The sequence below is a fragment of the Bubalus bubalis genome, chromosome 4, assembly GCF_019923935.1.
Source record: "Bubalus bubalis isolate 160015118507 breed Murrah chromosome 4, NDDB_SH_1, whole genome shotgun sequence".
Lineage (NCBI taxonomy): Eukaryota > Metazoa > Chordata > Mammalia > Artiodactyla > Bovidae > Bubalus > Bubalus bubalis.
The window spans coordinates 96878738-96939685 of NC_059160.1; the positions used below are offsets into that span (position 1 = coordinate 96878738).

Sequence of the window (60948 nt, forward strand, 5' to 3'; positions counted from 1 at the left end):
GCAGGATAACTCCAGAAATGTGATGGAGGCCATGCAGGGTTTTGGTTTTCATCTTGAGTGGGTCTTTATTAATTTTTAAATTTATTTTTAATTGGAGGATAATTGCTTTACAACATTGTGTTGGTCTCTGCTGTGTAACAATGTGAATCAGCTGTAAGTATATATATCTCCTCCTTCTTGAGCCTCCCTCCAACACGCCCCCAGCCCCGTCCCAGCCCTCTAGGTCCTCACAGAGCACCAAGCTGAGCTCCCTGTGCTATATAGCTGCTTCCGGCTAGTCATCTGTTCACACATGGCAGTGTGTATACGTCAATGCTGCTCTCTCAATTCACCCTACCCTCTTCTTTCCCACTGTGTCCACAAGTCCATTCCCTACATCTGCGTCTCTATTCCTGCCCTGCAAGTGGGTTCATCAGTACCATTAAATGAGTCTTTAGATTGTTAAGCCCCTATTACTTGACAATTCTACTCTTAGATATTTACCTAAGAGAAATGGAAATTTCCTCAAAAGACTTAACATGAATACTCACAGTTGGCTTAAAATAGCCTAAAACTGGAAACAATCCAAATGTCCATCAACAAGAGAATAAATAAATAAGTTGCAGCATATTCATAGTCAACTGAAGAAATAACACACAACAACACAGAATGCTGTCCAGAACTTTGAGTAAAAAGAGCTGGGCACATACTGTCCCTACTGTGTATTTATATTTGTATGAATCCAAAAATGGGCAAAACTAATCTATGGTGATAAAAATCAGAAAGTGGTCACCTCTGGGTGTGGGGGCTGGGCAGGGGAGGGACTCACTGGAAAAGGGCAGTGAGAGAACTTTCTGAGGTGATAAAAATGTCCTACACTTTGTTTTTTGTGTGTGTGTCCTACACTTTGCTTCAGCAATACATGAACTGTGAACTTCCAGATGTTCAAGCTGGTTTTCGAAAAGGCAGAGGAACCAGAAATCAAATTGTCAACATCCACTGGATCATCGAAAAAGCAAGAGAGTTCCAGAAAAACATCTATTTCTGTTTTATTGACTATGCCAAAGCTGTTGACTGTGTGGATCACAATAAACTGTGGAAAATTCTGAAAGAGATGTGAATACCAGACCACCTGACCTGCCTCTTGAGAAATCTATATGCAGATCAGGAAGCAACAGTTAGAACTGGACATGGAACAACAGACTGGTTCCAAATAGGAAAAGGAGTACGTCAAGGCTGTATATTGTCACCCTGCTTATTTAACTTATACGCAGAGTACATCATGAGAAACGCTGGGCTGGAGGAAGCACAAGCTGGAATCAAGATTGCTGGGAGAAATATCAATAACCTCAGATATGCAGGTGACACCACCCTTATGGCAGAAAGTGAAGAAGAACTAAAGAGCTTCTTGATGAAAGTGAAAGAGGAGAGTTAAAACATTGGCTTAAAGCTCAACATTCAGAAAACTAAGATTATGGCATCCGGTCCCATCAGTTCATGGCAAATAAATGGCGAAACAGTGGAAACAGTGGCTGACTTTATTTTTCTGGGCTCCAAAATCACTGCAGATGGTGACTGCAGCCATGAAATTAAAAGACACTTACTCCTTGGAAGGAAAGTTATGACCAACCTAGACAACATATTAAAAAGCAGAGACTTTACTTTGGGAACAAAGGTCCGTCTAGTCAAGGCTATGGTTTTTCCAGTGGTCATGTATGGATGTGAGAGTTGGACTATAAATAAAGCTGAGTGCAGAAGAATTGATGCTTTTAAGCTGTGGTGTTGGAGAAGACTCTTCAGAGCCCCTTAAACTGCAAGGAGATCCAACCAATCCATCCTAAAGGATATCAGTCCTGGGTGTTCATTGGAAGGACAGATGTTGAAGCTGAAACTCCAATACTTTGGCCACCTGATGCAGAGAGCTGAGTCATTTGAAAAGACCCTGATGCTGGGAAAGATTGAGGGCAGGAGGAGAAGGGGACAACAGAGGATGAGATGGCTGGATGGCATCACTGACTCTATGGACATGAGTTTGAGTGGACTCCGGGAGATGGTGATGGACAGGGAAGCCTGGCGTGCTGTGGTTCATGGGGTCACAAAGAGTCGGACACGACTGAGCGACTGAACTGAACTAAACTGAGGGTCAACTATTTATCTTACGCAGATTTTAAACTGTGAAAAGGGTCATGGTTGGTACCCCTAACCCGTGTTGTTCAAAGGTCAACTGTAGATCTTTAAATACCTGAAAATTTAAATATCTGAAAACAATGGTTTTCCAATCCCATCTACTGACAAAGGCTCTATGATGCAAGGAGATTTTACTGGGGCTGGGCCTTCTTAGGTCTTGGGGAATGCAGGAGCTTAACAAACACCCCCTACCTCTTTTCTCCATCTTATAATTCATATTTGGGGTAAATTGTCTATTTTTTAAAGTAAACTTTGATGAATAACATATTTTGATTTAAATTATTTGGGAAGAAGCATGTGAAGTAGAGAATGAGAGAAATTTGTAGTTAACAGATTTTTATTTGGGTCTTATCCCTGTCCATACTTGTGTCAGCTGTTAGCGGAAAGCCCCATGAGGGTGCAGGCCAGAGCTGTCTTAATTCACTGATAAACACACAATACTAAGCGTGTTTAATAGGTGCTCAATACCTTTTTGTTGTTGTTGTTAAATAAATTAATACATGGATTTTTGCATGGGTCCCTTAATTTTTCTTATGTTAGTTAGGTTAACTGGGAAACAAGCACCAAAACATCAGTGGTTGGGTAGAGGAAAGGTTTATTTCTCATTCCTGTCAGAGTTTAGTTGGATCAGTGAATGGGTGTCACGGTCTTCATAGACCGGGACCTGGGGACTGGAGTCGACAAGAAGGACACAAGGGACCCAAGTCTCAAGTGAAACAATGGTACTTTATTTGCAGAAACGCACGCTTATATATCTTCAATAAAATGATTATTCAGCCAATAAAAAGAATGAAATTCCACCAGTTGCCACAAAATGGATAGTCCTAAAAGGTCACTGAAGGGAGTTGCTGAAGGGAATCCAAGCAGGTGCCCTTGCCCATGATCTGAGTCCTGAGAACTGCGTGCAGCTCCGCTCGTTCCTGTTTTCCAGGAACTGATAAGGATCAGAGAGTCCTTGAGAAACGGCACACAAACGAAGAAAACCACATATTGGATCCCTTAAAGTTGATCGTCCCCTGACAAATGGGGGAAAATATCTCTGCTCCACAGAGTCATTCAGAGGCCCAGGATCCTTCCAACGGATGGCTTCACCATCCCCTGGGGCTGCGAACTCCTCTCCTGGATCCTGTACATCTGGACAGCTGGCAAAGAAGTGAGAATGTGAAGAAAGGATTGTACGGTAGGTTACCCTACCCCTCCAGCTGCAAGAGAGGTGGTAACAGGGATGTAGCGACATACCCTAGAAGGAGAGGAGAAACTTGTGCATTGATAGGAATTCACTTTTTCTGCTTTACTCTCTAAGCCCCAACTTCTGAAAAGAAGAATGAATAGTTTGCCATCACTTTATGGGGATTTAAGGAGGGAATCGATGTGGAAGCACTTGGTAAGTATTAATCAAATGTTAGTTATGAAGGTTCCTGGGTAATTTAGTCCCTTCACTCCTGCATTCCATGAGTGAAATGTTTAGGCCGAAGTGCACTCTAAGAATCCTTTCCAGCTGTAAAATAAATGCTTAGCTTCTGTGGTTCTTCTAAACCTTCAGCAAGCAAGGGCCTTTCTGACTTTGAGGTGGTGCCTGCAATAAGACATTTAGGATCCTATAACCCAATCCACCTGCCCCCCAACCCTCTTTCATTGCTATAATACTGACTGTGTTCTTTTAGAGACATAACCTGACTCAGTCTTATTTTAATTCTATCCATTCCAACTGTGGGTAAAAGATGATTTTTGCCTTCCTATTATGCCAGTCACTTCCAGCCTGTTAGATTCTTTTAATTTCAGAAGAAAATTATAGATGGGAGAAGAGAACCCAAGGAAGTATTTGACAGGTTTGAAATATTAAAAACAAACATGATTACTTTAACTCTGTCTTGAAAGGTTTTATGTCATAGAATTGGTTCAGTCTATTGCCTTTGTCTGTGGTTTCTTTAGTTTCTTATCTCAGTTTCCCAGCGTTTTTCTCCAGCTAAGTTCTCTTTGTGGTTCATTGACAGCTGTTTAGCACAACTCCTAGAGGAGGTCAGCAAAGACCAAGTCTGAATTCTCCTAAGGGAAGAATATGCATTGATGATATGCACTGATGCTCAGGGGTATTCTGGATTCTAGATAATTTGAATTAAGCAGAGGAAATGATCTACCACTTCCATTCAGGCCTCTTGTCTTTCTCCAAACCACAGCCAGGTGCTTTTTTCACATTGTAAATCTGATGTCATTCCTGTGCTATGTATTATATATGAAAAAAAACTTTGAAATATATTATTACAAATAATACAGTGCAAAGATCTTCAGTACAGTTTGAGGAGTTTTTATAATTGGATATACTTGTGAAAACACTATCCCAAACAAAGTGTTTCAGTTCAGTTTCAGTTTCAGTTCAGTCGCTCAGTTGTGTCTGACTCTTTGTGACCCCATGAACCGCAGCTCACCAGGCCTCCCTGTCCATCACCAACTCCCAGAGTCCACCCAAACCCACTTCCATTGAGTCGGTGATGCTATCCAACCATCTCATCCTCTGTCATCCCCTTCTCCTCCTGCCCTCAATCTTTCCCAGCATCAGGGTCTTTACAAAAGACTCAGCTCTTCACATTAAATGTATAAAAGTATTGGAGTTTCAGCTTCAACAGCAGTCCTTACAAAGAACACCCAGGACTGATCTCCTTTAGGATGCACTTGATGGATCTCCTTGCAGTCTAAGGGACTCTCAAGAGTCTTCTCCAACACCACAGTTCAAAAGCATCAATTCTTTGGCACTCAGCTTTCTTTACAGTCCAACTCTCACATCCATACATGACTACTAGTTGGCCCTATGTATTCCCTGGTCCTCTGTGTATGCAGTTCCTCATATCAACAGTTCTGCATCCCTGGATTCAACTAACCAGGGATGGTGTAATAATGAAGTATTTGCCATTGAAAAAAAAAAATCACGTATAAGTGGACCCACGTAGTTCAAACCCATATTGTTCAAGGCTCACCTCTATGTTATTGGAAATGGCATGAGTTCATTTCCCTTATTACTCAGCAGTAGTAACCTAAAATTCTATGACCCTATGAACTTTTCTCTCTGATACCTGTGACTTTCCAGTGTCTCATGGTCACAACTCAGAGCGGCTGTTCTCATTGTAATGCATTGTTAAGAGACTAGATTAAATATCTCAGACTCTGAAATATTCCAAGCAATTGTCTGGATTTTTCAGAATACTCAGAACCTGGTTTCTTATGCTTTACTCTTTTTCTAGACAATTTTGGCAAGCCTATAGGAAAGGCTGTCATGGTCAATAGATACTGAGTTTTCAGCTCTTTCTCTTTGAAATTTCAGATTTGTATGTATTTATCCAATTTTTACTCTTATTCAAGTGACTTTTACATGGTCATTGCTGTTTCAGTTAACTCTTGGTAACAGAAAGACCCATTCAAATGGGCTTAAGCAAAAGGTTAAGTTTTGGTTCAAGTAACTAGGACCTGATTTTTCTTTCTCCATCTCTCAGCTTCCTATCTTTTGGGTCAGCTCTGTTCTGATGGACAATCCCCACCTGCTCATAAAATAACTGCAGGAATGCCAACCTCACAGCCTCTTAAATTCATACCCAGTGGAAAGAAAAAATATATATCTGCTGGTAGCATTCATAAAAGTCTTGAAACGTCCTTGAATTGCACTGGTTTAGGTCAGCTACCCACTCAGGAACACAGGTGCAGGCTGTCTTGGGCCTGGGTCATGACTCCACTTGATGTAGGGATCAGAATGCCATTGAGACCTCGTAGACTGAGAGTGGGAAAAGAGTAAATTACCCAGAAGAAAATTGGAGACTGATTCTGCAAAGAGAGGTAGGCAAAGACAAATTATGGTGCTGCCATTGATGGCTCTGGGTGATTAGATTCTTTTTAAAGAATACAGCTATGAACCAGCTTGGGTAGCTGTTTCTAAACTCAGCAAATGTCTGAGTGAACACAAAGTTTGGGGTTTCACTTAGCCTTAAGAACTAGACACTAACAGAGTAAACAGACAGTAAAACCTGTTAAAATAACTCTTCATCAGAGACAGTGTAAGCTTGAGTAGGCACTTGGGAAGTTGTTTGTAACTAAGGGAAAGAAAGATAAGACAGTATATGTCCTTTCTCTTACAAAACTGATTTATTTCTTGTTGCTTTCGAAAAGAATTTTATAGTGACAAGATGATATACATTCAGTGCAACAGTGTGATGGGGGAGGTGGAAGTGGAAATACAATTTAAACTAAGGTTGCTAACAAGAAAGAGAGCTTTAGGACACTGCCTGGATAGAAAAAAACTTTTTTAACAACTGCTACTTTTATTAGGAAAAGTACAACAGCAATTTATGGTCATTTTATTTCTTACCATTTCCTGTGGGATGTTTGAGATATTTATCAAAATGAAGTTAACTTTTTAAAAAATATTCATTCATTTATATATTTGGCTCCATCGGGTCCTGGTTGTGGTACATGGTTCTCTAGTTGTGGTGTGCGGGCTTAGTTACTCCATGGTAGGTGGGATCTTAGTTCCCCAATCAGGGATCAAACTCGTGTCTCCTGCATTGCAGGTCAGATTCTTAACCACTGGACCATCAGGGAAGTCCCTGAAGTTAACTTTTGGGGATATAAATGAAGTTAGCTTTTGACAATATTAATCAAAATCAGTTACTTGAAGTCACTGTATGAGTGAGGTCTCTCTCTTTGGGTAAAAAGTGACTGACACCCAAGTCAAACTAGCTTAGGCAAAAAAGAATCTGTGTTGGAAGGCTCAGGTAGTTCTGAGATGACAAGGACACATCTGGGCCTCGCAGACAAGGAATCAGGGATTCAACCACCACCCAGTCTTTTCCTTTAATCCCTTATCTCTGTTTCTCTTACTCTGGCTTTCTCCCCAGGAATTATGCCAAAAACAAATTGAATGTTTTCTCAATTTTTTACCAGCTACACCACAAGGGAAGCCAAGAGTACTAGAGTGGGTAGCCTACCCCCTCTCCAGGGGATCTTCCCAACCCAGGAATCAAGCAGGGGTCTCCTGCATTGCAGGTGGATTCTTTACCAACTGAGCTCTCAGGGAAGTCACTTCTCAATTTGTCTTAGCAAGGGAGTAAGCCTCTTTGTCCACTGCCAGTTTTTCAGATCCTGAAGAAGGACTCTCATTGGTCTGGTGTAGGTTATCTGCTTACTCAGGATCAAAGCATTATATTTTGATCAGCCCTACTTGATATGGTTAATCATCTCCAGTCCAATTCGCTAAGGCCAGGAGTTGGGACTCCCTACAAAACGTCTGTGTTAGAAAAATAGGCATTTTCCAGAAGAAAGAGGATCGGAATGCTAGGTCAACAAAGCCAGAGATGTTCACATCAAACATCCAATTCTTTTATTAATAATAAAGAATTTAAAAATAATAAAGTATTCTTTGTAAACATAATTATCACTTTAACAAGTAGAGGATTACAACTGAACTGCTAAAGCCCACACACCAAGATAAAAGGCTTGGCACAGGTAGATAACCCAAACATTTCACAGGCAGTTGTTCAGCTTCGCTCCCTGCCCACCTTTCACAGATGACCTTCCTGCCCTGCCAAGATCATGCAATGCCTGATGAAAGTCAGACCTCCACCCAGATTTCCTAAAATGAATCCTAATTTTAGGGAAACCTTGGAGTTCTATTTATCTTTCACCTGCTTTGACCTTAAGTTTCAGTTCTAATAACTAGACCTCTGCTTTCTCATCTTTACCTAAGCCAAATTTCTCCCTCTTTGTCCTTCTACTCCCCTACACGACACTACATAGCCCTTCTCAGACACGCTTTTTAAAAGGAGTGGGACACAAAATCCTGGTTTCTAAGTATCGATACCATTTTCTACTCGAAGGAAACAGGAGTCCTCAGAAATGGGTGATTCCAAATCTAGACGAGGGAAATAGAAGATGAGCCTGAAATATCTTATTGTATCAGCAAATAAAGAGGTGATCAAAAATAATGGGGAACGTCAAACAGTTCTTAGGGCTCCTTATCTTACTTGAATTCTTGGCCATATATAAAACTACTAATCTCATCCTCGCTCTTGAAACCTCCTCTAACTTCTGGTCATCTTCTCAATGCTAGCTCCCTCTAAGAGTATTTCCTGGTATCTCATTTTCTGCCCAGTCATCAAACAGGTGTTCCTTGGGGTTCTGTCCTTAGCTGTCTTCTCATTCTATTCCCTCCCTGGGTGATCTCGGCTAATCCCATAACTCCAGTTGTTATATAAACAATGGCTCCCAAATATATACTTTGAAGTGTATTTCTATGTGGGTAGAGAGAAGAGATAGATTTAGCACAGAGACTTTGCTAAAGCTCCAGAATCCATCCTGGATATCACCTGGATATCTCCACTTAGTTTAATTCTCTGATATCTCAAAGATAACCTATTAAAAATTAAAGACACTTTCATCATGTCATCTAGTATTCTTTATTCTGTTTCTGGTACTACCAACATCTGACTCTCGCAGCAAGAAATTCTGTGGTTATTCTTTTTTAAACAAACTTTTTAATTTTGTTTTGGGGTATATAGCCAATTAATGGGCTTCCTTGATGGCTCAGGCAGTAAAGAATCTATTTGTAATGCAGGAGACTGGGGTTCAATCCCTGAGCGGGAAGATCCCCTGGAGAAGGGAATGGCTACCCAGCCCAATATTCTTGCCTGGAGAACTCCATGAACAGAGGAGCCTAGCAAGCTACAGTCCATAGGATTGCAAAGAGTTGGACACGACTGAGCAACTAGCACACAACATGGCCAATTAACACTGTTGTGGTGTTGGACTGCAAGGAGATCCAACCAGCCCATTCTGAAGGAGATCAGCCCTGGGATTTCTTTGGAGGGAATGATGCTAAAGCTGAAACTCCAGTACTTTGGCCACCTCATGCGAAGAGTTGACTCATTGGAAAAGACTCTGATGCTGGGAGGGATTGGGGGCAGGAGGAGAAGGGGACGACAGAGGATGAGACGACTGGATGGCATCACTGACTCAATGGACATGAGTCTGAGTGAACTCCGGGAGTTGGTGATGGACAGGGAGGCCTGGCATGCTGTGATTCATGGGGTCGCAAAGAGTCGGACACGACTGAGCGACTGAACTGAACTGAACTGAACTGAACTGAACTGTGGTGTTTCAGGTGAACAGAGGAGGGACTCAGCCATATACATACGTGTAGCCGTTCTCTCCCAAACCCCCCTTCCATCCAGTCTGTAACGCTGAGCCGAGTTCCATGTGCTATACAGGAAGTCCTTGTTGGTTATTCATTTTAAATACAGCAGTATGTACATGTCAGGATTATTCTTAATGTCAGTGTCTTTCAGGCAGAGACCAACAGGAACACAGCTCTAATTGGACAAGCTGAGTGAATTACTCATTGCAGTGAAGGAAGATACACAGCCTAGGGAGCCCTGGGACTCAGAAGGAGAGTGTTTGAAGAAAACTATTAAGGAATTTGGGATTTGGTTGAGTGATTTGAGAGAGGACTGAATAAGCAGAGGTCTGCTCTAGACTGGCCGCCATTGGGAAGAAGCAGCATTTTACTGTTGGGAACTCAATACATCTTCTGTGCAGGAAGGACAGCCCAGAGGAACTGTAACACTATAATTGGTAAAGAAGTAGCTATCGTTCATTTCAGAGAGAGGGGCAGGGTGCTTTGTATTTTGTGAATGGCATAGTGACCCTGTTTTTGTCTGTGCTTCCACAAAATTATCAAGTAGAGTTGTTTTGTCTCATGTTGTTATGGTCACTGAATAATCTTGTCTGATGCTGGTATTCTGTGAGATTCTTATGCCAACAGAAAATAACATGGCCTGACTCTGAATGCCAGGTCAGCGTCAGGATGTCAACAGCTGCTTTTTTCCCTTCTTTCTCACTCATTACTGTCATTCACATGTAAATTACTTACCAAGTCCTATTAATTTTACTTCCTACATATCACTAGAATCTGTCCCCTTCTCTCCATCTTCTTTTCTGCTTCTCTAATCCAGGCCATTATCATTTGTCATCTAAATTACTACATCAGTCACCCCAGATTTCGTCTTGCTCCTGTTCTGGTCCATCCGCTACCCTCCCCCCAGTTAGCCAAAATGAAGTTTCTAAAAATATCATCCCTGCTTAAAATCTTCTTTGGTTACATTATCAGCCATATTGCTAACACTTAAACGGTAAAATTAAAAATCACGGAGGTTAGCAACAAAATAAAACTTTTTTTTTCTTTTCTACCTAAGAGGAATTAAGAAGGGTGGACGAATTTATTTTTATACAAGAATCAGAATTTGAAAATTTTTATACAAGAATCTGAATTTGGAGACCATTTTCACATACTGACTACCTCTTAAGAAGTTATGACTCAATACAAATCAATACAGTGACATGACTGCTAAAAACCAATGCATTATTGACACCATTAGCAGAAGTATATTGTCCAGAACACGAAAATGATGTTCAGTTCAATTCTGGGCAATACATTTTAAGAGAGACATCATTTAAAAAAATATGTCCAGAAGAGGGCAACTAAGACTGGGAGCTTCTGGAAACCATGTCATACAGATAAACTTAAAAAGTGGAGCTTAAAGAAAAATAGGAATTTGACAAGTGTTTTCAAATATCCAAAGAGCTGTCATATGTAAGAGGGACTAAATATATTTTGTATAGTTCTGGGGCAGGATCAATCCTGAGGATTACAAATCATAGGAAGATTGATTTCCACTCAGTATAAGGAAATACTTTCTAATAATGCTGCTGCTGCTGCTAAGTCACTTCAGTCATGTCCTACTCTGTGTGACCCCAGAGACAGCAGAACTGTCCAATAATGGAGTTAGCTTCCTGGAACTCCAGGTTACTAGAAGGGTTTAAGCCAAAACTGAATAACTATCTGGAAAGAATGCTGTAAAACAGAAGTTGTTAAACCACCTGTGATAAAGTATAGTTTTTAAAAATCAATTATGATCTAATACTTTCATAAATTATAATAAAACTTAGTAGAATGAAAAGAAAAAAATGAAAAGTACAAACTTAATTTTTTATTGCCTAATTCAATGAACATAAAATTTAATTTTAGTAAATAGAATTAGAACAAATCTGAACATGTACATTCAGGATTAATACAGAAAATTTCTATGAAAGTTAAAGTGTTAGCCGCTCAGTTGTATCTGACTCTTTTCTGAATCCCCTGGACTATAGCCTGCCAGGCTCCTCTGTCCATGGGATTCTCCAGGCAAGAATACTGGGGTGGGTTGCCATGCCCTCCTCCAGGGGGTCTTCCTGACCCAGGGATTGAAACCACATCTCATGTCTCCTGCATTGACAGGTGGGTTCTTTACCACTTGAACCTCATGGGAACCAAATTTATATAACTCTTAACATTTTGTTGTTCCTCAATTCTAACTGAAGAAAATTATGAGTGAATTAGCTATTTTCTAGATTAGCCCAGTACATGCATACTTTGAATTAACAGCCTGCATATTACTATTTTAAAGTTTTAATATTTTAAAATACCATGTGAAAAATGAGCTTGTTTCTTTCTTGTTAAAATATCTAATCCAGGTTGGACTGATGATGATGCTACTTTCAGGAAATGATGTACATCTAAACTACTTCTATGAGATACTTTAATATCATCCCTAAGAAAGAACTGAGCTTACAAAGGCGTGATGGTAGAAATGGAAAAAATAAGTTTTAAGATAATTTCAGCATGCTCAAACTGTTCATTTTAACTTTTGTACAAAATGAAGGGAGAGATCCTTAAATTTCAAAGTTTATTTTTTTTCAAAGTTTATTTTTAATTCTTCATTAGTTGCCAGTTAGAACAATATATCCTCTAAGTCTATAATTAAATTTAAATCATCTTTTGATGAAATAAATGGATTCCAGATCTATGAATTTACTGTCTGGGCTTTCTTTTAATGGAAGATAAAATTCAAAACATTCTATCAAATTGATAATCATTTGATGTAAACTGTTTGCAGATGTGCAGCATCAAGATAATCACCACTTCCACTGACAATTGTTAAATTATGGAACATGTAATCACAATCTGTAGAAACCCTGTTCTTCCTGGCCTCCACCTTTTGTTTTTGCCCTTTATCTTCCACTGAAAAACATCTTGCATTCCTGCTTTGAGTAGACCAATTTTGAAGATATCAAACAAGTTAATAACTCTAGATGGCCAATTTATATCTAAAAAGTTGGAACCAAGCTGGTTTCTTGAAGTGAAGCTAAATATTCAAATATACTCAACAGAATTCCACCCTAGATAACCATCATATCTCAGCATGTGATCATAGTTGTTTATAATGTTTTCTAATTATCACATAATAAAAAGAATAATTTCAAATTTATTGCATTAGCCTTTATATAATTTATAATATTTCCTAAGTCACTAAACACACTGTTTAATTTAGCTGATGAGCTTTTTATACTAAGACTTTCTGAAAAGAAGTGGTATGTTGACTTAAATTTTGGGTCAAGCTCCTTAATTTAAGTAACTACTTCAGAATGTTTTCTTATCATTGCAGCTATGCATCTAATTGTATTCCTACTCAAAAATTCAAACCACATTCACTGACACTGTAATTTTTCTGTTGTTTACAGATAGTTATGTTTGTCAGCAATGAAGGTAAACAAGAGAATTATTTGGACTTATCTTTGATTGTCTAATGCTAGGAGCGGGGGGAGAAGGCAATGGCACCCCACTCCAGTACTCTTGCCTGGAAAATCCCATGACAGAGGAGCCTGGTAGGCTGCAGTCCATGGGGTCGCTAAGAGTCGGACACGACTGAGCGACTTCACTTTCACTTTTCACTTTCATGCATTGGAGAAGGAAATGGCAACCCATTCCAGTGTTCTTGCCTGGAGAATCCCAGGGATGAGGGAGCCTGCTGGGCTGCCGTCTATAGGGTCGCACAGAGTTGGACACGACTGAAGCGACTTAGCAGCAGCAGCAGCAGGAGCGGGGGAGGAGAGAGAGCAAAAGGGGCAAGAGTTAATTTTGAGGGATGATGGAAATGTTCTCAATCTCGCCAAAGCAATCTTGAGAAAGAACAGGGCTGGAGGAATCATGGTCCCTGACTTCAGACTATACAGCAAAGCTACAGTCATCAAAAGATGCACGTTAACTAGACACATGAACCAGAACAGAGCTCAGAAATAAACTCGTGCATTTATGACCAATTAATCTATAACAAAGGAGGTGAGAATGTACAGTGGGGAAAAGACAACTCCTCAATGAGTGGTGCTGGGAAAAATGGACAGCTACAGGTAAAAAATGAAATTAGAATGTTTTCTTATACCATACAGAAACAAACTCAAACTAGATTGAAGATCTAAACATAAAACCAGAAATCATAAAACCCCTAGAAGAAAACATCAGCAGAACACTCTTTGACATAAACCATAGCAATCATTTTTTGGATCTGTCTCTTAAGGCAATAAATAAATAGAAACAGAAATACACATATATGACTTAATTAAACTTAAAAGCTTTTGCAAAACCAAGGAAATCAAAATGAAAAGACAACCTATTGAATGGAAGAAAATAGTTGCAAATGATATGATCAGTAGGGGATTAATACCCAAAATATATAAACTGCTCATACAAAATAAAAAATTCAATTTTAAAAAATGGGCAGAAGATCTCAACAGAAATTTTTCCAAAGAAGACATACAGATGTGTGTATGACACATATGAAGACATACAGATGACCAAGAGGCAGATGTAAAGATGCTCAACACTGTTCATCACCAGAGAAATGCAAATCAAAACCACAGTGAGATATCACTTCACACCCGTTAGAATGGCTATCATCAAAAAGACCACACACACACACACACACAAAACACCACAAATAACAAATGTTGGTGAGCTCATAGAGGAAAGAAAGAGAACCCTTGTGAACTATTGATGGGAACGTAAATTGGTGCAGCCACTATGGGAACCACTATGGCGATTCCTCAAAAATCTAAAAATGAGAACTATCATATGATCCAGCAATTCCACTTCTGGGTATGCACCTGAAGAAACAAAAGCACTCAGGGGAAAAGATACATGCACCCAATGATCACAGGAGCATTACTGACAACAACCAAGGTATGGAAGCAACTCAAGTGCACAGAACAGATGAATGGAAAAAGAATATGTGGTGTGTACACACACACACACAATGACATACTGCTCAGTCATTAAAAAAAGAACAAAATTTTGCCATTTCAACAACATGGATGGACATGGAGGGTATTATACTTAGTGAAATAAGTCAGGCAAATGAAGACAAATACTGTATGTTAAATATGTGCATTTTATTGTATGTAAACTATACCTCAATAAGGTGGATTTAAAAAGTGGTTCTCCAAGAAGCAATCTTCCCCACAAATCTAATTCCCAGTGAGTGCTTCTTTTCCTGAACTTGAATGACAGTATACCATTTATCAACTGATTACCTAACGCCTTATTTCAGCTTCCAATTGTTAAGCAGACCATATGGCCTTACTGTTTAACTCTTGCCCACCTCCACCCTCTCCTTAGCTAACCAGTGTGTGTGGAAAAGAGACAGTATTAAAATAAATGTTCTAATTGATAAGGAAATTATCCGTTAATGAGCGTATCAATGAGGGCATTCAAGTAAAGCTGGTTTGTAAGTAAAAGTTATGAATTTCTTTTGGACATCAGGAAAAAAAACTTCAGTTAATTTCTTACTGTGGGGCTTCCCTGGTGGCTCAGTGGTGATGAGTCCAGCTGTCAATGCAGAAGACCTAAGTTTGATCCCTGATTCAGGAAGATTCAGCTAAACCCATGCACAACTATTGAGCCTGTGCTCTAGAGCCTGGGAGCCACAACAATCGAGCGGTGGCTGCAACATCTGAAGCTCGGGCACTCTAGAGCTGTGCTCTGCAACAAGAGATGCCACTGCAATGAGAAGCCTGCCCCAGAACAGAAAGGAGCCTCCACACGCCACGACTAGAGAAAAGCCCGCACAGCAACGCAGATCCAGCACAGCCAAAAATAAATGTTAAATTTTAAAAACTTTTTACTGATGTTGAGCATTCAGCTCTGTCCTACAGACACATGACAATCTAAACCCAAATGTAAATCAGTTAAGATTAGTGATTCCTACTGTGACAGAATGGCCACTGTATTTGCTGCTTCTTTCAAAAGGTAGAGAGTCTCTTTCCCCACTCCCAGAACCTGCGATGGGCTTGTGGAAGCGATGTCAAGCCAGTTCAAAGGCTTGGCCTTAAGAGACTTTACAGCTTCCAGTCTTGCACCCGTGAGACCATGAAGCCATGTGACCATGTGACCACAAGCCATGTGGCCATGTGACCAGGCCTGGCTTGCTGGATAATGAGAAACGTAGGTCCTCTTATTGCCCTAGCTGATAGACATTCAATCACTGTGACACATGGATGATGCCGTCCAAGACCAGCCAGCCTCATCAACCCAGTTAATGACCTTGGATGGACAAGCCCAGCCTGCACTAGAAGAACACCCAGAAGAACTGTTGACTAAAATAAAGGATGGTTGTTTTAAGCCAGTGAGTTTTGTGGCAGTTTGTAACTTAGCCAATAAATAATAGATACTCAAGGACTCATCTGAAGCTCTCTTAAAAGACAGACCAAGTCATTTAAGACATTTATCAAAAAGTTATTAAATCTTTGGACTCCCCCGGTGGTCCGAGGGTTAAGAATCTGCCTGCCAACACAGGGACAAGGGTTCAATCCCTGGTCGGGAAGAGGCCACATGCCACAGGGGCAACTACACCGCTGTGCCACAACTACTGAGCCCGAGCTCTAGAGCCCGCAAGTGGCAACCACTGAAGTCCACTCGCCTAGACAGCCCATGCTCAGCTACGGAATAAGCCACTGCAGTGAGAAGCCCGCGCATCCCAGTGAAGAGTAGCCCACACCCGCCACAACTAGAGAAAGCCTGCGCATGGCAACAAAGACACAGCACAGCCAAAAATAAATAAATAAAAATAACTTTAAAAAAGTCATTAAGTCCTTAAACTGAAAGTGAAGGTTGAAGCTGACGTGTAAAGAATAATTTATTTCTCCCAGGAAATATTAACCAGAAAACAATGTAAAGTGTCTCTGAATAGACAACTTGAATGAGTGAATAAATAATCTAATGCTTTAATAGTAAATGTATGATTTCAGAGGCATAGCCAGTGGAATGCTAGGAGTGGTTCACACCAACCTTTGAAATTCAATTATTAAATTTTCAGAAATGTTGTGAGCCAGTTGTTAAACCATTGGTAGGTTAAATCAGCCATGATAAGAGTATTTACACCATGGAACCCAGTTGTTAAATCTTTACTAGTATATCACTGGGCACATCTGCAACCAGAGGCAAATTTCATCAGTATGTATATACCTATATACATATTAAAATATCCTTGAGACTTCCCTGGGGGTTCAGTGGTTAAGACTCTGTGCTCCCACTGCAGGGGGCACAGGTTCAATTCCTAGTCAGGGAGCTAAAATCCTGCATGCCATGTGACACAGCCAAAAATAAAAATAAAAAAATAAAATATCCTTAATGCTTAAAGAAGACATTGGTTGGCATAACCAATGCCATGGCATAACATTCTGCCATGATATGTAGTCTTGGGGAAGCCAATTAGTCTTGGTAAATCTGAACCCATATATGTAAAGTCTATGCCCCCAAATAATCTTTTAGGTTTCTTTCAGATCTATTATTCTATCTCCTATGAGTGTACTGTTTTTCTGGAACTCTCTTTCTTTTTTGATGATCCAGCGGGTGTTGGCAATTTGATCTCTGGTTCCTCTGCCTTTTCTAAATCCAGCTTGAACATCTGGAAGTTCACAGTTCATGTATTGCTGAAGCCTGGCTTGGAGAATTTTGAGCATGACTTTACTAGCGTATGAGATGAGTGCAATTGTGCTATAGTTTGAGTATTCTTTGGCATTGCCTTTCTTTGGGATTAGAATGAAAATGGACCTTTTCCAGTCCTGTGGCCACTGCTGTGTTTTCCAAATTTGCATCCAAAGTGCAGCACTTTCACAGCATCATATTTCAGGATTTGAAATAGCTCAACTGGAATTCCATCACCTCCACTAGCTTTGTTTGTAGTGATGCTTTCTAAGGCTCACTTGACTTCACACTCCAGGATGTCTGGCTCTAGGTGAGTGATCACACCATTGTGATTATCTGGGTCGTGAAGATCTTTTTCTACAGTTCTGTGTATTCTTGCCACCTCTTCTTTATCTTTTGCTTCTGTTAGGTCCATACCATTTCTGTCTTTTATCGAGCCCATCTTTGCATTAAATGTTCCCTTGGTATCTCTACTTTTCTTGAAGAGATCTCTAGTCTTTCCCATTCTGTTGTTTTCCTCTATTTCTTTGCATTGATCACTGAGGAAGGCTTTCTTATCTCTTCTTGCTATTCTTCGGAACTGTGCATTCAGATGCTTGTATCTTTCCTTTTCTTCTTTGCTTTTCGCTTCTCTTCTTTTCACAGCTATTTGTAAGGCCTCCCCAGACAGCCATTTTGCTTTTTTGCATTTCTTTTCCATGGGGATGGTCTTGATCCCTGTCTCCTGTACAATGTCACGAACCTCATTCCATAGTTCATCAGGCACTCTATCAGATCTAGGCCCTTAAATCTATTTCTCACTTCCACTGTATAATCATAAGGGATTTGATTTAGGTCATACCTGAATGGTCTAGTGGTTTTCCCTACTTTCTTCAATATAAGTCTGAATTTGGCAATAAGGAGTTCATGATCTGAGCCACAGTCTGCTCCCGGTCTTGTTTTTGCTGACTGTATAGAGCTTCTCCATCTTTGGCTGCAAAGAATATAATCAATCTGATTTCAGTGTTGACCATCTGGTGATGTCCATGTGTAGAGTCTTCTCTTGTGTTGTTGGAATTGACTATGCCAAAGCCTCTGACTGTGTGGATCACAATAAACTGTGGAAAATTCTGAAAGAGATGGGAATACCAGACCACCTGACCTGCCTCTTGAGAAACCTATATGCAGGTCAGGAAGCAACAGTTAGAACTGGACATGGAACAACATACTGGTTCCAAATAGGAAAAGGAGTACGTCAAGGCTGTATATTGTCACCCTGCTTATTTAACTTCTACGGAGAGTACATCATGAGAAACGCTGGGCTGGAAGAAGCACAAGCTGGAATCGAGACTGCCGGGAGAAACATCAATAACCTCAGATATGCAGATGACACCACCCTTATGGCAGAAAGTGAAGAGGAACTAAAAAGCCTCTTGATGAAAGTGAAAGAAGAGAGTGAAAAAGTTTGCTTAAAGCTCAACATTCAGAAAACTAAGATCATGGCATCTGGTCCCATCACTTCATGGGAAATAGATGGGGAAACAGTGGAAACAGTGTCAGACTTTATTTTGGGGGGCTCCAAAATCACTGCATATGGTGACTGCAGCCATGAAATTAAAAGACACTTACTCCTTGGAAGAAAAGTTATGACCAACCTAGATAGCGTATTGAAAAGCAGAGACAGTACTTTGGGAACAAAGGTCCGTCTAGCCAAGGCTATTGTTTTTCCAGTAGTCATGTATGGATGTGAGACTTGGACTGTGAAGAAAGCTGAGGGCCGAAGAATTGATGCTTTTGAACTGTGGTGTTGGAGAAGACTCTTGAGAGTCTGTTGGACTGCAAGGAGATCCAACCAGTCCATTCTAAAGGAGATCAGCCCTGGGTGTTCTTTGGAAGGAATGATGCTGAAGCTGAAACTCCAGTACTTTGGCCAACTCATGCAAAGAGTTGACTCATTGGAAAAGACTCTGATGCTGGGAGGGACTGGGGGCAGGAGGAAAAGGGGACGACAGAGGATGAGATGGCTGGATGGCATCACTGACTCAATGGACGTGAGTTTGAGTGAACCCTGGGAGTTGATGATGGACAGGGAGGCCTGGCGTGCTGCAATTCATGGGGTCGCAAAGAGTCGGACACGACTGAGCGACTGAACTGATGAGTGTACTCATGGTAATTATATCTGGATGGCAATGATGGAAAAGGCCAAGGGAGCATTCAAATGATCATACTGTGCTACTGATCACTAATTTTGCTCCAATTCAAGACAAACTAAAGTGATAGTATAGTAGTAATTACATGTACTTTGAGTTATAGACAGCAAGGAGATCAAACCAGTTCATCCTAAAGGAAATCAGTCCTGAATATTCACTGGAAGGATTGATGCTGAAGGGTGAAACTCCCACCTGATGCGAAGAACTGACTTACTGGAAAAGACCTTGACGCTAGGAAAGATTGAAGGTGGGAGGAGAAAGGGACAACAGAGGATGAGATGACTGGATGGCATCACCGACTCAATGGACATGAGTTTGAGTAAACTCTGGGAGTTGGTGTTGGACAGGGTTCCTGGCATGCTGCAGTCCATGGGGTCGCAGAGTCGGACACAACTGAGCAACTACTCAACTGAACTGGGTTATGGAGGAGGAAGAGGTGAATCTGACTAGATGGGAAAGAAAAGAAGGTCTGGGGAAGATATTTTATCAGTCAGGAATGAGATCTCATCTGAGTTCACACTGGCTCGAACTCTGTAAGTGCTGAATAAAACTTGCTGAAATTGGGCTTCCTGCAGGAAGATACTAAATAAATGTGAGGTGATTTTAGTGATGTTACTAAATCTAAGGGGATGCCTTTTGGTAGAATTAGAAAACACATTACATGCTCTGAGCACTTCTTGCCCGTACATTGAAGTCTTACTCTCAGAAGGTTAAACAGTACATTAGAAAATAGTAGGGGGCTAACAGCTGAGCTGTACTTAGGAAAGTATTTCTTTAGCACTGGAATATTAGCAAATTATTTTGGTAAAAATATTAGCAAATAATTTTTAACTTTGGTGGAAAAAAATCTAAGAAATCACTCCTTTTGCCTATAAACAGTGGAAATACTTATCTATGCCTTCAGCAAAAGAAATGGTTTGGTAACTTCTTGTGTTTATACAGATATCCAAGCTGAGTCATTTCTGAATACACATCTGAAACTGAAAAAATATTCCTTGATGGAATTCTCCCATCCAAAACAAAGGCACATGATGTCTTGTTTTCTTCTTTTCTTAAAAAAGCTTGAATCTAATTAAGGTTGCTTGTGAGAATATGTGGAAACTACTCTCTGTTGCATATCAATATCATTCCAGTACTAATGTTATTATGTGCTTTAGCTGCAGGCATGTAAGAACTAGGGCATAATGTGACAGACCTTTAATTGCTGAAAAGCCACAGAAGTTATCCCCAGGAAAAAAAAAAGATACAAAAATTCTCAAAATTCTACACTATTTCCGGAGTTTCATAGATACGTCCAACCCAAATCCCATTTACAAAATCCTTTGGTTAAAATCTTCTGCAAAAATCCTCAACAAAATATTACCAAATCAAATCCAAAAAAGTCTAAAAAGAATTATGCACCATGACCAAAAGGGATTTGTCCCAGGTGTATAAGACTGCTTCAACACTCAGAAATCAGTTAATGTAATCCATCAGTATTGAAGAAGTCAGGACTGATGGCCATCTGATTTTAATGCTTATTATAAAGCTACAATCATCAAGACAATGTGGTATTGGTGAGTGAACAAACAGGTCAGTGAGACAGAGTCCAAAAACAGACCCATACAGTAGTCAACTGACCTTCGTCAGAGGAGTAAAAGCAACAAAAGTGAGCACAGAATGTCTTTTTAACAAATAGCACTAGAACTAGACAGCCACATGCAAAAAAAAAATCTAAACATTAACTTGTCACCTTTCAAAAGAATTAGTTCAAAATGGATTACAGATCTAAATGTAAAAAGCAAAACTGTAAAACATTTAGAAGATAACACAGGAGAAAATCTAGATGATCTTGGGTTTGGTGATGACTGTTTTAGATACACCACCAAAGACACATTTCAATTGATAAGCTAGCCTTCACATCAATTAAAAATGTCTGCTTTTTGAAAAGACACTGTCAAGAGAATGAAAGGATAAGCCACACACTGGGAGAAAATATTTTCAAAAGACACATCTGATAAAGGACTATTATCCAAAATATACAAAGAACTCTTAAAACTCAACAATAAGAAAACAAATAACCCAATTAAAAATGGGCCCAAAACATTTTAACATTGACTGTGGCTACAGAACTCTATGAATATACTAAAAACTATCTAATTATACACTTTAAATGGGTGAATTGTATGGCATACGAATTGTAACTCAATAAAGCTATCAAAAAAAAAAAAATGGGTCAAAGACCTTAACAGACACTTCACCAAACACATACAGATGGCAAAGAAGCAGATAAAAACATGCTCCACATTCTGTCATCAGAGAAATACAAATTAAACAAGACACCACTACACACTATTTACAATAACCAGGACATGGAAGCAACCTAAATGTTCATCAACAGAGGAACGGATGAAGATGTGGTACATACAGTGGAATTTTAGTCATAAAAAAGAATGAAATAATACCATCAGCAGCAACATGGGTGGACCTAGAGATTAGTATACTAAGTGAAGTCAGACCAAGATAAGTATCATATGATATCACTTACACACGGAATCTAATTTTTTAAAATGATACAAATGAACTTACATACAAAACAGAAACAAACTCACAGATTCTTTTTTTTTCTCTTGATGTGGACCATTTTTAAAGTCTTTATTGAATTTGTTACAGTATTGCTTCTGTTTTATGTTTTGGTTTTCTGGTCATGCCTCCTGTGGAATCTTACCTCCCTGAACAAGGAATCTAACTCCCACCCTCAGCACTGAAAGGTGAATTCTTAACCACTGGACCACCAGGGAATTCCCTCACAGATCTTGAAATCAGACTTATGGTTATCAAAGGAGAAATGTGAGGGGAAGTGATAAATCAGGAGAAGGGAATTAACATATACATACTATACATAAAATAGATAACAAAGACCTACTGTGTAACACAGGGAACTGTACTCAATATTCTGTAATAACCAATATAAGAATCTGAAAAAGAAAATATATATAACTGATTCACTTTGCTGTACAGTTGAAACTGACACACTGGAAATCAACCATATTAGAATAAAATTTTTTAAAAAAATAATAGTCTTAAAAAAAACTATTGACCAGGATGAAGTAACAGCATTCTTTATAATAGGGAACAAATAGAAATAATGATTATGTCTAATCATATGCGTGCATGCTAAGTCGCTTCAGTAGTGTCCAACTGTGTGTGACCCTATGGACTGTAGCCACCCAGGCTCCTCTGTCCATGGGATTCTCCAGGCAAGAATACTGGAATGGGTTGCCATGCTCTCCTCCAGGGGATCTTCCCAACCCAGGGATCGAATCTGCATCTCTACGTCTCCTGCATTGGCAGGCAGGTTCTTTACCATTAGCACCACCTGGGAAGCCCATGTCTAATGGTATGGGGTTAATTAAAATTACATTCCAGTTTATAAAATAATATGCATCCATTAAATGAGAGTACTGATACAGCAAAATATGCATGATACTAAGTGAAAAAGCAAGTTATAAAACAATATGCATAATAAATACAATTATTTTTGGAAATATATTTATGTAGCAAAATAACCCAGGAAAGAAAGGTAGCAAAAATGTTAGTGTTCTCTTTAGATGGGACAATTATAGATAATTTTATTTTCTCTTTAATCTCTAATTAAAAAAAAATAATGATACATTATATTCATGGTTAAAAAGCAACATCATTAGAAAAACTAAGTAGCTCAGTAGATCCTAGTTAAGTAGACAACTATGTTCCTTAAGGGTCCATTTTTTGTTATTGGCCTGGTAAAAAGTACAATGCCTCTTCATAGTAGTAGGGGTACAACAAATGACTAGATCAACAGAATGAATGATGGCTTTAATTAATTTCACTGCCTTTACTTACTCTACTTATCATTCTTACCTACAGAATACCCAAATAGTATCTGCTAAATTAAGTACATTAAGTCACTACCCTTTGGGTGAGGAGTGCTCAAACCGAACCCTATGTGAGAGTGCCCTCTGGTGGTTTCACCGACACTGCTTTTTTCAGTTTGAAGTATGGAGGCCTGGTGTGCTGCGATTCATGGGGTCCCAGAGTCGGACAAGACTGAGCAACTGAACTGAACTGAACAACAATCCATTCCTTCCTCCAGGGGATCGTCCCCACCCAGGGATCGAACCCAGGTCTCCTGCCTTGCAGGTGGACTCTACCATCTGAGCCACCAGGGAAGCCCCAACAACAATCCACCTCACCAATGGAAGGAAATATGAGAATAAGGACTTGGTAGTGGTATTTGCATGAAGCTAAATTTATTCCATTTAAAGAGTCATCAGACCTTACATATATTTTAAATTTCTGAAAAGACAAACTAATCTTCCATGAAATGTTAGTGATGGCAGATAATAGGTTACACCTCTGAGGTGTAATGGAGTGGAGGTGAAGGTGGTGATGAAATATGTACTTATTCAGCAACTCATGAAAACCACAATTCCAGGAACTACAAACTACAATGTATGATACTTCCAGTACAAATAAAACTAATTCTCCAAAGCACTTACGTGTATATGTGCACTTTGGACATCTCACAACCGGACAATCTGTATTTACTAGATCCTTGCATTTAGAAGAAATTTTATTTTAGTTTTTATTCTTACTACTTTCATAACATGGTATATCTCAATCTTTTGGATATAACAACCTGAAACAACCATTTTTGAAGATACGTCACCAAATATAAGTCATTAATATTTCAATTATCAAATTCTATTGTCTTTTACTTTTCCCCCAAATGAGTAACATAGTTTTATTTTCTTTATACTTTTCTATTATTCCTACATTTTACTGAACACTTGAACCTTCACCTTCCTTTATGAAAAGAACTAGATTAAGCAATAGAATGTGAAATCATTTTTCACATCCAATTTTAAAATACCACAAATGTTGCATAATAAATTAACTTCCCATCTTCTTAAAAGACTCCTCACTTCCTAAGGAGAAATCACAGAGGCAGCAATGCTGATCATATATAAGCTGGTAGTGATAATCAACAGAATAAACTATTAACATTCTTATAAGAGGAACCAGAGATCAAATTGCAGAGAAATCAGAGATCAAATTGCCAACATCCATGGGATCATAGAAAAAGTAAGAGTTTCAGAAAAACATCTACTGCTGCTTTATTGACTATGCCAAAGCCTTTGTGTGGATCACAACAAACTGTGGAAAATTCTTCAAGAGAGGGGAACACCAGACCACCTGACCTGCCTCCTGAGAAATCTGTATGCAGGTCAAGAAGCAACAGTTAGAACTGGACGTTGAACAACAGACGGGTTCCAATGGGGAAAGGAGTATGTCAAGGCTGTGCATCGTCACCCTGCTTATTCAACTTATATGCAGAGTAAAGTTGCTCAGTCGTGTCTGACTCTTTGCGACCCCATGGACTGTAGCCCACCAGGCTCCTCCATCCATGGGATTCTCCAGGCAAGAATACTGGAGTGGGTTGCCATTTCCTTCTCCAGGGGATCTTCCCGACCCAGGGATCAAACCCAGGTCTCCCGCATTGCAGCAGACGCTTTAACCTCTGAGCCCCCAGGGAAGCAGAGTATATATGCAGAGTACATCATGTGAAATGCCACGCTGGATGAAGCACAAGCTGGAATCAAGACTGCTGGGAGAAATATCAATAACCTCAGACACACAGATGACACCACCCTTGTAACAGAAAGCGAAGAACTCAAGAGCCTCCTAACAAAAGTGAAAAGAGGAGAGTGAAAAAGTTGGCTTAAAACTCAACATTCAAAAAACTAAAATTATGGCATCCGGCCCCATCACTTCATGGCAAATAGATGGGGAAACAGTGGCAGACTTTATTTTCTTGGGCTCCAAAATCACCGCAGATGGTGACCGCAGCCATGAAATTAAAAGACGCTTACTCCTTGGAAGAAAAACTATGAGCAACCTAGATGGCATGTTAAAAAGCAGAGACATTACTTTGCCAACAACGGTCTGTCTAATCAAAGCTCTGGTTTTTCCAGTAGGCACGTATGGATGTGAGAGTTGGACTATAAAGAAAGCTGAGCACCGAAGAATTGATGCTTTTGAATTGTGGTGTTGGAGAAGACTCTTGAGAGTCTCTTAGACTGCAATGAGAGCCAACCAGTCCATCCTAAAGGAAATCAGTCCTGAATATTCATTCATTGGAAGGACTGATGCTGAAGCTGAAACTCCAATACTTATAACCACATGATGCAAAGAACTGACTCATTGGAAAAGATCCTGATGCTGGAAAAGATTGAAGGCAGGAGCAGAAGGGGATGACAGAGGATGAGATGGTTGGATGGCATCACCGACTTGATGGACGTGAGTTTGAGCAAGATCCAGGAGTTGGTGACAGACAGGGAAGCCTGGCGTGCTGCAGTCCATGGGGTTGCAAAGAGTTGGACACAACTGAGTGACTGAACAGAACTGATTCTTATAATGCCAGTTTAGTTTAGTAATATTAATATTCTAATCAGAGTTGCATGTGCTCTGAAGCAAACAAAATTTTTAAGATAGCCAGAAAAAAATGTCAAAACGAGTAATATATTCTTTCTAGGAAAGTAAAAATTCTTGGGTGAAAGAAAACACCTCTTGTCATAGTGATGCATTGTTAAAAAGCTCTGGAGCCTGACAGTGTGGATCCTGGCTCTGCCACTTGCTAGGTAGGCAGAGTTCAAGTCACTTAGCTTTATCTGTAAAATGGGAAAGATGCTGTTTCTTCAGAGGATTATTTTGAGAATTTAATAATATTGTAAACAAAGGACCTAGCAGATAGTAGAAACTGATTAAAATGTAACTAATTATTCCTTAGAGCCACAAGAAAGGAAACATTATAACATCTTTTTCTGTGTGAACAGCATGAGTTTCTTTGCAAAAGCAATTTAAAAATCTTCAGAAGAACCATGCACATTTTTATTAATCATATTTATACTACTAACAGTATTTGGTTGATAAAAGTACTTAATCATACTAGGCACATAAAAATAAATACTAGACTTAAATAACTCAACAGGAAAATACTATAATATAGGCTCTTTAAAATTTGAATTGTCAAATTCAGAATTACTTACTATATATAAAGAAATACACATTCTAATATGAAAATATGTTTTATTATTATTTTACTATATAATGTATTAGTGAATACACCCAATTGTATCTTCTCAAAAGGCAAATGAGATCCAGGATAACATTCCTCTTTGATTCCTGAAAACATCAATATCATCTGTCTTTTGGAGGATTCAGTTTCCTACGACGTCTATGATACCTTGAAAAGAAGAAAACATTTAAAATAAGATTATTTTAATAAAAGTTAACTGTTCCTGATGGAAATATTAAATTTCTATTAGCTTGGTGTTTATTGGCACTCAAAAAAAAAAAAATCAATGAAACATAATACATACACAAGACATACCTCAAGTAGATAGTTCTTAATAATAAGCCACATTTCCCTGCTGTGAAAATTGTTTTCTTTTAATTAAGCATTTGGAAAGTCTTTTTTCACATCTTGAGGTAGTTTCAATGTGGTAACCTAGATGACTGTTCCTTAACGTAAATGTAATGATTGTCTTTGAAGTAAACAAACACCACACTATGAATATGAAGGATACACGCTACTGAAGTTTTATTTAAAAAGGGATGATCAGTTCTAAATGGAAGCCTCTTGAGCTGCAAAATCATGTTTTAATAAACAATATAATTAGTAGTATGTATATGGAAAATGTGCAGTATCACAAAAAATGGAAGAATTACAAATTAAAACAGTGAGAAATCTTTTCCCTTGTTTTTCCAATCACAAATAATTCTTAAATTATAATGCACAATCCAAGTATAGGTATGGTGAACTAAGCAATATCAGACCGAACTGCTTAAAGTATGCATCAGTATAACATTTGAAAACCAGTGTGGCACTATCAAAAAATTTTTTTATTAATCATACTTTTGATCTAATAATTCCTCTCTGGAAATCTATCCTAAAGCAATAAGTAAGTAGCTAAAATATTAACTATCTTAATTTGAAAATATTAAATATATAATTTTAAATATTAAAGGGGGAAGGGATGGATGATACAAGATTCAAATTTATATACACAGTATGATTAAAACCATGTAAAAATAGGCAAACTATTAAAACTTATGTATAGAAAGAAAGAGAGAAATAAAATGCAGTGTTACCAGTGACTGAAGTGTTTTCACCATGCAGAATTCTTTTTTCTTTTTTCAACTGCTCTTTTCAATTCTTTTTTCAATAAAGAACTCTTTCTTTATTGAGTCAAGAAAATTTCTGCACAGAGTACATGTGCTTTCAGTGATGAGTTCTCTTCAAAAATTCCCTTAAGGTGAGACTGTGGCAAATTGATCTGAGCTAATTTTTAACTTTTTTGTAGTGTGGAAGTTCAATGTAAAGATATCTATACCAATGAGTGACAAGGCATGTATCTTATGCCCTTCAGTTGTTGTGATTAAGATGATCGCAAGTATTTTTTGCTTATCTTAAAGGTTTCATACAGGCAACTTTCCCATACACTGCTTTTGATAAACTGCAAAATATAGAAATTAAGTTAAATAAATGAAGTTCATCTATATATACTAACACGGAATACTAAGTTGTAGGATAACACATATAACATATTATCACTACCTAAACATGTCTACATATACTTATATTGGCATTGAGAAGATTATGGTTTTCTTAAGGGCTCCAGCTATGTGCCATATAATCAAGGTTTTACTAGCACAACTGTATTCCTGAAAGATGTTCTGTAAAAGTTGTGAGCCACAGAATAGGGGTTTGGGAAGTTACAACTTCCTGAAATTATTTATTAAAATTTTGAACATGTATTTATTTTCCTGGGAAGTGGATTAATAGGTTTCATTGGATTCTCAATGAAGTTTGTGGTTCTAAAAATCTAAGCACTGTCCTACACGAGTGTGATTCAGCTTACAATGCTCAAACATTTTCACTACTCAAGATGCTTAAGACCCAAAAACACTTTGAGATCTTGATAGCCCTGAATCTAACAAAGTCAAATTCTAAAATATGCTCAATAAATGTCAAATAGCATTTACAGATTTTTTATCAAGCATGAATGTCAACACTCAGAAGCAAACACCTGAATTTTAAGGTGCCCTTACAGAACTGGACATGGAACAACAGACTGGTTCCAAACAGGAAAAGGAGTACATCAAGGTTGTATATTGTCACCCTGCTTATTTAACTTCTATGCAGAGTACATCATGAGAAACGCTGGGCTGGAGAAAGCACAAGCTGGAATCAAGATTGCTGGGAGAAATATCAATAACTTTAGATATGCAGATGACATAACCCTTATGGCAGAAAGTGAAGAACTAAAGAGCCTCTTGATGAAAGTGAAAGAGGAGAGTGAAAAAGTTGGCTTAAAGCTCAACATTCAGAAAACTAAGATCATGGCATCTGGTCCCATCACTTCATGGGAAATAGATGGGGAAACAGTGGAAACAGTGGCTGACTTTATTTTTCTGGGCTCCAAGATCACTGAAGATGGTGATTGCAGCCATGATATTAAAAGACGCTTACTCCTTGGAAGGAAAGTTATGACCAATCTAGATAGCATATTAAAAAGCAGAGACATTACTTTGCCAACAAAGGTACATCTAGTCAAGGCTATGGTTTTTCCAGTAGTCACGTATGGATGTGAGAGTTGGACTATAAAGAAGGCTGAGCGCCGAAGAATTGATGCTTTTGAACTGTAGTGTTGGAGAAGACTCTTGAGAGTCCCTTGGACTGCCAGGAGATCCAACCAATCCATCCTAAAGGAGATCAGTCCTGGGTGTTCATTGGCAGGACTGCTGTTGAAGCTGAAACTCCAATACTTTGGCCACCTGATGCAAAGAGCTGACTCACTGGAAAAGACCCTGATGCTGGGAAAGATTGAGGGCAGGAGGAGAAGGGGACGACAGAGAATGAGATGGTTGGACGGCATCACCAGCTCAATGGACATGAGTTTGAGCAAGCTCCAAGAGATGGTGAAGGACAGGGAAGCCTGACGTGCTGCAGTCCACGGGGTTGCAAAGAGTCAGACACAACTGAGAGACTGAACAACAACAAAAATAATGGGTCTGAGGTGGAAGGAAGGGCATGTTGAAGGAATAGCAAAGAGGTCATGAGGTTGCAACAGCCTGAAGATGGAAGAGAAAAATTGGAAATGAGAGTAGAAAGGTAACAGAGGATCAGATCACGTAAATTCTTGTAGATGATAGGTAAGGCCTATTGTTTTCTCTGAAATGGAAAGGTGCTGGAGGTTTTTCAACAGAAAATTTATAATAACTAACAGAATTCTGGCTGTGTGCTCAGAACAGACTGCAGGAAAGCCAAGGCTGAAGGAGGGAGACCAGTTAGAAAGCTTCTTCATCAGGCAAAAGATGGTGGCACAGAAGGGATGATGACAGGGAATGGTGATAAACGGTCAAATTGATAATTTTGGAGATAGAGGCAACAGGATCTGCTGATAGACTAGATGTTGAGGGTGAGACAAATAGAAAAGTTAAGAATGGCAACAAGATTTCTGGCCCAAGCAGCTAGAAGAATGGAACTGGCATTAACTGAGACAGGGAAACCTGCAGGAGAAGCTGGTTTGTGAGGGACCATGAGAAGCTCAGTTAGAGACACATTAAGTTAAGGATATCCATTAGACAAGTCAAGTAGGCCCCTGGAAATACAGGTCAAGGGACAGGAAGAGATAGATTTGGGAGCCAGTGTAAATGGTATTTAAACCCATAAGACTGGATGAGATCACTGTCTTAGGGAATGGACAGAAAAGATGAGAGAACCAAGGACTAATCCTTGGGGAACTCCAAAATTTAGACATAAGGGAAATGAAAAGGAATCAGCAAGAGAAACCAAGATATTAATAGTATATGAACTCTGGATATGTAAAAAATGTAAAAAAGAGTTTCAGCAAACTTATTAAGGTTGAATTAATGAGAAAAATAACAGAAAACTCAAACAGAAGCACTAGGAACTCTGCAATATTGCTAAAATGATGTGTTCTGCAAAGAACCATAATGAAAGGAATGCTCCACTGACTTTATTTTTTTTCACGGCAACTGAGGAAGACTAAAGACAGGAAGAAGAGCTTGGACACAGATGCTGGCAACTTAGGACACTGATATGTCCTGCTTCTTGAGTACTGGCGACATTAAAGGTCAAGAAGAGACACCTCAGGGGCTGTAGAGAAGAGCAAAATGACTCACAATCAGGTCCTCAACACCTGTATACAGAGGAGCTATTTAATGCAAACTATAGGGAGTACAAAGAAATTGATTTGTAGAAGGAGTACCTTTCACAGAATATATTCAAAGTCCCACTACATCAGGTAAATTATAACGTAGTGATTTAGCTAGGGTAATTTGTTTTCATCACCTATAATATCATCAAATAGGAAGCAGCAGGAGCCTCATGGTTACATATGCTGTATTTTTTAAAAATCAATCTTTGCACAACTGCATATAAAAATAGGCAAAAGGCAGAGGGGAGGGAACCAAAACTTCAATTTAATCCCAAACCCTCGGCCCAAATTTCCTCATCACTCATTCTCACCCTGAAAATTCAAACAGTTCTATACCCAGTCTCATATAAAGCCCAAATCTAAGAGGACTCTTTGAATTGCCATCCTAAAGTAAGTAAGATCATTGGGATTAGGAAACAGTAATATCCAGTTCATAAATTTAGTGGTAACAATTCTAACAGTGGATCTCCATATGTGAGATAACCTAACCCCCAGTGTTTATTATCTACTGGACTATTTCAGCATCAATTCTGTACAGTCATACTACCTATGCTTCTGGTCCACCCCACTGTGGGTGAGGTCAATAATTAAATGCAGGTAGGTTCAGGATTTGGAGAAGGCAATGGCACCCCACTCCAGTACTCTTGCCTGGAAAATCCCATGGATGGAGGAGCCTGGAAGGCTGCAGTCCATGGGGTCGCTAAAGTCGGACACGACTGAGCAACTTCACTTTCACTTTTCACTTTCATGCATTGGAGAAGGAAATGGCAACTCACTCCAGTGTTCTTGCCCGGAGAATCCCAGGGACGGGGGAGCCTGGTGGGCTGCCATCTATGGGGTCGCACAGAGTCGGACACGACTGACATGACTTAGCAGCAGCAGCAGTTCAGGATTGAATGAGGTAGGCAACACCCTGGGATCATAAAGCCTTTGCTGACCTTGATTCAGAATCTGATAATAAAGAACATCTTAATGCACAGGTGACCTACCTAGATAAAATGGAAATTAAACAAATCCTCATGACTTAACAGCTCAACTCTGAAAATAAAACTTCCAAGAATCACCAATGGATTGGTGATTTTACCAGTTGGGAAATTTACCAATGCACCAACTCAAAGACTACCATAAAGTACAGCTTCAAAGAAAAACAACACCTTAAAGAAACTGGAAGGATAATTAGGTAAGATAATATCCCATCAGACACTGACTTAGTATAAAGACATCATATTAAAGATACTGTATTTAGAGGTCTTCCAGGAAACTACAAAACAGAAGTTGCATTCCTGATGAAGACAGAATGACAGCAAAAGATGAAACCAAAAAAATTACCCACAAATATAATGTTAATGAGTATCTAATAAATTACAGTTAAAATAATTTAGAGGTGGTAGCTATTCGAAGTGACTATAATCAAATTTCATGAAAAAAGTAGGCTAAGGGCAAATGGCAGAAGAAGAGTGCAAGTACTGAAAATCAAAAGAAAAAGCACTTAAGATGGCTTGATACCAAACTCAGAAGTGAGACTGGATAAAAAAACAAAAGACAACTATATTTCATTTTAAAACCCCACTTTTGGGGACTTCTGTGGTGGTCCAGTGGTTAAGTTCATGCTTCTGATTCACCAGTTCAATCCCTGATCAGGGTTATATGCTGCAACTTGGCATAAACGAACAAACAAAAAAAAACCTTCAAACTTTATAGAAAATTTTGCACAGCAAATAGAACTATAAACAAAATGAATGAACAACCCAGAGAATGGGAGAAAATATTTGCAAGCAATGCAACTAACAAAGGATTCATCTCCAAAATATACAGACAGTTCATGCTGCTCAATATCAAAAGAATAAACAACCCAATCAGTAAATGGGCAGGGACTTCTCTGGTGGTCCATTGTGTTAAAACTCCATGCTCCCAATACAAGAGACAAGGTTTCATTCCTGGTTGGGGAACTAAGACCTGGCATGCCTCATGGTGCAGCCAAAAAAAGAAGAAAAAAAAGGGGGAGCAGAAGATCTAAACAGACATTTCTCCAAAGACAGACAGATGGCCAAAAAGCACATGAAAAGATGCTCAACACTACTAATTATTAGAGAAATGCAAATCAAAACTATAAGGGGGACTTACCCAATGGTCCAGTGGCTAAGAATCCACCTTCGAATACAAGGGACACGGGTCTGATCCCTGGTCAGGGAGAGGAGCAACTAAGCCTATGCTCCACAATAAGAGAAGCCTACGCAGTTCAGCAAAAGAAAGCCTTCAAACCACAACAAAAAGCCCACATGCCACAACAAAGACCCAGTGTAGTCAAAATATTAAAAAATAAATTAATTAAAAACAAACAAAAAACTACAATGAGGCATTATGTCACCCCAGTCAGAATGGCCATTACTAAAAAGTCTGCAAACAATAAATGCTGGAGAGGGTATGAAGAAAAGGAAACTTGCCTATACTGTTGGTGGGAAGGTAAACTGGTACGACCATTATGGAGAACAGTATGAATGTTCCTTTAAGAACTAAGAACAAAACTACCATATGATCCAGCAATCCTACTCCTGAGTATATATTCAGGGAAAACCGTAATTCAAAAAGATGCATGCACCCCAGTGTTCACTGCAGCATAAATATAATAGCCAAGACACAGAAGGAACCTAAATGTCCATCAACAGAGGAACAGATAAACAAGATGCAGTACATATATATAATACAATGAGATTTTACTCAGCAATAAAAAAGAAGGAAATAATGTCATTTGCAGCAACATGAATGGACCAAGAGATTACCATGCTAAGTGAAGTAAGTCAGACAAAGAAAGATAAGTATCATATGGGGTCACTTACATGTGGAATCCAACAACAACAACAACAAAATGATACAAATGAATTAATTTACAAAACAAACAGACTCACAGATCCTGAGATCAAACTTAGGGTTACCAAAGGAGAAAGGTAGAGGGAAATGATAAATTAGAAGACTGAGATTAACACATACACACTACTATATATAAAATAGATAATTAACAAGGACCTACTATAGAGCACAGGAAACTCTACTCAATATTCTGTAATAACCTGTACAGGAAAAGAACCTGAAAAAGAATGGAGATACACTTACACACACACACTAATTCACTCTGCTGTACACCTGAAACACACTGTAAGTCAACTATACTCCAATAAAAATTTTTAAAACTTAAATAGGACTTCCCTCGTGATGCAGTGGATAAGAATCCTCCTGCTAATGCAGGGGCCACAGGTTTGATCTCTGATCCAGGAAGATCCCATACACCACGGAACAACTAAGCCCATGCTCACAATGCTGAGCCTGTGCTCTGGAGTCCAGGAGCTGCAACTGCTGAGCCCCTGTGCCACAACCACTGAAGTTCGCAGGCTCTAGAGCCCGTGCTCGGCAACAAGAGAAACTAACGCAATGAGAAGCCTGTGCACCCCAACAAGAGTCACCTCCACTTGCCACAACTAGAGAAAAGCCTGGGCAGTGTTGAAGACCCAGCACAGCCCAAATTAATTAAAAAAATAAAACGGCCAAAATACTGGAAAGAAACCAAAATGTCCAACTGGTTAACAGATAAACTGTGGTCTATCCATACAAGGAAATATTATACAGAAATAAAAAAGGACAAACTATTGGTATATACAACAATATGGATGAATCTCAAAAGCACTGTACTTAGTGAAATAAGTCAGACACGAAAGGTTATGTACTGTATAATCCCATTTGTGTGAAATGCTAGAAAGTAATAAAAAGCAGACAAGTAATTGCCAAGGGTGAGGATTATAGGGAGGGATCAGAATGCAAAAAAGCATAGGAGAACTTCCTGGAGTTATGAAAGCAGTCTATATTATGATCGTGGTAGTATTAGCAAACAAAGCAGGACCTTAAGGCCCTTGACCACCCTCCCCACATATCCTCAGCTTGCTTTTTGTCTGCGGAAAACATTAGCCAATGAATAAGTTTAATCAGAGAAGTGAGAAAAAGTAGAAACAAAGGAAAACAGTCCAACAAGACTAAATAACAACAGTTGTCAGAATAACAATAGAATAACAATAATGATATGCTAAATATTATACTCAGCATGTACAGCATGTAATAACTACACAAGACAGCTGTATAACTGTTATCCAAAGTGGGTGTTCAGCTACTTGCGTCTCAAAAGCTGGTAAGTAGGCAAGGCTGGTGGAAAGGAAAGTTTGCTTTATTTTGGAGACTGGCTCCCAGGGTGAGTAGGTACTGCTGTCTGTTCAAAGGCTGACTCTCCCAACTGACAGTTGGTGGGCAAGGGCTTTTATAGACAGAGGGAGGGGGCTTCATGCAGAAAACAGTACAGTCAGCTCTGACAGTTGTCTTGAAATTGGTCACTGGTGGTCTGATCAGCGTCATCTTGATTGTTGTAAGTTGACCCTATGTGACCCTTTACAACCCTGTGGATTGTAGCCCATCAGGCTGCTCTGTCCAGGGGATTCTCCAGGCAAGAATATTGGAGTGGATTGCCATTCACTTCTCCAGGGGATCTTCCCCACCCAGAAACCCAACTCTTGTCTCAACATCTCCTACAAGCAGGTGGGCTCTTTACCACTAGCAGTATACATTTGTTACAATGTATACATTTACACACTTGAACTAGTGAATATTTCACCTAAAACATTTGTCAAAAATCACGAAGTTGTAAACTTAAAACTGGTAAACTTGAAGTATGCAAACTACACCTCAAAAGAGCCTATTTAAGAAAAGATGCTTCAGGGAGCTCTCTGGGGGCCTAGTCGTCAGATTTGGTGCTTTCACTGCCCTGGCCTGGGTTCAGTCCTTGGTTAGGGAACTGAGATCCTACAAGCTGCATGGCATAGTCAAAAAAAAGAAAGATGCTTCAAAAAGAGTAAGAGAAAAACTGTGAGTGGGAGATAATGAGATAATATTAATTATCATTATCACTACCACTGTACATATACTGTATGCTAGGTGTTTGATTATATTTTATCTCAAAACCACCAAGCAAATTAAGCATTATTATTTCTACTTTCTTCAATAGATAACAAGATTGAATAACTAGCTAGTAAGTAGCAGAGATAAGATGATTTAAGTCAGTCTAGCCTCTTTAACACAGTTATACTCTCAGAAAAGGTTCTACTTCATTGGAGTTCAAAAAGCACAGAACTGAGTATAATATGAGATCAGGTTATTCATATAGGGAGAGTTTAACAGTGTTCATCTACGGGGAATACAGCATTTGTAGGTATAAAGAAGATTTTTATTTTATACTTTAAATGCTTCTGAATTGTTTTAAAATACTTTAAAAACAAGTATTTTATACCTTTCAATAACTTATTTAAAAAGATGTTATATAGCCCCAAGTAGTAAACTCATAATGGGTCCCTTTCTTTTAACTATTATAACTTTAAAACTGTGGAATATTTAGTAAAATACCCTTGTATATCCCATCTGATAGTTAAGAAATGTTCTCTAACATCTAGAAACCAACACTTGAAAATGGCTCCCATTAAACCAAACTATCTATATATATATATACCAAATAAGTATTTGTTAAGTATCAGTAATCACACATTAAAATTGTGAAAGATGATGCATCACAATGGCAATGCCTACTAGTAAAACTTTTCTTTGTACACATAAGCTAGCATCTGGAGTTTTTCTGTTGAACTCTTTATTAGAAGAGATATTGGGATAATCAACTGCATCTAATTAAAGTCTGCTTAGAACTGAAAATGCCTAGTAATCCTGAAGGGAGAAGACATACCAGGAGATTAAATTAATTAGCAGTCAAAGCTAATTAGCAGTAATAAGATCAAACATAGGTGGGGTACTAGACAGAAAAGTCTGAAGATTACACATTTGGTTTTAAGACTCCCTAATGGTCTTCTTGCCTTCGGTCTTTCCTCTTCAAATTACAAACCAACACAGAGCTTTTATAACTTCAGCAATTTGGTTATGAACAAAAGATCACAAGAAAACTGCAGCAATATGAAACATACAGGAAACAAGTACTGAAAGCCATTATAAAAAAAATTTTAAGATGGGGCTTGAACTAAAATATCTCGATGATGGGAAAGAAATAAATGATAAACATGAGCAATGGTATGAATCATAGAAAGAAATCTTAGAATACAGCAGTGACTGAGATATGGGGCTATATAAATGGCTTGCTAACCTGTTTTCCTATAATTTACGAAGAGGGAAAAACAGACTGCATGTATAAACTAAGTCGGTACTGAGTAAGAAAGAAAAATCAAGGAAGGGTACGTAAAATAGGTGAAGGAATTGAAAGACGCTATGGTAGCCAAGCAGAGAAGGCAATGGCACCCCACTCCAGTACTCTTGCCTGGAAAATCCCATGGATGGAGGAGCCTGGAAGGCTGCAGTCCATGGGGTCGCTAAAGTCGGACACGACTGAGCGACTTCACTTTCACTTTTCACTTTCATGCATTGGAGAAGGAAATGGCGACCCACTCCAGTGTTCTTGCCTGGAGAATCCCAGGGACGGGGAAGCCTGGTGGGCTGCCATCTATGGGGTCGCACTGAGTCAGACACGACTGAAGCGACTTAGCAGCAGCATGGTAGCCAAGAGATAAATGGATAAAGAAGATGTAATATATTTATTTGCTACACACAGCAGCTTGTGGGATCTCAGTTCCCAATCAGGGATTGAATGCATGTCCTCGGCAGTGAAAGCACAGAGTCCTAACCACTGGACAACCAGGAAATTTCCAGTATTAGGTTTAGTTAATATATGTCAGACAGAGAAAGACAAATACTCTATGTTATCACCTATATGTGGAATCTAAAAAATAAAACAAATGTATATAACAAAACGGGCTTCCCAGGTGGTACTAGTGGTAAAGAATCAGGCTGCCAATGCAGGAGACCTAAGAGATGCAGGTTTGATCCCTGGGTCAGGAAGATTCCCTGGAGGAGGGCATGGCAACCCACGCCAGTATTCTTGCCTGGAGAATCCCCTGGAGGACACAGGAGCCTGGCGGGCTACAGTCCATGGGGTTGCAAAGAGTTGGTCACGACTGAAGTGACTCAGCATGCACACATATGTAACAAAACAGAAACCGACTCAGAGAACAAACTAGTGGTAACCAGTGGGGAGAAGGGAGAGATGCAAGGTAGGAGTGTGAGATTAAGAAACACAAATTACTATGTATAAAATAAACAAGCAACATGGATATATTGCACAGCACAGGAAAATATACCCATTATTTTGTATTAATTTTAAATGGGGTAAAACCTATAAAAATACTGAATCACTAGTTTGAGGTACACCTCAAACTAATATAACATTGTAGGCCAATTATACTTCAACAAATTAAAAACAAATATTGTTTTAACTTAAAATAGACACTACAGTGGCAAAAAAAAAATCATGGATTTTTTTTTCCTTGGAAACTGATGCACAAATATCATTTTATTACAGAAAGATTATTAAGGGAGAGAGAGGCTTTTTTTAAGTGGAAAAGAAGAGCTGTGCTTTGTTATAATGAATTTAAAACTTTGCACAGATATCTAGTTAGAAATATTCTAAGGACAATGAATAAAAACAATACTTTAAATGACTATATCACAAAATAGAAAAAATTTTAAGAACCACTGCAAGATTCCCTGAAAGCTTTGATTAAACCCTCCCACTAAAATAAAGGAAGAAAAGAAGTATACTTTCATTTTAGCTACACTTTATGTAGATTTAAAAGCACAGTTCAGTAGGTGAACATACTGGGTGTTAAAAAACTCCTTCAGGCAAAGTACAACCTCAGAAGGCTGTTAACAGAAACAAAGCTGTGTTATTTCTTTAGTGTTCAGTGAGAGATGAAGAAGAAAAGAAAACACTTACTGTCCACGAGGATACCAACGGTGCTTGGTAGTAAAGAACATTTTGCTGAGTTGTTCTATCATGGGTCCTTGCTCTAAGTGTTCACTTTTTTCTTCTAATCTGGTTTTCAGTACTATTTCATGTGTTTCTTCATTGTTATGCACTGGATCTGGCAGAGGGATAGGCTACAAAGTAAACAGCAGTGAACACCAACGTGTAGGAATGTTAGCCAGCATCTGATTGAGTTGACGGTAAAATAATCACCACCACAGTATCTCAAGGTGGGTAGGTAAGTAACCAGAACGGTTTCACTGCGTTGCACTGTCAGTTAGCGTATCAGAATTTATTTTTGGCTGCACCAGTCATGGCATGTGGGATCTTAGTTCTCCAACTAGGGATTGAAGCTGTGCCCTCTGCAGTGGAAGTACAAAGCCCTTATCACTGGACCTTCAGGGAAGTCCCCAGAAATATTTTTCTTCTCATATCAAGTTCTGGGTTTCCTTTCCAATAATAAAGTTATTATTTAAATTTATCTTCCCCCAATAATAAAGTACTTATGACTTTACTCTCTATTTCTCAAAACTATAAATTGTACCCATTTTACTTTTTAACTTAGAAGTTTACAGTCTCAGGACTTCCCTGATGGTCCAGTGGTTAAAATTCGATGCTTCCACTGCAAGGGGCTCGAGTTTGATCCCTGGTCAGGGAGCTGAGATCCCACATATTACATGGCTCATGCAAAACAAAAAAAAAATTACAGTGTCTACAGTCTCTAACATTAAAGTGAGATACAATGAAAAACCTTTATTTGAAAATGACATTTTTATATCCAAAAAAAATTACATTGTCTACCGTCTCTAACATTAAAGTGAGATACAACGAAAAACCTTTATTTGAAAATGACATTTTTATATCCAAAAGGAAAATTTTTCAGTATTTTCATTTTAGGTGACTGCACTGGAATTAAATGATGCTTTATGATAATTTGAGTAGTTTCTTTCCCCAAAGACATCAATTACTAAAAAAAAAATATCTCATTTCTCCCCAACACTAGTAAGGTAGCATACGCCCATCAGCAACAGTGGCTGACTAAAGCTCTTAAAAATCAGTGCCTTGGAAAGTCAGCTTACCTATATTGTAAATATTAAGAGATATGACATGTAACACAAGATTGTAACATTATATTAGTTTTATAAAAAATATAACATATATAAAATAACATATATGTACGTTACATATATATCATATATAAGACGTATATATATTAATATATAACATATATAAAAGACGCTTGCTCCTTGGAAGAAAAGCCATGACCAACGTAGACAGTATACTGAAAAGCAGAGACATTACTTCGCTGACAAAGGTCCATCTAGTCAAAGCTATGGTTTTTCCAGCAGTCATGTACGGATGTGAGAGTTGGACTATAAAGAAAGCCGAGCACCGAAGAATTGATGCTTTTGAACTGTGGTGTTGGAAAAGACTCCTTAGAGTCCCTTGGACTGCAAGGAGATCTAACCAATCCATCCTAAAGGAGATCAGTGCTGAATATTCACTGGAAGGACTGATGCTGAAGCTGAAACTCCAATATTTTGGCCACCTGATGCGAAGAACTGACTCATTTGAAAAGACCCTGATATTGGGAAAGATTGAAGGCAGGAGGAGAAGGGGATGACAGAGGATGAGATGGTTGGATGGCATCACTGACTCGATGGACATGAGTTTGAGCAAGCTCAGGAGTTGGTGATGGACAAGGAAGCCTGGTGTGCTGCGGTCCATGGGGTCACAAAGAGTCAGACACGACTAAGAGAATGAACTGAAAACATATATAAGCTTTACAAACACCTTATATATGTATTACAACACAATGAAACCTTGAATTTACAAATGAAACAATTCAAACACAGACGTCTTCTTACATTCATACACTATTAATGACAACTACTACATTCTACCACTGTATTAAATGTTAGAGCATATATTCATATTTATTTAGCTTATGCACATGAAAAAATAAAGCCATTTTAAAAGGCAATCTGTAAGTACATGATGGTGGCACAACTGACTACTACAGAAATGCAAAGTAACAAAGACATCAGTGAAACATAAAACAGGAGCCAAGTTAGAGCCTTGTCATAGAATGCAGAATGAGTTCTACAAGGAATAAAAAACATTACAAGTAAAGCAAAGTAGGTAAAAACACAATAAACAGGTAATCTTAAAAAAGGGACCCTGAAAAATTAAGATTATAAAAAGTTTTCAGAGTTTCAATTTTCGTGGTTCAGTGGTAAAGGATCTGTCTAAAATGCGGGAGATGCCGGTTCGATCCCTGGGTCAAGAAAATCCTCTGGAGAAGGAAATGACAACCCACTCCAGTATTCCTGCCTGGGAAATCCCACGGACAGAGGAGCATGGCAATCCATAGTTCATGGGGTTGCAAACCGTCAGACATCACTTAACCACTGAGCACTAAGTACAACAATTTGACATAAGTAGAAATAAGGAACCACTTCCTTAGTGTGGGAGGGAATAAGGAGAAAGTGTAATGAAGAGGTTAAGAATTTGGGCTTTGGTCAATAACTACTAACTCTGTGACCTTGGAAAAGTTATTTAAGCTCTTAATTTCCTTTCTGTAAAATCTGAGGAGTAATTACCTACTTAATATAGGTTTGATGTGAGAGTTGGGACCATAGAGAAGTCTATGAGCCGAAGAATTGATGCTTTCAAACTGTGGTGCTAGAGAAGACTCCTGAGAGTCCCTTGGACTGCAAGGAAATCAAACCAATCAATCCTAAAGGAAATCAACCCTGAATATTCATCGGAAGGACTGATGCTGAAGCTGAAGCTCCAATACTTTGGCCACCTGACTCGAAGAACTGACTCACTGGAAAAGACCCTTATGCTGGGAAAGATTGAAGGCAAAAGGAGAAGGGAGCGGCAGAGGATGAGATGGTTAGACAGCATTACTGACTCAATGGACATGAAACTAAGCAAACCCCAGGAGATAGTGAAGGACAGGGAAGGAAGCCTGGCATGCTGCAGTTCACGGGGTTGCAAAGAGTCAGACACGACTGAGTGACTGAACAAGCTACTAATGTTTCTTTTAAGGCCTCAAACAGGAAAAAATTATTAATTTTTTTTTTTTAAAGAGGTGTCCCTTAAACATTTAAAGTAATTTTATAAGGTCATCTCTTACATATAGAGTGAAATATTAATATATGTCTTTGCAAGTTACTATCAGACTCTGAAGGATACCAGCAAACACTAGATTAGAGCCTACAGTTTTCTCTCCTTTAGGTTATTGTGTTATTGTTTTTAGTCGCTAGTCATTCCTGACTTGTTGTGACCCCACGGACTGTAGCCTGCCAGGCTCCTCAGTCATAGAACTCCCCAGGCAATACTGGAATGAATTACCATTTCCTTCTTCAGAGAGATCTTCCCAACCTAGGGATAAAGCTGAGTCTCCTGCTTAGCAGGTGGATTCTTTACCACTGAGCCATCTGAGAAGCCCCTTAGGTTACTATACTTGTTACTAAAGATCAAATGTTTTAAATATTATCCGCTATTTTCAAGTTAATAAATGTTCATTGTCTCTCTTCCTATTCCCAAACAGGCTCAATTCTAATATATCACAAATTCTTTCTGCTTTGTATAATTAAAAACATTTTCTTTCCCAGGCACACAGAAAAAAGACATTAGAATTAATGGCTTCCTCGAAGTCTAAACCAAAAGCCTCTACAGACTTAGAACTGACTTTTAGGTTGCACTTGATCTCCCTGATCAAATTTCAAAGAAAGGGTACATGAATATTTCAGTAAAAAGGAAAAACTAAAACTGTATGTCACCTTTAAAAAAACATTTAGAACTGTCATCTTGAATTTTCCTTGTTTTTCTTAAGAATTTTTAAAATTTGACTTTTAAAATTTTCCACTAAATCAACCACTAAAAAGAATTGCCTAATACTTACATTTTTACTTTATTTTTCCAAATCATTATTTTTTTGTCCCTGGTTTAAAATCTTTATTTTCCTAAACTAGAAATCATAAATTCTAGAAAAACATTTTTAGTTTTAATAAGACTTATACCTGGGCGAAACAGAAAGAAGGATCTTTTTACCTGGATATTTGGAATATAATCAACATCTAGATGCAAATGCAAGTTACCAGAAAACCAATCATATAAATCATTTTAATTTTCTTAAAGTCAGTGTCAGTAGGGATTTCTACATATGAACAAGATCTTTGTATGCAATATGCTTTCTAGGGCCTAGAGAATTAAAGGGTCCACTAGAGTTGCAGCTGGGCTTCCCTGGTAGCTCAGATGGTAAAGAATCCGCCTGCAATGCAGGAGACCCCGATTTGATTCCTGGGTTGGGAAGAGCCCCTGGAGAAAGGGCATGGTAACCCACTTCAGTATTCTTGCCTAGAGAATCCCCATGGACAGAGAGGAGCCTAGCAGGCTACAGTTAGTCCTTGGGGTCACAAAGAGTTGGACACAACTAAGCACAGAACAGAACAGAGTTGCAGCTACTTCCTTGAGAAAAGAAAATCAAATCTAAATGATAAGTCATGTTTAAATACAGTTATTTAATGCTATATACTTTGTGAAATCTGTAAATCTAGATTCAAAAAGAACATATTTTAACAATGTATTTTCAAGAATGTTTCCTATTGTAAATAAAGTCCAATCTGTAATTACTTGAGAAACAAAAAATTTCCAAGCTTCTACAAATTTGTATCTCTTAGCTTTAAAACAGAAAATCATGGAGAGGACCCAATTTATTTAGTTGACCAACAAATATTTATTGTGCACCAACCAAGTACAAAGGTTTTCCAGGTGCTGATGATATGGCAAAAAATACAACAAAATAGACAAGGCCCTGTCCTCATGGAGCTTACATTTTAATGAAGGGAGACGCAGAGAATAGCAGGAAAACATCCATTGTGCCAGAAATGATAAATGCTATTGAGAAAAGCAAAGCAAAGAAGGACAACAGGGACTCCAGGGGCAGGGGTACTACTTTAAATGCAGTGGCCAAGGAAGGTCTCTCTAGGTAACAAATAAGGAAAGATCTCAAGGAGAGGTAATAAACTACAGCATTAAGGCAGAGGAAGCAGTAACTACATGGGCCCTGAGGCAGGAGCTTCCTAAGTATCTACCTTAAAGAACAGCAGAGAATCCACTGTGTAGAGGGATTATGTGTGACCTCACAGGAGTGATCTCCTAGACTAGAGAGAGGGATACTGAGGACACCGGAAAGGAGACAACTGATACAGCAAAGGAAGGGCAACAAAAAAAGAAACAGAGACGGGTATGTATGCAAGGGAGTGACGACGATGACGACCATGGAATCGATCCCAGGTAAGGAGAATGTATGAGATATGAAAAGGACTGCAAAAACATGGTTCCATCAATCGATGGAGGTCTTAATGAGGGAATAAATTATTCTTGGAGCTGGGAAACTAGGAGGAGCTGGTAGCACACTAATGGAATTCTTAAACATCTAGATTGGGAGGAAGAATTATTTGTGATTAAAACCTCTCTAGAAAACTACCATGGGCTTCCCTGGAGGCTTAGACGATAGAGAATCCACCTGTAATACGGGAGACCTGGGTCTGATCCCTGGGTTGGGAAGACCCCTTGGAGAAGAGAACGGCCAACCCACTCTAATATTCTTGCCTGAAGAATCCCTATGGACAGAAGACCTGGCAGGCTACAGTCCATGGGGTCGCAAAGAATCGAACACCACTGAGCAACTAAGCACAGCACAGTGGCAGGAACAACCATGGGAGTGGGGGCTGCTATAGGGATAAAAGGTCAAGAAGTCAGAGGCTGGGGTAGGAGACCGATCATCTACACGGACACTGAAATAACAAAGAATTAGGATACAAACAGTGTTGCTGAGTATGAAAGTACATTTAAAATCTTCAAAGAAGAGTGGAGGGATGGGGAAGGGAGGATGAAAAGTGAACTACAGGATGACAGCAAAAAAAAAAAAGTTAAGGAGACAGCATGATTTAATGATCCAAACTACAAAGCAAGCTAGAAACCGTTAGGGAGGAGGAAAGATGATCTGGATATGACAGTGAAGAGCCACAGGGACATCTGTTCTATCTCTAGGCTCAGTAGTAAAAGGGTTTAGGAGAGAAAGCATAACTACTTAAGAGTGCTAAGGAAGCAATGGGGCCAGGGCACAGCCAAGTTTCTTTTAAGAGTCAGAAGGCGAAAGCAATGTTCTAGTAGTTAAGGTTCTGAGAGACTTTATAAAGATAGCAAGTTTTAATAGAATGCAGATGTTTTAAGAGTTGGGAAGGACAGGAAAAGTGTCAGATGCAGGGATGCGAAGAGCTATATGGAGATGAGAACCTGGATAGTGAGAAAAGACCACACAATCTTGGGCTTTTTAGTATAACTGCTAACACAGGAATAAAGCACATAACCAGAAAAATAATACAAAATAAAAATGGGAAAAGACACAGTACAGTACGAGCTAGAGGTTACAGGCCAAAAGCCAGTGACTTACACCTGTTTTCTAAAAACTGTTCAAAGAAATGAAACAGAAAAGGTACAAAATTACTGCCTATGATATCTAGCTAGAATAGAAGGTAGGCAGACAAAATGACAAAATTAAAGAGAGAATACAAAATAGCAAACTAAAATTAATTTTTTCTATCAAATCAGTACTCTAGACTTAATGATGATTTTTAAAAACAGCTACCACTAGATGCATCATGTGATGAATTACTTAAGTATTTTTTCCTCAAAAAGCAAATCAAACATTACCAAATATAGTAGAAGAAGGCTTAAAGAAAAAAGAGAAAGCAATTCATACATAAAATAATAAATAAAGACTTGGGTCAAGTTAAATAAATTGTATTAAAGTAAAAACAAAGCCTCCTTTATCTAGTGCTTCGCTTTTGAAGAAATATGGAAAACATTAATTAAACTAGGCCACTTAAAATTACGCCCTTGTTGGCCCATTAGACAAAATTAACCAAAAACAGGAAGAAATTCACCAAACATTAAAGGATGATCAGAACCAACACAATATAAAAGTTATGAAACAGCACTCTAAAATACAAACTTCTCATAATTTATTAGACTGCAGTATACAGTAGCATGGCGCACTGTGTTTTTAAAATTTATACTAAGTGTGTTTGATCCCTAGTCAGTAATCTGCCAAATTTTAGGCAAGAAAATCGATGCCATAATTGTGTTTAAATAGTTCACTTTGTGTATTGAAAAAAATCTTTAGAGAAAGAGGAAGAGAAAAATCAAAACAGTAAAATAAAAAAGCCAAAAGACGATCAACACCAAATAAAGAAAATCAAACAATTCCCTTCTCTTTGGACACTGTAAAGAAGTGTATTTTCAACAGCAAATTAAAAATCATAAGAGATCTGCTTATACATACTTTTGTGTGTTCATATGGAATGTCCACAGAAGGGTGGTAGCATACTATTGTCCTGGCATCAGATGTCAGAGCAAGCTCTACTTTGCTTAAAAAAAAAAGAAGAATGAACGTTTCAGAGACAGATTTATACTATATTCAAGGCAAAATGAGTATTAGAGCTCAAATCTGTTAATCACCAATCCCTGAAGAATAAACGCCGTGTCCCTGGACTGGCAAAGGAGGTACCCGTATCACAGGAGACAATTCAGACCATCCCACAAAATATGCCAATTTAACTACCACAATAACCCCATTACCCATGATTTTATCTATTATCCTTTGAATTACTTGTTTTGTTAGTTTGTTCTCCAAATCTTTGGAAGAGATCTTCATGTTCACTCATCACTATTAATAGAACTTCCTTTCCTTATCTAAAAGCTACCTTCAAAAAGCTGTAAGATTACTTGAATTAGTAAAGCTGAAGATCAGCAAAATACATAATCTTCCAGGTAAAGGATCACCTGAATTTCCAATCATAAAGACTGTAGCTGAACACTTTTTCTAGATCAGCATTTCTCCAAGCGCCCTCGGCATAATGCAGAACATGTAAGATTCAATCTTTTCAGGTTCAAAAAGTGCCACCTATTATCTAGTCTTATTGCATCACTATCCTAATACTTACTAAATTTACAATTAAAACTGGTGTCAAGAGATAAGAAAATATATTTTTACTAAAATTCACAATAAAACAACTTCGTGGGGCTTTCCTGGTTTCTTAAGTGATAAAATAAATCTGCCTGCCAATGCAGGTGACGGGGGTTTGATCCTTGGTCCGGGAGGATCCCAGATACCATGAAGCAACTAAGCCCACTGCGCCACAACTACAGAAGCCCACATGCTCTAGAGCCCCGTAGCTCCAACTACTGTGCCCCCCGTGCCTAGAGCCCGTGCTCCACAAGAGAAGCCACCAAGATGAGAAGCCGGCACACAGCAATGAAGCCCCTGCTCACTGCAACTAAAGAATGCCCAGGCAAATCAACAAAGACCCAGCATAGCCAAAAATAAATAATAAAATTATTTTTTTAAAAAAAGTAACTTAAGGAAAAAAAATGTTGTAGCTTCTGCACATAGGACTCTGCTATAAAGGATAACATTCCATTCATATGCTACTCCTAGCTCTTAGAATACTGACTAGAACTGAATAAGTACCAAATAATTTGTGGTTAAATTAAATATTTACAATTTAAGATTATTCAACATCAACAAAACATAAGATAAATAATTGTTTAAGCTAATGGATAAGAACTCTAAGAGAAAATCATAAAAGTAATTAACTTTTCAAAAAAACTAAAGAATGCTTCAGGAAGAAAAGACAGCATTTCTATCAGCACATCTGTCTTAGAACAAATGAAGTATTCACTGAAACACAATGATAAATGATTTTTATTTAAAACATTTATAAGTCCAGACACTGGGTAAATAAGATCACTGAAATATTTTTTAAAAACAAAATTAAAGAAAGAACAGTCAGAAAAGAAAGCAGAAATACCAAAACAAGAAATAAAACAATCATTTCAGATAGAGCTAAGAGACTCATTTTTTTTTTTCCCAATTGGATTTCAATACATACCAATTATAGTCATCTGGAAGAGAAGAATACGTAGATTTGTGACCAACACAATATAAGGCTCCGTCTGCAAAAACCCCAAACAGTAAAATGGATTTAGTTCATTTGAGCATATGTTCTCACACAAATGTAAAGTTAGTTTTACCCATTCAACCAATATTCACTATATTCACTACGAAGCAGGGCTGTACTTGGAGCTAAGGATTCAGCAAGTTAAGATCCTGCCCTCAAAAAAGGTTCAAACCCGGCAAGAGAGGGACACGTAAACGAACAACTCCAATACAAAGATAAGCCCTGTTAGCACAGAAGAACTGGAAGTAGAAGGGGCACACCAACAAGTCACAAAACAGGAGTATGGGCTCAAGAACACTTTTCCAGTGCAGATGATCTTTAGGGTGTTCTGAAGGATGAAGCAGTAAACTGGAGTTATTAGTGGATAAGTACAACGTTCCTTGCTGCTGCTATGTCACTTCAGTCATGTCTGACTCTGTGCGACCCCATAGATGGCAGCCCACCAGGCTCCCCCATCCCTGGGATTCTCCAGGCAAGAACACTGGAGTGGGTTGTCATGTCCTTCTCCAATGCATGACAGTGAAAAGTGAAAGTGAAGTTGCTCAGTCGCGTCCAACTCTTAGCGACCCCATGGACTGCAGCCCACCAGGCTCCTCCTTCCATGGAGATTTTACAGGCAAGAGGACTGGAGTGGGGTGCCATTGGCCTTCTCCGACAATGTTCCTTAGAGAGGTAATAAAAAGTGCCAACAATCAAAGGAAAGAAAGAACATAAAACTTTGGTGTTGGGAATTCCCTGGCGGTCCAGTGTTTAGGACTTGGTGCATTCACTGCCAGGGGCTGGGTTTGATCCCTAGTCAGGGAATTAAGATCCTTCAAGCCACGGAGCACAGTCAAATAAATAAATAAAAACTTCAGTGCAACTGGAGTGCACGGTCCATAAAAGGGGAGTGTTTAAGTGACAAAATACAAAATAAACTTCAAAATCAACTTTTCTTAATCAAAATGCTGACATTTCCTTTTTTTAAGAATACCTGCAAATTCAAACACAGAAGGCAATGGCACCCCACTCCAGTCCTCTTGCCTGGAAAATCCCATGGATGGAGGAGCCTGGTGGGCTACAGTCCATGGGGTCGCTAAGAGTTGGACATGACTGAGCGACTTCACTTTCACTTTACACTTTCATGCATTGGAGAAGGAAATGGCAACCCACTCCAGTGTTCTTACCTGGAGAATCCCAGGGACGGGGGAGCCTGGCGGGCTGCCGTCTATTGGGTTGCACAGAGTTGGACACGACTGAACTGACTTAGCTGCAGCAGCAGCAAATTCAAAAGCCATATTTTTTTAACGGTTTGTAAAAGGTTTCTCTACATCCAGAGTAATGATAATTCTTTTAAATATAAAGGAAAAATGTAGTTCAGTATGGTTAAAAAAAATTCTGAATAAATCTTCTGTAGAGATCAACTTCTCTCAACTAGTCTCTTGCTCCTCGGTATGGAATGCCATCCCAACTTGGTTCAAATACCACTCATCTTTCAAAAGTCAAATGCTACTCTTCCATGAAATTCTTTTTCCCTTTTCCCTGCCCAACAACCCCCATCACAGAAGAGCTGTCTATTCTGCATACTCCACAACCAACGCTCCATACAACATTGCTATACCATCTCTGTGGTCTTTTTTTTCAATGCACCAGTTATTTACATGTATCAGAGATGTCTAAACAAAGTTGCATTTTCCATCTTTGTATACCTCTCCTTTCCCCAAGGACTGTATATACTTAAGAGTGGCAATGGCACCCCACTCCAGTACTCTCGCCTGGAAAATTCCATGGACGGAGGAGCCTGGTAGGCTGCAGTCCAGGGGGTCACTAGAGTTGGACACGACTGAGCGACTTCACTTCCACTTTTCACTTTCATGCATTGGAGAAGGAAATGGCAACCCACTCCAGTACTCTTGCCTGGAGAATCCCAGGGACAGGGAAGCCTGGTGGGCTGCCGTCTATGGGGTCACACAGAGTCGGACATGACTGAAGTGACTTAGCAGCAGCAGCAGCAGCAAGAGTTCTAAATATAAATCCTTACTCGAATACATTAAAAAGTACCTTAACAAAACTCACAAGATTCTTCAGCAAAATGTTGACCCCACAATTCCATTGATGTAAAGATAACAAAAATACGAAGAATTAGAAATATAACCTCATCTTTCAAAAGATTTATTAATTTTCATTATTTGTGCTAATACAGAAGTGTACTCATTAATACAAATCAGAGGGTAATATAAAAATCATTTATACATATTTTATTTTCTTGTTTGACACTGTTGGGGATCTTCTTAACTATGTATGGATTAGTATTAAAAGTCATTTGTATTCTCTGAATACAAACTAGCTAAGTGATCTACATGCTTGCTGAAAGAAAAGAGGGTTGGGTGGCAGAGGAAGGACAGAGAGAATTTACCATTTTTAGGTAGGCAAGAGGGAAAACTCAAGACAACAAGACTTTCAGTTCAACAGAAACTGCAAAATTTCTCCTCTGCACTTACAGACATTTGTTTGTACCCTCATAACACATACATTCTACCTTCTATTCCAGGTATTGTTTCCATAGTTGTCTATTTTAACTACGAGTCTAAATAAATTCTTAAATGAACATCCTGCTTATTACTGTGCCCCCTATCATGCTTAATAAAAAAGAAGAGACTGCTAAACTGCCTCTGAAATGTTAATTTCTGTATAATTAATACTCAAAAAAACTTATTTGACATTTTAGCAAGAGAAAAATTATAGATATGGTTAAGTATCAGAAGTTCTAAAGGCATAATTAGGACTGATGGCAAAGTTAACGTCAATCAATCCAAAGCAACTCAATATGCCAAAAAGAATCTCCCATGAGAGTCAGTTCTCCACATCTCAAAGGCTTTTCCTGTTTTATGTATATATTTATACACACACACAGTTTAATTGCATTATGATATGATCTGTAAAAGCTGATAGTCCTATTCATTTTCAAATGCTTTATTATCTTAAATTACTTCAACACAGACAGTATAGCAGAAAGTATATTGAAAAGACACAGTTTTGACCTTAGCTCTAATTTATCAGATATGCAATTTGGTTGAGTTTCTGAGGGCCAGAGAACTCACGCTCCTTCATCTTCAGAAAGAGAATATCACCACATGATAAGTAAATTATTGTAAAATTCAAAGCTGTAAACATCAAAAGACTTAAGGTGCTTAAAAGTTGAAAATTTTTCAGAGTGGCTATATATTTCAAAAGGTTTTAAATGTTCCTTTCAGAGTACAGGAAGGCCTTTTTATTTGTGCTCGTTGAATTTTCCAATAACTGTTTGCTTTGCCTCTAATCTTTTAACATCCCTCCCTTTTGTTTAAAATATCAATAGCAACAGTAATAATAATATTTTACCTTCACTAGTAATAATACAAATTGTGTAGAATAAGGGGCTTCAGGATGCAAGAGGTTAGGTAGTCCATGATTAGTAGGATGACTGAGTGATGATGGAGTTATTTTCTGGGATAGCCCAACTGGTGAAGTCTACATAGACATTTTTAACTTTGCCATGGGCAGATTAACTGGTTTTCAGATTAACCTGAGTGAGGACAAACTGCTGTTTCAGGACATGGACTAGGTAAAAATTGATTAGGCCTGATTTCCCATCAGCCCTGGGGCTGAGTTCCTATCAGGGCAAAAGAGAGACTAATTGCAGCAGAGCTCTCTCCCCAGGTTCTCAACAACATATGCTCCTAGGTAATCAAGGGCTGACTGCAGTTTTGTTTTCACTGATTTTAGTGTGTATCTAAAGACTCTTAGCAATCTCATCCTCTGTTTACTTAATTGTACTTTTATTTATATAGTTTTTAACCCACTAGTCTTCAAATAACTCTTTTCCTCTTAACTCAATCAGTTCAGCTCACTTGCTTGGTCGTGTCCGACTCTTTGCGACCCCATGAATCGCAGCACACCAGGTCTCCCTGTCCATCATCAACTCCCGGAGTTCACTCAAACTCATGTCCATCAAGTCGGTGATGCCATCCAGCCATCTCATCCTTTGTCGTCCCCTTCTCCTCCTGCCCCCAATCCCTCCCAGTATCAGAGTCTTTTCCAATGAGTCAACTCTTCACATGAGGTGGCCAAAGTATTGGAGTTTCAGCTTTAGTATCAGTCCTTCCAATAGAAATGTTCAATTACAAATGGTAGTCAACAGGAAACATGAACAAAGAGATTAAGATTGGGCAGAGATGAGTAAAAATGTTGGCTGACTAGCTAAACATGAAAAAGAAAACCTACTGTAGCATTCTAACCATGTCTGCTTTAGAAATTGGAGAATGCATTTCACAAACAGAGGAAAAGGGAAGAGAAAAGAAGGTTGGTTGGGAAATAAGCTTTTAATTGCCTGTTTATTTATATAGGTCAATGTTCTGACTATCAAACATGTATTACTAGGCTTTGAATAAAGTATTACACTGTTTCTTCAGAAAAGGAAGACATTACATTAAAAAAAAATTACATAGAAAAAATACAAATACACCAAAATATTAACAATAATCATATTTGTAAGATGGAATTGTACATTTGGCCCTTATTTGCTAATTTTAAGAACTGCCAAAAAAGTAGTATATGAGGACTTCCATGGTGGCTCAGTGATAAAAAATCTGCCTGCCAATACAGGAGACATGGGTTCAATCCCTTGTTGCGGAAGATCCCACCTGCCAGGGAGCAACTAAACCCTAGCACCACAACTACTGAGCCTGTGTTCTAGAGCCCAGGAGCTTCAACTACTGAAGCCCGAGTGCCCTAGAGCCCTTGCTCCACAACAAGAAAAGCCACCTCAAGAAGAAGCCTGAGCACCGAACAAAGAGTAGCCCCTGGTCTCCGCAACTAGAGAAAAAGCCTGAGCAGCAACAAAGACCCAGCAGAGCCAAGTAAATACGTAAATAAAGAAATACTTTTAAAAAAAAAAGCAGTATGTGAAAACATAAGTAATTCAAACCAGAAAAAGTTCCTCTTTATTAGTCCTTCCCTTGGCCTCAGTTAAATCCCACTTGTGGTCTACAAAGATAACTTACTTGGTCCACATCTTTAACTCTTCATTTATAAATGTTGATATACATATACGGGTCAATCATCTTTCAAATGCACAAATTAGATCATAAAATAGATACTGTCTGACATACACCCCTTTCTATACAAGGATCTTTCCACATTATACAATATGTGGAATACATATGCCTCCTATATAATATCAAGCATATACAATAACTAAACACTGTAAATTTTCTTCAGTGAACACATATTATGATATTATAATATTTGAAAAAGTTTAAAATCTCTTAACATTAAAAAAAAACAACACCCAACTTACTTTGAACTGGAAATAAATGTTTCAAGATACTTCTGCTTGATATTGCCCATTTTACTGCTGCCAATGCCATGGTGAATCAAAATGCTTATCAGGTGGTATAAAGATGATTTGAAGAGAAACTGCTTTTAAAATCTGCTTCTAGATATAACAATCTTCACCCCTGCATGAGAGATAAAGAAAAATCAGTGCTACCTATGATAAACTGAAGCGACACAACACACTGAATACCACAAAATAAGATCACTACCTAAAACCATAGACACTAATGCAAAACTTTTTAAACAACTTTCCGTTTCCAGGCAATATAGGACAAAGAGCAACATCATCAGATGTTATAGTTATTACTATTCAATGACTGCACAGCCAATGTGTAATTACTCTTAGAAACAGTCAGTCACACGTGCTACACAGAGCATATTCCTTTCATAAAGCTAATGAGTCAGTGTACAACTTCCCAGGTACCAAAGACAAGATCTTATTACATCTCTTACAATGGTATTGTTTCTGATTAAATGAAATATTAAACAAGATGACCCAGCCGTGGCTTATTAAATATTGACTTAGAGAAACACACATAAACATCCTATCCTAAAGCCCCGTGTATGAGATTTCTAGCTTTCCAAGGTGCTTTCACTACCATTCATCTTACTCTCATATTAATCATGGGAAGTATCTTTATTTTGATTCATGAATTAATTAAAGTACAAAATTTAAATAACTTGCTTCCAAGAGCTTCAGAGTCAATCATTTACAAACCGGGAAAGTCTGGGCGAGTCATTAAGCAATCCTCCCTGTTCCTTCCACGGTAAAACGCGGGGAAACAACTCCAGGCTGCTGTGAAGAAATGATATACATCACTCGTTTGCAACTGACTATTCGATGACTATTCCCCACACCCCCATCCCTGCAGTGATAAAATCGTATTTTATCAGTCTTGGTTGCTAAACTATGCAGCTGACTCCTTGCTCTGTCAGTACATTAGCACTGACATCCCTGAGTTCCTTTCTACAGTTTATAACCCATTTTCCTATACATTATATGCTCTTTCACAAGTGTAGAAGTTAGGCATCTCCACTTGAAAAACTAAGAACCTAGGCTCAGAGAAGTCAAATGGTTTGTCCGCCCACTTGACCGCTGCTTAATAGGTGGAATGGAGGAAACGCAAACCCCTATTTCTAACTACGAACTGAGGAACAGAACGTTTTAAACGACATTCTGTCTGAAACCCAGGGATCAGATTATTCACTTCAAAAAGAGAATTCAGAGGGTATATCCCTTGGCTTGGAGTTCAACTCTGAAGAATACAGGGTTGCGGGAAGCCTGAGAGGGGCTGAGGTTTGAAAAATAGGCTTTCAGAACTAGCACCTTGCACCTGGAGCGTAGCTCCCCCAGGAAGCGAGAGGACACACGCCGGCCCTTCTGCAAGACAGACTGAGTCTGGTAATGCCAGAGGCTTTATCCTGCCGTAGGATGGGAGATAGGAGACCTCAACACTTGCCAATAAGCCTCTGGGCCCCCCGAGCTTCTAGGGACCCCTAGACGGGAAAAGGAGAGGGCAGCGGTTACCTGAACTGCTGCTCACCGCGAAGCCGCCATCTTGCCTCCGTCCCGGCTCTAGGCGGCACAACTCCACGCGCCTTCCTGGCCCGCGGGGCACTCTGGGAAATGTAGTCTCCCCCGGAAGGAACCCAAGGTGCCGGGGTTGGGGGTGCGCGGCGGCGGGGGGTTGCGGAGCGGGGATTCACCCAACCTGCTCCCGGGTTTAGTTGCAGTAGTTCGCCAGCAAGTTTACTAGCACTATCTCCAAAAACAAATTCACTGTTCCCCAGTCATATCCTTAAGAAAGTAACAAACACTATCTTTTTTAAGTTTATACCATAATCGGAGCAACTTGAGATCCATCCTCGGATGAATTAGGTTTCCTACGGAAAGAGACATTTCAGAGAAGCATTGAAGGAGTAGTGGCGTTGGATTTAGCGTTTGACATGGGGAAGCGGGGCAACCCTTCAACCTAAAAGCCCAGCATTATGTTTTGAGAACGGTGCTGGTTATTTATTATGAGAGGAAGACATGTGCTGAATCCTGAACGTTGCCTTGGATCTTAGAGGGAAGAAAAGGCCACTCTATAATGTCTTTGCGGACTATGCTGTAGGGGAAGACAGGGAGGAGAAACAGATTGGAAGGAACGATCAATGGACTCGTCAAACATTCACTGCGCAGAGCTGAAGAGAGACGGATCAAAGAGGATTCCACAGGACACATCTCGATGGCTGTGAGCCGAGTGGGAACCAATGACCAACAGGGAGGCTCAGTGGGGCGAAGAAAGGTTCACAAAGCTGAGACAAGAAAAGAAACCAGCCATGGGCCTGTGCACATAAGGAGTGAGTGTAGAAAAAAAAAGAAAAGTACCCAGAACCTAGCCAGGAAATTCCAACGTTTAGCGGTCCGGTGGAGGAGGACAGCCAGCAAGGGCCTCTCAGAAGCATCCGGAGAGAGGCAGTGTGAAAACCAAGAAGACACAGTCTTAGAGTGTCAGGAAGAGTTTCATAAATGTGGAGTTCAGTGTCAGCAGTTTTAAAACTAATTTCCAACATGCTAACATTTTGATGTGTAATCTTGCACTTTTTGCCTTTTTGTGTATTTGTACTATGATAGTAGCTAACAGTTATCAGACACATTATGTGTACTGTTTTAAAGTCCTGTGGCCAGTAATGGAGCTGAGACATGAACCTGCCAGCCTGATTCTTCTTCAGTCTCCCTCTCTTTCACACAAACACATTATGTTTAGTTTTTCTTTTATTACTGTTAATATATTCATACATATATCAATAAACACACATACATGCACCCTAGACTATCTTTTCTAATATACCTTTATTCCACTTACCTGTGTATCATGAAAGTCTTTCCTACAAACACCTTAAATATTGTCAGTTTCAAACTGCAAGCCTCCTGGAGATCATCAGGACTTATTTAGATGATCAGAGATTCTCACAGTATAAAGCTTTTTCATTATTAGTTGCTTTTATGCAACTCCTAAATTTTAAATTAATTCTACTGCACTCATTCATTCTACAAATATTTACTGAGCACTTATTAGATGTACCAAACACCTGAATAACAGTCTATGTATTTAGAGATTTCACATCAAGTGGGAACTGCAGAAAGTAAATGTATAATTGTATAAGTAATTTATTATCATTGTCTTGAGTGCCTTGGAAAAAATGCTATGAACCATATAACTATTGGTTATGATCATATTGGTGTCTGACTAGTCTGTTATGGTTAGGAAAGTTTCCCCTGTGGATATAAATGTAAGCAGAAATGTGAAGGAAGGGTAGAAGTCGTGAAGATGAAGAATACAAGAGAGAACAGCCTTGATTAAGGGCCTTATGGTAGGGAGCAGTACAAGATCCTTTCAAGAAACAAAACTGAGCTCAATGTGACTAGAATACAGAGTGCCAACAAAAGTGATGAAGCTGGCGACAAAGGCAGATCTATTTTATATTTTTGAGAAGTATTTCACTCTTGGCAGGTAATATATAAAAAAAACTTTCTAAAAGAACACATATATTTGAACTTAACCAAAAAATAAGACCTTGTTTTTCTAGTACACATTGAGTATTCTCCTTAAGAAGTGTTTCCTTGCCTTGTTAAAATAAATTACATACGTTTAATAGCATTGATAAATGATCCCACCAGAAACCATAAGAAATTTACACCAAAAACTGTTAAGTTCTTTCTCCCTTTCCTCCATATTAATAGAACCCCTAATCTTTGACTGAGTATACATCTATTCTGAATTTTAAAATCTACATTTCCTAGCCTCCCTTTCAAACATAGGAGTGGTCATGTGACTTAAGTGCTGGCCAATGAGATATATGGACCGAACAGAAGCAGAAGATATTAAGAGGTAGCAAGGATACACAGAAGAACTATACGAAAAAGATCTTCATGACCCAGACAACCATGATGGTGTGATCACTCACCTACAGCCAGACATCCTGAAGTGCACGGTCAAGTGGGCCTTAGGAAGGAAGCATCACTATGTATCAACAAGGCTAATGGAGGTTATGGAATTCCAGCTGAGCTATTTCAACTCCTAAAAGATGATGCTGTTGAAGTGTTGCACTCAATATGCCAGAAAATTTGAAAAATTCGGCAGTGGCCACAGGACTGGAAAATGTCAGTTTTCACTCCAATCCCAAAGAAAGGCAATGCCTAACAATGTTCAAACTACCATAGAACTGCTCTCATTTCAAATGCTGACCAGGTAATGTTCAAAATCCTTCAAGCTAGTCTTCAACAGTACATGAACTGAAACCTTCCAGATGTACAAGTTGAATTTAGAAAAGGCAGACAAACCAGAGGTCAAATTGCCAAAATCCATTGCATCATTGAAAAGCAAGAGAATTCCAGAAAAACATCTACTTCATTGGCTATGATCTTTGACTGTGGCTCACAACAAACTGGAAAATTCTTCAAGAGATGGGAATACCAGACCACCTGACCTGCCTCCTGAGACATATGTACACAGGTCAAGAAGCAACAGTTAGAACTGGACATGGAACAACAGACTGGTTCCAAATTGGGAAAGGAGTACATCAAGGCTGTGTATTGTCACCCTGCTTATTTGATTTATATGCAGAGTACATCATGAGAAATGTCCATCTGGATGAAGCACAAGCTGGAACCAAGATTTCTGGGACAAATATCAATAACCTCAGATATGCAGATGACACCACCCTTGTGGCAGAAAGTGAAGAAGAACTAAAGAGCCTCTTGAAGAAAGTGAAAAAGGAGAGTGAAAAAGCTGGCTTAAACTCAACATTCAAAAATCTAAGATCATGGCATCTGGTCCCATCACTTCATGGCAAATAGATGTGGAAACAATGTAAACAGTGACAGACTTTATTTTTTTGGGCTCCAAAATCACTGTGCATGGTGACTGCAGCTATGGAATTAAAAGACGCTTGCTCCTTAGAAGAAAAGCTATGACAAACCTAGACAGCATATTGAAAAGCAGAGGCAGTACTTTGCTGACAAAGGTCTGTCTAGCCAAAGCTATGGTTTTTCCAGTAGTCATGTATGGATGTGAGAGTTGGACCATAAAGAAGGCTGAGCACCAAAGAACTGATGCTTTCAAACTGTGGTGTCGGAGAAGACTCTTGGGAGTCCCTTGGACTGCAAGAAGATCAAACCAGTCAACCCTAAAGGAAATCAGTCCTGAATATTCAGTGGAAGGACTGATGCTGAAGCTGAAACTCCAATACTTTGGCCACCTGATGCTAAGAGCTGACTCACTGGGAAAAACCCTGATGCCGGGAAAGATTGAGGGCAGGAGGAGAAGGGGTCGACAGAGGATGAGATAGTTGTATGGCATCACTGGCTCAATGGACATGAGTTTGAGCAAGCTCCAGGAGATGGTGAAGGACAGGGAAACCTGACGTGCTACATACAGTCTGTGGGGTCGAAAAGCGTCGAATACATGAGCAACTGAACAATAACAATGAGATGTAAGCAAATGTGCCGCTGCTGCTGCTGCTGCTGCTGCTAAGTCGCTTCAGTCGTGTCTGACTCTGTGCGACCCCAGAGACGGCAGCCCACCAGGGTGCCCCATCCCTGGGATTCTCCAGGCAAGAACACTGGAGTGGGTTGCCATTTCCTTTGGGTCTTCCCAAATGCTTTGCAAAGTACCTGACACATAGTAAAGCACTCAATCAGTACTAGCAACAATTTTACCTTGTAGGTGGTTAATAAATACTTATGTAATAAATTTTTATGAATATCTTACCCAAAGAGATTACCTACTTCTTAGACATTGAAATGTAATCCTTCCCTTTTGACTGTCAGGAATAATCCAATGAATGCAATTAAAATTTAGAAAATGACTTAGTCTAAAATGGAAAATAATGATTTCTAGCTTTAAGTTGGTATATCACTTAGTCTCAGAAGAAAGCAAATGACATATTCAGCCGGTATCATTCCGAGCAGTTTATTTACAGAGGAATTCTTTAAGGAGGTGTGAGTGGAATCACTCAGAGCAGTAGTAGTATAACCCGGGCTTGGTACTATTGGCTGTTCCTTCCAGATCAGAAGGAATAAACAGGGGGAGCAGTTCCTAGACTCCAGGAGAGAATCCTGTAGTTGGCTACCTGGAGGAGAGTTGTCAGCTGTTGAAGGGCATCGCCAGCCTGATGTGACCTTGCCAGGAACAATCCAGGGTAATAATTACTCTGACTTCTCTATCCTTTCCCTCTCCAGTCTCTTGCAAGGGCTTGTCATTGACCCAAACCAAACAGAAACCAGAGATGAAAGAACCCCCTCCATGCAGTGTCGTCTAATCAGGTTAACTTCCAGGAGAACAGAGTGGATGAGGGGAAGAGTGGATTTGGAAAAGTGAAAGGGAAGTTCTTGGCACCATGTCAGAGTAAGTGTCCTTGGCATGTTTTTGGTGCTCTGACTGTAAAGCCAGAGATTGGTAATCCAATTTAATGTTATTTAAATATAAACAGTATGATCCTCCAGTTTTAATGGAATAGGAGAAGAATTCTGAATAGCTTTGAGCAGTAATACTTTCATTGAATATGTTGATAAATCAAATAAGTGAAACAACTTGGGTAGGAGATTGGCGGCTCACATCACACTGATAAATTAGGTAATATGTGTAACATGAATTCAGGTAACACTCCATTTGGAGGGTATGGGTGGCAACCATAAGAGGGGGCTCTGCTTCTCCTTCCAGGTCGTGTGGAAGAAGATCCTGGAAGACTGCACTTCCAGACCTCACCCTCACAATCAGCCTAGAAGGCATCTCAAATTGCTTGTGTAGGTTACCCCAAGGTACTTGGGGGTTACTTGTTTCCTTCAGTTTTTGAGTGACTTTTAGCTCCTCAGAGAATTTGGAATGAAGTGTAGAAATGATGACATAAATCAAACACACCTATGGATTTCCCTGGTGGTACAGTGGATAGGAATCTGCCTGCCAATGCAGCGGACAAGGGTTCGATCCCTGGTCCGGGAGGATCCCACATGCCACTGAGCAACTAAACCCGAGCACCACAGGGTCTGAGCTTGCATGCCCTAGAGCCTGTGTTCCACAAGAGGAGTCATTGCGATGAGAAGCCTGTGCACCACAACGGAAAGGAGTCCCCGCTCATTGCAACTAGAGAAAGCCCATGAAACGAAGACCTAGCACAACCAAAAATAATTAAATACATGAATCAAACCCACCATGTAGTATTATTTTCCAGTTAGGGTTGAGAACATAATACATTCACAAACAAGTATCTTCTGTGTTTATATTAAAGTATTTAGAATATATAAGAGAATTTGGACTATTAAATTTGCTTTGTGACCTGATAAATTAGTTTTGATTCTAATTTTTAAAAACTTTTTATTACAGAAAATTTCAAACACATACAAAATTAGAAATAGAAGTATAACAAACCACCACACACCCCTCATTTGGCTTCAACAATTATCAGCTCATGGGCAATTTTGTTTCATCTATGCTCCCACCATGTACCTTTCCCTACATTATTTTGAAGCAAATCTCAAGTAGCCTATTATTTCATCTATAAATATCTCAGTGCATCTGTTTACTAAGTCACTTCAGCTGTGTCCCACTCTTTGTGACCCTATGGACTGTAGCCTGCTGGGCTCCTCTGTCCATGAGATTCTCCAGGCAAGAACACTGGAGTGGATTGCCATGCCCTCCTCCAGGGAATCTTCCCTCCAAGGGATCTTCCCTACCTCCAGGGATCGAACCCACATCTCTTCTGTCTCCTGCATTGGCAGGTGGGTTCAACATGCAACTTTCCAAATGGTTCATGAATGTCATATTTTCTATTGAGTTTGCTTGTTTGATCAGATCCGAATTAGATCCACACTTTTCAATTGCTTAATATCAGGTTTTAAGTCCCTTTCATTTAAGAGTTCCTTCCCCATTTGTCTTTGTCTTTTTTCCTTGCACTTCTATGGTAAAGAAACAAAATGTTTGTCTGGTAGAGATTCCCACAATCTGGGTTTTGGTGAGTACATCTTGGAGCAAACTTTTAACATGTTTCCAAGTCTCTTGTGTTTTCTGTAAATTGTGATTCCAATTTGAACTTTTCATTAGGTGACTGATCTAGGCTTATGATTCTATGTTGAAAAGGGTGAAATAATTATATTGTTTGGAAGCAGTGTTAGAATACTTAATAGATGATTCGCTGTATTTAAATTGTTTTTCATTTATAAGAA

The 60948-nt window shown here is 39.0% G+C and overlaps 1 protein-coding gene across 3 annotated transcripts; it reads right to left on the reverse strand.

Annotated features, from left to right (window-relative positions):
- Positions 1-26281: 26281 nt before the first annotated feature.
- Positions 26282-54374, reverse strand: MRPL42 (mitochondrial ribosomal protein L42). Of its 3 annotated transcripts, none has more exons than XM_006070223.3 (7): positions 54271-54371; positions 53428-53538; positions 52705-52864; positions 47319-47382; positions 45710-45794; positions 38317-38480; positions 26282-26455 (listed from the first exon to the last, which is right to left on the reverse strand). In XM_006070223.3, exons 3-7 carry the CDS (start codon positions 52772-52774, stop codon positions 26410-26412), a joined length of 429 nt encoding a protein of 142 aa, XP_006070285.1. In that variant the 5' UTR covers positions 52775-52864; positions 53428-53538; positions 54271-54371; the 3' UTR covers positions 26282-26409. The 3 variants fall into 3 exon arrangements, with proteins under 3 accessions (XP_006070285.1, XP_006070284.1, XP_044797762.1); XM_006070222.3 differs by having other exon boundaries at positions 53461-53538; positions 54271-54370; XM_044941827.1 differs by lacking the exon at positions 26282-26455 and adding an exon at positions 31385-31406 and having other exon boundaries at positions 53461-53538; positions 54271-54374.
- Between the last annotated feature and the right edge of the window lie 6574 nt (positions 54375-60948).

Bases quoted from the DNA above. Each gene is read 5' to 3' on its own strand.
- MRPL42 (XM_006070223.3), bottom strand. From the start codon at position 52,774: ATGGCATTGGCAGCAGTAAAATGGGCAATATCAAGCAGAAGTATCTTG. The intron at 45,795-47,318 runs GTATGTATTGAA...TTTTTTTTTAAG, and splicing joins CTTCCAGATGACTATAATTG to CAAAGTAGAGCTTGCTCTGA. The intron at 26,456-38,316 runs GTAAGTGTTTTC...CTTCTTTTCAAG, and splicing joins CGTTGGTATCCTCGTGGACA to GTATCATAGACGTCGTAGGA.